The sequence below is a fragment of the Anomaloglossus baeobatrachus genome, chromosome 1 (assembly GCF_048569485.1).
Source record: "Anomaloglossus baeobatrachus isolate aAnoBae1 chromosome 1, aAnoBae1.hap1, whole genome shotgun sequence".
NCBI classification, from domain to species: Eukaryota; Metazoa; Chordata; class Amphibia; order Anura; family Aromobatidae; genus Anomaloglossus; species Anomaloglossus baeobatrachus.
The window spans coordinates 856,785,557-856,846,504 of record NC_134353.1 but is presented as its reverse complement, the minus strand read 5'-3'; the positions used below and the strand labels follow the sequence as shown (position 1 = coordinate 856,846,504).

Sequence of the window (60,948 nt, the reverse complement as noted above, 5' to 3'; positions counted from 1 at the left end):
CCTTCACAGGTGTGGATCACACTGACGTCATTTCAGTCCGTGCTGCTGGACCGTTTACTTACCAGTGCACATCAATGTGCTAGTTCACAAAGGCAATAATCCACAGGCGGAGATAATGGCAGCGCCCACCAGACTATGGTGCTAATAAATGAATACTATGATCGATTCATAGCCATGAGGACGGACTCTCCAGCCAGAGCCAAGTTCACATAGTACAGCCATTACTGCGGCTTTATGTGCCTGCCCCTGTCACCATCACACTACTATGTGCCATTTGGCATAATGGAAATAACACTGCAAAACACAAACCATGGATCATGGACGCCTGAGCTGAGTGCTGCACACTGACAATGCACAGGCTGCAGTGAGCTCAGGCGGACAGCAGGCGGCAGCAGAGCAGCTGTTGTGGAGGGCTCAGGGTTCTGACTTCCGGTGACGCTCCTTGACGTCCGGGAGGAAGGTCAGTAGTAGTGTGAATGCGGCGGTACCCTGCAGGTCAGGCCCGGTACATGAGCGTCTGTGGCTGCCCTACCGACCTGCCGGGTGGGCGAATGTGCTGGGACTAGTAGTTCATTTACTCGATGCCTTTCCTGCTCCTTTGTAATACTAGCGGGGTCTCCTACTGAAGGTAATACATTACCGGGGCTCCACGTGTGTCCTGGTGCAGGCGGGGATAGGAGATAGATTGGTTATGTCTGCTGCTTGCCTCCAGCTGTAGTGTAACCACAACTCCCAGCATGTGCAGCTCCTGACTAAATATGGGGGCCACATGTAGAAAGTATTGCAGCTGGCTGTGACCCCCTGCATTGCCGACACCACAGTATGTGCTGCAGACACCGCCCGCGCAGAGACACCGCCCGCGCAGAGACACCGCCCGCGCAGAGACACCGCCCGCGCAGAGACACCGCCCGCGCGGCAGAGACACCGCCCGCGCGGCAGAGACACCGCCCGCACAGAGGCACAGCCCGCGCGCTGCAGACACCGCCCGCGCAGAGACACCGCCCGCGCAGAGACACCGCCCGCGCGGCAGAGACACCGCCCGCGCGGCAGAGACACCGCCCGCGCGCCGCAGACACAGCCCGCGCGCCGCAGACACAGCCCGCGCAGAGACACCGGCGTGCACACTGAAGACCCAGCTCACACAGATCCCGCTGTGTCCATGCTCTGGGGCCTCTAGGTTGCAGACACGGCTCACAGATCCTGCTGCATGCTGTGGGGCCTCTGGGTTGCAGACACGGCTCACAGATCCTGCTGCATGCTGTGGGGCCTCTGGGTTGCAGACACGGCTCACAGATCCTGTTGCATGCTGTGGGGCCTCTGGGTTGCAGACACGGCTCACAGATCCTGCTGCATGCTGTGGGGCCTCTGGGTTGCAGACACGGCTCACAGATCCTGCTGCATGCTGTGGGGCCTCTGGGTTGCAGACACGGCTCACAGATCCTGCTGCATGCTCTGGGGCCTCTGGGTTGCAGACACAGCTCACAGATCCTGCTGCATGCTCTGGGGCCCCTGGGTTGCAGACACAGCTCACAGATCCTGCTGCATGCTCTGGGGCCTCTGGGTTGCAGACACAGCTCACAGATCCTGCTGCATGCTCTGGGGCCCCTGGGTTGCAGACACAGCTCACAGATCCTGCTGCATGCTCTGGGGCCTCTGGGTTGCAGACACAGCTCACAGATCCTGCTGCATGCTCTGGGGCCTCTGGGTTGCAGACACAGCTCACAGATCCTGCTGCATGCTCTGGGGCCCCTGGGTTGCAGACACAGCTCACAGATCCTGCTGCATGCTGTGGGGCCTCTGGGTTGCAGACACAGCTCACAGATCCTGCTGCATGCTGTGGGGCCTCTGGGTTGCAGACACAGCTCACAGATCCTGCTGCATGCTGTGGGGCCTCTGGGTTGCAGACACAGCTCACAGATCCTGCTGCATGCTCTGGGGCCCCTGGGTTGCAGACACAGCTCACAGATCCTGCTGCATGCTCTGGGGCCTCTGGGTTGCAGACACAGCTCACAGATCCTGCTGCATGCTCTGGGGCCTCTGGGTTGCAGACACAGCTCACAGATCCTGTTGCGTGCTCTGGGGCCTCTGGGTTGCAGACACAGCTCACAGATCCTGCCGCGTGCATGCTGTGGGGCCTCTGTGGACTGCAGACACGGCTCACACAGAGATCCCACTGCGTGCTGCAGGGACAGTACGATTCGGTTATTGAGGGAAGTGATTTGGCCACTTTAACACCCAGTGCTATGAAGATGGGTAAAAGTTTCAAGAAACGCTCATTTTTAGGTATATTCACAGTTTCAAGGGGGATTTTTGTAGCGGATCCTGTCCAAAATCCTAAAAAACTAGGAAAACTCTTCCTGTGTATTGTTCGGTCATGAGCAGTGATGGTTGTGGTACTGTGTATCCCTGGCTGGAGGCATGAGAAGGTGGAGCAGTGCCCTGTACGGCTGCCACTGGTTATATCCTCCTATAGTAACATTGCATCTGCCCAATCTCTCCCCATTTGTGGTTAGTGATGGCATTTTGCAATAACAGCTTGGATTTCTATGTATGTAATATACTGTTGTCTTTTGGTGGTGAGCTTTGTTTTATGGATATATAGAGAAAAAAAATCAAATATGAAGATCATTTTCTTACTTATCCCACCTTTTAGGATATGTGCAGCCTGGTCTGTAATGATGCTTTAGAAATAGCCCTCAGTCCATTAGACCACTGCGCAACCAGCTCTGTCCTCGCCTATTGTACCATCACCCATTCCCTGTAGACTGTGAGCCCTCGTGGGCAGGGTCCTCTCTCCTCCTATACCAGTCTGTTATGTACTGTTAATGATTGTTGTACGTATACCCTTTCACTTGTAAAGCGCCATGGAATAAATGGCGCTATAATATTATTATTATTATTATTATTAATTACACAAACAAAGCTTATTCTATGTATAATGGACCTAAAACAATTTTCTAACCTACTTTCTGTATGAAGATTTCTGCTTGCAGTAATGGACAATCTGAAAATTGCTCACATAGACTTTCAGTAACTGTTTTTCTAATTCCCATCTGTCTGAAGCCTCTTTCACCTGTTAGTGTCTCCGACACGTGTTTGGTCCGTTTCCTCACGTACTGGAGACACGGGCACACATAGACCCATTAAAATCAATGGGTCTGCGCACACGTGCGTGTTCTGCCATGGACCGTGTTTACGTGTGCTCCACACGTCAACATGTCCATTTTTCTCCGGCATCACGGGTGTCACACAGAACGCAAACGGACCACACGGATGTGTTCCGTGTGACATGCACCGGAGAAAACACACGTGTTTGAGAAAAAACCCCCAAAACATTACTCAACTTCTCCAGCCCTCCTGTCTCTGCTGTCACTTGCTTCCGACCGCCGCTCATTATGCTCATTGCATATTCACTTCACTGCGGCCGGAAGCAGCAGCAGCGGGGATTCTGCAGAACCGGAGACCGAAGATCAACACCACGGACAGCAACGCCAGGGACAGGTGAGTAGAAAGTTTCCATTCTCCGTGTGTTATCACGGATAACACATGAACACACGTGTGCCATGAACACGGCTCACAAAGGGCAAAATGCACCTTTGACACTTCCGTAAAAAACGTGCGTGGTATTTCACGGATGTGTGAAAGAGGCCTGAGACAGATTTTCATCCACTGGAGGGAACAATATCCTAATAACCTTTTCATTCATTGACTGAAAGCAGAGATCTCAAGAGTGAGGAAGTTCTACAGAAAAAGTTATAGAAAATTGTGTACGTTTTTATTATATATTGAATAAACAATTTGGTGAAACTGGAATATCCTTGTAAAATGAAGGGTTGTCCACTACTTACATTGCTATCCTGTCCTTAGGTTAGGTCATCAATGTCTGGTTGACACACCGCACCCCCGCCGATCAGCTGTACCCGGCGGCCGCAGCAGCATGAAATGCTCAGTTTCGGAGCTGCCCCTTCTTCATAGCGGTTGGGTACTGCTATCGGAAGACGGAGCAGCTCCAGAACTGAGCATTTCCTGCTGCAGCCGGCGGCATTGGGTACAGCTGATCGGCAGGGGTGCATCATGGTGTCGGACCCCAGATGAGCAGATATTGATGATCTATTGTAAGGATAGGACATCAAGGGTATGTGCGCACATTGCGTTCTTGCTTAATAATCTGCAGCGTTTTGTCTCTGCATGTGCATTTCAAAACTCATCCAAAACTGCTGCATTTTGTGTACATTTTGAATGCAGTTTTAATGCAGTTTGGTTGATTGCTCTACCATAGACAGAGAGGGAAAAGCATCCAAAAGGCACAAAAGAAGTGACATGTTGCTTTTTAGAACGCATCGATTTTGTCAAAAATTTGGAATCCAAAACGCTGCATTTTAAAACGCAACGTGCACATGGAATTTGCTTAATTCTCATAGACTTTGCTGGGTACACACAACGCATGCATTTATGCTGCAGTTTAAAACACTGCGGAAACGCATGCAAATACGCAACGTGATCGCACAACCTAAAAGTAGTGGACAACCCCTTTAAGCTGACATTGGTCTGCATGTGTGGCATTGCGGTCGTCGGTGTAGATGCTGCCACTGACACATGTAATCTTAATATAACACCAGAATGTAGTGAGCGGATCTATCACTTCTGTCTCTACAGCTGGGCGGCACGGTGGCTCAGTGGTTAGCACTGCAGTCTTGTACCGCTGGGGTCCTCGGTTCGAATCCCACCAAGAATACCATCTGCAAGGAGTTTGTATGTTCTCCTTGTGTTTGTGTGTGTTTCCTCCCACACTCCAAAAAACATACAGATAGGGAATTTAGATTGTGAGCCCCAATGGGGACAGTGTTCCTGATGTATGTAAAGCGCTGCGGAATATGTTAGCGCTATATAAAAATAAAGATTTATTTATTTATTTATTTTTTACAGCTATGACCGACAATGATAAGACACAGCAACCTCCAGAAACAAGTCCTCAGTCTATACAAACAGTTCTTGCGAGCTGGAAAGGACAAACCTGGTTTCCTGCCTCGAATCCAGCATGAATTCAGGAAAAATGCCAAAATCCCCAGGACCGACGTCATGCACGTGGAATATCTCCTGCGCCGGGGCAAGAGGCAACTGGATCAGCTAAAAGATGTCAACACAAAACAGCTCGGAGCCTTCATCAAATCCTCCACAGATGCCTAAAACTTTCCCCTGATATAAAGGGAACAACCAGTGACCTGGAAATACTGCACATTTATGGTGGGTGTTTTGATTCTGTAAGACTGTGATGTCTACGGGGGAAGATGTATGCCTAATCTAGTTGGATTAAAGGGATCCTGTTATCAGGATTTTGTATGTTAAAATACAGGTATGACCACAATGGCGCTGTTATACTGATTCAGTAGATACCGGCCATAAGGAAATCTGCATCATGCTTGTTGTCTAATAATTAGACATTTGCCTTTCCTTGTTTCTGTGCATTGGGGCATGACTGGGGGTAGACTTTTTGGCTCTTTACAGACCCCATTGCTGCCTCTGGTCTGTATCTTCCTCCTGTTTTAAATTTCACACTGGCGCTGTCCTAGCAGCGAGCGGGGCATGCGCAGATTTATTTCTTCAGCGCTCTATTGGGAGACCCAGACGATTGGGGTATAGCTACTGCCCTCTGGAGGCCACACAAAGCACTACATTAAAAGTGCAAGGCCCCTCCCCCTCTGGCTATACCCCCCCGTGGTATCACGGGTTCTCCTGTTTTAGCTTTGTGTGCGAAGGAGGTCAGACATTCCATGCATAGCTCCACAGATTTTAGTCAGCAGTAGCTGCTGACTGTTTCGGATGGAAGAAAAGAGGACACATATAGTGTCCCCAGCATGCTCCCTTCTCACCCCTGGATGGTGTTGTAAGGTTGAGGTACCTATTGCTGGTACAGGGCTGGAGCCTGACATGCTGTTTTCCTTCCACATCCCCTGGTAGGGCTCTGTGGAAGTGGGATCCTGCCGGCCTCTCAGCTCTGATGCCGGGCTCCATCCACAGACCCATTAGAACCTGATGGATTCGGAGCAGGAGTACGATCAGGGACAGGGCCCTGCATCTTACAGGTACTCTGTGTCCCCGGCAGGCACAGACACACTCCGGGCTGGCTGGGTGTTGTAGTGCGCCGGGGACCGCAATGTTGGAGTTAGTGTCCCTACAGATTACTGGGGGATGTTTTGTGTATGGGAACGCAGCGCCGACCCCCTCTGGACCGGGCGGCGCTGCTGTGACTTGTGGTGCGCCGGGGATCCGCCGTCCGCGCTTTTACGGCGGCGGCGGTTATAACTTTAGTCCCCGGCTTTTTGGGCCTAGGACGCCGGCAGCTCCGTTTCGTTCCCGCCCCCACCCTGTCATTCAGGGTAGGGGAGAGACGCTGTTCGCAAGCAGCGACGAGGGCTGGAGCCTGATTTACATGCTCCAGCCCTCACACTATGCACAGAGGGAAGCAGGCTTCCCGCTCTTGGCCAGGAACGCCCAGGGCCCGCCCCCCTTCCTCTCTAGAGACGCCGGCAGCCATTACATGCATGCCTGGCTGGAGGAAGGACGCAAGGCTCTGGGAGACCTGGACTAGGGGCTATCTGGCGACCACACACCCGCTTTTTAAGCGGGCGGTAAGCGAATTTTCTGTGCTGGTCCCTCTAGTGCCTCACTGTGTGTCAGTGTACTGGGTACATATATATAGATATTGTATTTCTTGCACTGTGAGGTGCGCTTCTGGCTGCATATCCCAGATCGCTCTGTGGAAGCAGCAACATGTCATCCTCAAAACGCAAGGCGGCCAAGGCAAAAAGGGCTGTGTATACTGCGTGTGCTGCATGTGGGGCTAATCTACCAGCAGGCTCTGATGACCCCCATTGTGTGCAATGCTCCGACCCGGTGCTGCTTCGCCAGCCGGAGTCAGGAGAGGTAGCGACCCAGGCTGAGACGCTTGTAAGTTCTGCCCCGGTGACAGGGACGGACTTTGCAGTTTTTGCAGATAATATGTCTGTATCTATGGCAAAAATCCTTGAGACCTTGCAATCTATGCATGGGGCTCAGTCTCTGGGCACGGCGAGGCCTCTGTCCTCAGGTCCCCCTTACTTGGAATGTATCCAGCCCACAGGGGGGTCCCCGGCTTCACAGGCCGAGGATTATGACTCAGATGATGGCCCCAGCCACCCTAAGCGAGCTCGCTGGGAAAGACCCTCGACGTCTTCACACTGCTCAGGGTCTCAGCGCAATCAGTCTCCCTGTGATGTGTCTGATGAGAGTGATCAGGAATCCACTCCTGGAACTCCTCTCAACCTGGATACCCCGGATGGGGATGCCATGGTAGACGACCTTATCTCAGCCATCAATAGGCTGTTGGATATTTCTCCCCCAGCCCCTTCAGCAGAAGAGGCGGCTGCGGAGCAGGAAAAGTTTCGTTTCCTTTATCCCAAGCGTAAATTGAGTGCTTTGTTAGATCACTCTGACTTCAGAGAATCAATTCAGAAGCACGACGCTCACCCGGAAAGGCGTTTCTCTAAACGATCTAAAGATACGCGTTTCCCTTTCCCCCCTGAGGTGGTCAAGCGCTGGACACAGTGTCCAAAGGTGGACCCCCCGATTTCCAAACTTGCAGCTAGATCCATAGTTGCAGTGGAGGATGGCGCTTCACTTAAAGATGCCAATGACAGACAGATGGACCTTTGGTTAAAATCTGTCTATGAAGCTATAGGCGCGTCATTTGCTCCGGCATTCGCAGCCGTCTGGGCACTCCAGGCTATTTCAGCTGGCTTAGCAAAGGTGGATGCTATCATGCATCCAGCAGTGCCGCAAGTGGCGCACCTTACCACGCAGATGTCGGCGTTTGCGTCTTACGCTATCAATGCGGTCCTAGAATCTACCAGTCGCACCTCAATGGCGTCCGCCAATTCGGTAGTTTTGCGCAGAGCCTTGTGGTTAAAGGACTGGAAAGCGGATGCTGGTTCCAAAAAATGTTTAACCAGTTTGCCTTTGTCTAGAGAGAGACTGTTTGGCGAGCCATTGGCTGACATCATTAAGCAGTCCAAGGGTAAAGACTCCTCTTTACCACAACCCAGAACACCCAAACCTCAGCAGAAAAAGTGGCAGCAGAGGTTTCAGTCCTTTCGAGGTTCGGGCAAGACACCATTTACCTCGTCCAAAGGGACTCAGAGGACGCAAAGAAACTCAGATTCGTGGCGGACTCACACACGCCCCAAGAAAGCAAATGGAGGTACCGCTTCCAAAGCGGCTACCTCATGACTTCCAGCCCCCCCCCTCCGCATCGCCGGTCGGGGGCAGGCTCTCCCGCTTTTCCGGCATTTGGATGTCACAGGTCAAAGACCGGTGGGTGACGGACATTTTGTCTCGCGGGTACAGAATCGAGTTCAATTCTCGTCCTCCAGCTCGGTTCTTCAGAACCTCCCCACGGCCAGACCGAGCAGATGCTCTGCTGCAGGCGGTGGATTCCCTAAAAGCGGAAGGAGTGGTTATCCCAGTCCCTCCTCAGGAACAAGGGCAAGGGTTTTACTCCAATCTCTTTGTGGTTCCAAAAAAGGACGGCTCGTTCCGTCCTGTTCTGGACCTAAAACGGCTCAACAAGCATGTGCACGCCAGGAGGTTCCGGATGGAAACCCTCCGCTCTGTCATTGCCTCAATGTCCAGAGGAGACTTCCTTGCCTCAATAGACATCAGAGATGCTTATCTCCACGTGCCAATTGCTACAGAACATCAACGTTTTCTACGTTTTGTGATAGGAGACGACCATTTTCAGTTCGTAGCTCTTCCATTTGGTCTGGCGACAGCCCCACGGGTCTTCACCAAGGTCATGGCGGCGGTGGTAGCAGTCTTGCACTCTCAGGGACACTCGGTGATCCCTTACCTAGACGATTTATTGGTCAAAGCTCCCTCTCAGGAGGCATGCCAACTCAGCCTGAATGCTACGCTGGAGACTCTACAGTCTTTCGGATGGATCATCAACTTTCCAAAGTCGATCCTATCACCGACTCAGTCACTAACGTATCTTGGCATGGAGTTTCATACTCTAGCAGCGATAGTGAAGCTTCCGCTGGACAAGCAGCGGTCACTACAGACAGGGGTGCAATCTCTCCTGCAGGGCCAGTTGCATCCCTTGCGGCGCCTCATGCATTTCCTAGGGAAGATGGTGGCAGCCATGGAAGCAGTTCCCTTTGCGCAGTTTCATCTGCGCCCACTTCAATGGGACATTCTCCGCCAATGGGACGGGAAGTCAACGTCCCTGGACAGGAAAGTCTCGCTTTCCCAGACGGCCAAGGACTCTCTACAATGGTGGCTCCTTCCCACATCATTGTCTCAGGGAAGATCCTTCCTGCCCCCATCCTGGGCAGTAGTCACGACAGATGCGAGTCTGTCAGGGTGGGGAGCAGTATTTCTCCACCACAGGGCTCAGGGGACGTGGACTCCGCAGGAGTCCACCCTTCAGATCAATGTTCTGGAGATCAGAGCAGTGTATCTTGCTCTACTGGCCTTCCAACAGTGGCTGGAAGGAAAGCAGATCCGAATCCAATCGGACAACTCCACAGCGGTGGCATACATCAACCACCAAGGAGGGACGCGCAGTCGGCAAGCCTTCCAAGAAGTCCGGCGCATTCTAATGTGGGTGGAGGACAGAGCATCCACCATATCCGCGGTTCACATCCCAGGCGTAGAAAACTGGGAAGCAGACTTCCTCAGTCGCCAGGGCATGGACGCAGGGGAATGGTCCCTTCACCCGGACGTGTTTCAGGAAATCTGTCGCCGCTGGGGAGTGCCGGACGTCGACCTAATGGCGTCCCGGCACAACAACAAGGTCCCGGCATTCATGGCGAGGTCGCGCGATCAAAGAGCTCTGGCGGCAGACGCCTTGGTTCAAGATTGGTCGCAGTTTCAGCTCCCATACGTGTTTCCACCTCTGGCGCTCTTGCCCAGAGTGCTACGCAAGATCAGATCCGAGTGCAGCCGCGTCATACTCGTCGCTCCAGACTGGCCGAGGAGGTCGTGGTATCCGGATCTGTGGCATCTCACGATCGGTCGACCGTGGTCACTGCCAGACCGACCAGACTTACTGTCCCAAGGGCCGTTTTTCCATCAGAATTCTGCGGCCCTGAACCTGACTGTGTGGCCATTGAGTCCTGGATCCTAGCGTCTGCTGGATTATCTCAGGGAGTCATTGCCACAATGAGACAAGCTAGAAAGTCGAATTCGGCTAAGATCTACCACAGAACGTGGAAGATTTTCTTGTCCTGGTGCTCTGCTCAGGGAGTGTCTCCCTGGCCATTTGCATTGCCCAAGTTTCTTTCCTTCCTGCAATCGGGGTTAGAAAAGGGCTTGTCGCTCAGCTCCCTTAAAGGGCAAGTTTCGGCACTATCCGTGTTTTTTCAGAAGCGTCTAGCACGTCTTCCTAAGGTGCGCACGTTCCTGCAGGGGGTCTGTCATATTGTGCCCCCGTACAAGCGACCGTTAGATCCATGGGATCTGAACAGGGTACTAGTTGCTCTCCAGAAGCCGCCCTTCGAGCCTCTGAAGGAAGTTTCCTTTTCTCGGCTGTCGCAGAAAGTGGCGTTTCTTGTTGCAATCACATCGCTTCGGCGAGTGTCTGAGCTGGCAGCTCTGTCATCCAAGGCTCCCTTCCTGGTGTTCCACCAGGACAAGGTTGTGCTGCGCCCCATTCCGGAGTTTCTCCCTAAGGTCGTATCCTCTTTTCATCTTAATCAGGATATTTCCTTGCCTTCTTTTTGCCCTCATCCGGTTCACCGGTATGAAAAGGCCTTACGTTTGCTAGATCTGGTGAGAGCACTCAGAATCTACATTTCCCGCACGGCGCCCATACGCCGTGCCGATGCACTTTTCGTCCTTGTCGCTGGTCCGCGCAAGGGGTTGCAGGCTTCTAAAGCCACCCTGGCTCGATGGATCAAAGAACCAATTCTAGAGGCCTACCGTTCTGCGGGGCTTCCGGTTCCTTCAGGGCTAAAAGCCCACTCAACCAGAGCCGTGGGTGCGTCATGGGCATTACGTCACCAGGCTTCGGCTCAACAGGTGTGCCAGGCAGCTACCTGGTCCAGTCTGCACACTTTCACCAAGCATTATCAGGTGCATACCTATGCTTCGGCGGATGCCAGCTTAGGTAGAAGAGTCCTGCAGGCGGCAGTGACACCCCCGTAGGGGAGGGCTGTTTTGCAGCTCTAACATGAGGTATTTATTTACCCACCCAGGGACAGCTTTTGGACGTCCCAATCGTCTGGGTCTCCCAATAGAGCGCTGAAGAAGAAGGGAATTTTGTTACTTACCGTAAATTCCTTTTCTTCTAGCTCTTATTGGGAGACCCAGCACCCGCCCTGTTGTCCTTCGGGATTTCTTGGTTGTTTGCAGGTACACATGTTGTTCATGTTGAACGGTTTTTCAGTTCTCCGACGTTATTCGGAGTTAATTTGTTTAAACCAGTTATTGGCTTCCTCCTTCTTGCTTTGGCACTAAAACTGGAGAACCCGTGATACCACGGGGGGGTATAGCCAGAGGGGGAGGGGCCTTGCACTTTTAATGTAGTGCTTTGTGTGGCCTCCAGAGGGCAGTAGCTATACCCCAATCGTCTGGGTCTCCCAATAAGAGCTAGAAGAAAAGGAATTTACGGTAAGTAACAAAATTCCCTTCTTTCCAACAGTCTTCGGGAAAATGGCACTTTTGGTGGCGCATGCGTAGATTGACATCTCAGCTCAGTCTGTGCATGCACTGCCATCAGCTCCACTTTACTGGTGACAGCCAGGAGATTAATCTACGCATGCGTCTCCAGTGGCGCCATTTTGATGAGGACCACCAAGATGTCAATTTGTGCAAGTGCTGCCTGCGGCTGGGATGGAGTGAAATTTAAAACAGGAGGGCAAAACAGACAACAGAGGCAGCGGAGGGGCCGGGGCAGAGCTAAAGATCCTACCCACAGTCTGGCCACACAGTCCCGTATGGTTTTACAGGTAAAAACAGCTTGCCAGCAGAATCTTGCAGCCAGTAATGAAAAGACCCTTATTGGCCAAAGGATTTTACAGTATAGCATCAGTTTATCACAAAATGCCGTAGTTGTTGTTTAAAAGTGTCTGAGTGCTTTTCAGTTTATCCAGATGGAAGTACCCTAAAATACAGCACAAATTTTAAAGACAGTCGCTGTGTGTGTAGTGTGTGTAGTGTGTGTGGTGTGTGTGTAGTGGTGAGTGTGTGTGTGTGTGTGTGTGTGTGTGAGTGTGTGTGTGTGTGATCACTGCAAGTCCTCTGCTCGGCATCTGGTGAGTGTGATTCCGGAGTGTCTGCTGTTTATAGTGAAGTGACCTTCAGTATCTTTAACTTTTTTAGCTGCACGGACACTTCATTATTAACCCCTTAAGGACGAAGCCAGTTTTGTACTTAATGACCAGGCCATTTTTTGCAATTCTGACCAGTGTCACTTTATGAGGTCATAACTCTGGAACGCTTCAACGGATCCCGGTGATTCTGACATTGTTTTTTCGTGACATATTGTACTTCATGATAGTTATAAATTTAGAACGATATTTTTTGCTTTTATTTGTGAAAAAATCGGAAATTTGATGAAAATTTTGAAAATTTTGCAATTTTCAAACTTTTAATTTCTTCGGCGCTCCATTGGGAGACCCAGACGATTGGGTGTATAGCTACTGCCTCCGGAGGCCACACAAAGCATTACACTAAAAAGTGTAAGGCCCCTCCCCTTCTGGCTATACACCCCCAGTGGGATCACTGGCTCACCAGTTTTCTGCTTTGTGCGAAGGAGGTCAGACATCCACGCATAGCTCCACTGTTTAGTCAGCAGTAGCTGCTGACTATGTCGGATGGAAGAAAAGAGGGCCCATATGGGGCCCCCAGCATGCTCCCTTCTTACCCCACTTGTGGTTTGTAAGGTTGAGGTACCCATTGCGGGTACGGAGGCTGGAGCCCACATGCTGTTTTCCTTCCCCATCCCCCTGAGGGGCTCTGAGGAAGTGGGATCTTACCGGCCCCCAAGCCCTGAGGCCGGGCTCCATCCACAGACCCAGTGAACCTGCTGGATACGGAGCTGGGTACCGTTCAGGGACAAGGCCCTGCAACTTTCAGGTACTCTGTGTCCCCGTACAGACAGGCACGCACACGCCAGACTTGCTGGGTGTGTTAGTGCGCCGGGGACAGTAACGCTGCACGCTGGGGTTTGAGTCACAGCAGCTTAGCTGTGTGACTTCATGTGCTGGGAACTACCGCGCCGGCCACTCTCGGAGCGGCGGCGCGGCTGGGACTTGTAGTGCGCCGGGGACTTAGCGCCGACCGCGCTTTTACGGCGGCGGCGCTTATAAATTTAGTCCCCGGCTTTTGCGGCCTAGCTCCGCTTCGTTCCCGCCCCCTCCCTGTCAATCAGGGAATGGGACAGACGCTGTGCAATCGTCAGCGCCGAGGGCTGGAGCCTTATTTACATGCTCCAGCCCTCTCACTAGGCACAGTGGGACGCAGGTTTCCCGCTTTTGGTCTGAGCACGCCCAGGGCCCGCCCCCCCCTCCACAGGACGCCGGCAGCCATTCCTGCATGCAGTCTGGCTGGAGGACGGACACAGGCTCTGGGAGACCCAGACTAGGGATTTCTGGCGACCACACACCCGCGTTTAGCGGGCGGTAAGCAGCACATTAGTGCTGGCCCCACTAGTGCCACAGTGTTGTATTGGTGTACTTTTTCCTGTACCAGATATATATATATATACTGCACTGTACGGTCGCTTCTTGGCTGTATACCCTATATTGCTCTGAGGAGACAACAACATGTCATCCACAAAACGCAAGGGTGCCAAGGCACGGGCTGTATACACTGCTTGTACAGCATGTGGGGCTAATCTACCAGCAGGCTCCAACGACTCTCATTGTGTGCAATGTTCAGTCCCAGTGGCACTTCGTCAGCCAGAGCCTATTGTGGTGGTAGCCCAGGCAGAGACGCCTGTGAACCCTGCCCCGGTGACGGGGACAGAATTTGCAGTCTTTGCTGATAAAATGTCTGTGACTATGTCAAAAATCCTGGAGATCTTGCAGTCCAGGCCAGTTGCTCAGACCATAGACACTGCTGTGTCTATGTTCCCCGGTCCCCCTCAGTTGGAACTAATCCGTACTTCAAGGGGGTCCCAGGCATCACAGGCTGAGGGCTCTGACTCCGATGACAGTCCCAGGCCGCCTAAGCGAGCTCGCTGGGAGAGACCCTCCACGTCATCACGCGGGTCAGGGTCTCAGCGAGAAGGGTCTCTATATGATGAGACAGAGGTGGGTGATCAGGAGTCTAGTCCTGACACCGCACTCAATTTGGATACGCCAGATGGTGACGCCATGGTAAATGACCTTATAGCGGCCATCAATAGGCTGTTGGATATTTCTCCCCCAGCCCCTTCAGCAGAGGAGGCAGCTGCCCAGCAGGAGAAATTCCATTTCCTGTATCCCAAGCGTAAATTGAGTACTTTTCTGGACCACTCTGACTTCAGAGCATCAATCCAGAAACACCATGCTTATCCGGACAAGCGTTTTTCCAAACGTCTTAAGGATACACGTTATCCCTTTCCCCCTGACGTGGTCAAACGCTGGACCCAGTGTCCAAAAGTGGACCCTCCAATATCCAGGCTTGCAGCTAGATCCATAGTTGCAGTGGAGGATGGGGCTTCACTTAAAGATGCCAATGACAGACAGATGGACCTTTGGTTGAAATCTGTCTATGAAGCTATTGGCGCGTCGTTTGCTCCAGCATTCGCGGCCGTGTGGGCGCTCCAAGCTATTTCAGCTGGTCTGGCACAGGTGGACTCTTTCATACGTCCAGCAGTGCCGCAAGTGGCGTCCTTAACTACGCAAATGTCTGCGTTTGCGACCTATGCTATCAACGCTGTCCTGGACTCTACGAGCCGTACCTCAATGGCATCCGCCAACTCTGTAGTTTTGCGCAGAGCCTTGTGGTTAAAAGAATGGAAAGCAGATTCTGCTTCTAAAAAATGTTTAACCAGCTTGCCATTATCTGGAGACAGACTGTTTGGTGAGCAATTGGCTGAAATCATTAAACAGTCCAAGGGTAAGGACTCCTCCTTACCCCAGCCCAGATCAAGCAAACCTCAACAGAGGAAGTGGCAGTCGAGGTTTCGGTCCTTTCGAGGCTCGGGCAAGCCCCAATTCTCCTCGTCCAAAGGGACTTAGAAGGAGCAAAGGAGCTCTGATTCCTGGCGGGCTCACTCACGCCCCAAGAAAGCAACCGGAGGTACCGCTTCCAAGGCGGCTGCCTCATGACTTTCGGCCGCCTCCCTCCGCATCCTCGGTCGGTGGCAGGCTCTCCCGCTTTTGCGACATTTGGCTGCCACAGGTCAAAGACCGGTGGGTAACAGACATTTTGTCTCACGGGTACAGGATAGAGTTCAGTTCTCGTCCTCCCTCGGTTCTTCAGAACTTCCCCACATCCCGACCGAGCAGATGCCCTTCTGCAGGCGGTGAATTCTCTAAGAGCAGAAGGAGTGGTGGTCCCTGTTCCTCTTCGGGAACAAGGACAAGGTTTTTACTCCAATCTCTTTGTGGTGCCAAAAAAGGACGGCTCATTCCGTCCTGTTCTGGACCTGAAACTGCTCAACAAGCATGTGAACGCCAGGCGGTTCCGGATGGAATCCCTCCGCTCAGTCATTGCCTCAATGTCTCAAGGAGATTTCCTAGCATCAATAGACATCAAAGATGCTTATCTCCACGTGCCGATTGCTACAGAGCACCAACGCTTTCTACGCTTCGTGATAGGAGACGACCATCTTCAGTTCGTAGCTCTGCCATTTGGTCTGGCGACAGCCCCACGGGTATTCACCAAGGTCATGGCGGCAGTGGTAGCAGTCTTGCACTCTCAGGGACACTCTGTGATCCCTTACTTGGACGATTTACTTGTCAAGGCACCCTCTCAAGAGGCATGCCAACTCAGCCTGAATGTTGCACTGGAGACTCTCCAGACGTTCGGGTGGATCATCAACTTCTCAAAGTCAAATCTGTCACCGACCCAATCACTAACGTATCTTGGCATGGAGTTTCATACTCTCTCAGCGATAGTGAAGCTTCCGCTGGACAAGCAGAGGTCACTACAGACTGGGGTGCAGGCTCTCCTTCAAAGTCAGTCGCACTCCTTAAGACGCCTCATGCACTTCCTCGGGAAGATGGTGGCGGCAATGGAGGCGGTTCCGTTTGCGCAGTTTCATCTGCGCCCACTTCAATGGGACATTCTCCGCCAATGGGACGGGAAGTCAACATCCCTGGACAGGAAAGTCTCCCTTTCCCAGACGGCCAAAGACTCTCTGCAGTGGTGGCTTCTTCCCACCTCATTATCACAGGGAAGATCCTTCCTACCACCGTCCTGGGCGGTGGTCACGACAGACGCGAGTCTGTCAGGGTGGGGAGCAGTTTTTCTCCACCACAGGGCTCAGGGTACGTGGACTCAGCAGGAGTCCACCCTTCAGATCAATGTTCTGGAAATCAGAGCAGTGTATCTTGCCCTACTAGCCTTCCAGCAGTGGCTGGAAGGAAGGCAGATCCGAATTCAGTCGGACAACTCCACAGCGGTGGCATACATCAACCACCAAGGGGGGACACGCAGTCGGCAAGCCTTCCAGGAAGTCCGGCGGATTCTGATGTGGGTGGAAGCCATGGCCTCCACCATATCCGCAGTTCACATCCCCGGCGTAGAAAACTGGGAAGCAGACTTCCTCAGTCGCCAGGGCATGGACGCAGGGGAATGGTCCCTTCACCCGGACGTGTTTCAGGAAATCTGTCGCCGCTGGGGAAAGCCGGACGTCGACCTAATGGCGTCCCGGCACAACAACAAGGTCCCAACCTTCATGGCACGGTCTCGCGATCACAGAGCTCTGGCGGCAGACGCCTTAGTGCAAGATTGGTCGCAGTTCCGGCTCCCTTATGTGTTTCCACCTCTGGCACTCTTGCCCAGAGTGCTACGCAAGATCAGATCCGACTGCAGCCGCGTCATACTCGTCGCCCCAGACTGGCCAAGGAGGGCGTGGTATCCGGATCTGTGGCATCTCACGGTCGGCCAACCGTGGGCACTACCAGACCGACCAGACTTACTGTCCCAAGGGCCGTTTTTTCATCGGAATTCTGCGGCCCTGAACCTGACTGTGTGGCCATTGAGTCCTGGATCCTAGCGTCTTCAGGATTATCCCAAGGGGTCGTGGCCACCATGAGACAGGCTCGGAAGCCCACGTCCGCTAAGATCTACCACAGAACGTGGAGGATATTCTTATCCTGGTGCTCTGCTCAGGGAGTGTCTCCCTGGCCATTTGCATTGCCTACCTTTCTTTCTTTCCTGCAATCTGGGTTAGAAAAAGGTTTGTCGCTTGGCTCCCTTAAAGGGCAAGTCTCGGCGCTATCCGTCTTTTTTCAGAAGCGTCTAGCACGACTTCCTAAGGTGCGCACGTTCCTGCAGGGGGTTTGTCATATCGTACCCCCGTACAAGCGGCCGTTAGATCCATGGGATCTGAACAGGGTACTAGTTGCCCTCCAGAAGCCGCCCTTCGAGCCTCTGAGGGAGGTTTCACTTTCTAGACTATCACAGAAAGTGGCTTTTCTGGTAGCGATCACATCTCTTCGGAGAGTGTCTGAGCTAGCAGCGCTGTCATCCAAGGCTCCTTTCCTGGTCTTCCACCAGGACAAGGTAGTGCTGCGCCCCATTCAGGAGTTTCTCCCGAAGGTGGTATCCTCTTTTCATCTTAATCAGGATATCTCTTTGCCTTCTTTTTGTCCTCATGCAGTTCATCGGTATGAGAAGGATTTACATTTGTTAGATCTGGTGAGAGCACTCAGAATCTACATTTCCCGCACGGCGCCCCTGCGCCGCTCCGATGCACTCTTTGTCCTTGTCGCTGGTAAGCGCAAAGGGTCGCAGGCTTCCAAAGCCACCCTGGCTCGATGGATCAAAGAACCAATTCTTGAAGCCTACCGTTCTGCTGGGCTTCCGGTTCCTTCGGGCTAAAGGCCCACTCAACCAGAGCCGTGGGTGCTTCCTGGGCATTACGTCACCAGGCTACGGCTCAACAGGTGTGCCAGGCAGCTACCTGGTCGAGTCTGCACACTTTCACCAAACATTATCAGGTGCATACCTATGCTTCGGCGGACGCCAGCCTAGGTAGAAGAGTCCTGCAGGCGGCAGTTGCCTCCCCGTAGGGGAGGGCTGTCTTCGCAGCTCTAACATGAGGTATTTCTTTACCCACCCAGGGACAGCTTTTGGACGTCCCAATCGTCTGGGTCTCCCAATGGAGCGCCGAAGAAGAAGGGAATTTTGTTACTTACCGTAAATTCCTTTTCTTCTAGCTCCTATTGGGAGACCCAGCACCCGCCCTGTTGTCCTTTGGGATTTTTGGTTTTTTCGGGTACACATGTTGTTCATGTTGAACGGTTTTTCAGTTCTCCGATGTTACTCGGAGTGAATTTGTTTAAACCAGTTATTGGCTTTCCTCCTTCTTGCTTTTGCACTAAAACTGGTGAGCCAGTGATCCCACTGGGGGTGTATAGCCAGAAGGGGAGGGGCCTTACACTTTTTAGTGTAATGCTTTGTGTGGCCTCCGGAGGCAGTAGCTATACACCCAATCGTCTGGGTCTCCCAATAGGGGCTAGAAGAAAAGGAATTTACGGTAAGTAACAAAATTCCCTTCTTTTATGCCCTTAACCCAGAGAGTTATGTCACACAAAACAGTTAATAAATAACATTTCCCACATGTCTACTTTACATTAGCGCAATTTCTGAAACAAAATGTTTTGGGGTTAGGAAGTTAGAAGGGGTCAAAGTTCATCAGCAATTTCCCATTTTTTCAACAAAATTCACAAAACCATTTTTTTAGGGACCACATCACATTTGAAGTGACTTTGAGAGGCCTAAGTGACAGAAAATACCTAAAAGTGACACCATTCTCAAAACAGCACGCCTCAAAGTACTCAAAACCACATCCAAGAAGTTTATTAACCCTTCAGGTGCTTCACAGGAACTAAAGCAAAGTGGAATGAAAAAAAGCAAAAAATAAAATTTTACCTAAAATGTTGCTCTACCCCAAATTTATTCACTTTTAGAAGAAATAACACAACAAAATGAACCCCAAAACTTGTTACCCACTTTCTTATGAACGCGCCAATACCCCACATGTGGTCAGAAACCTTTGTTTGGACAAATGGGAGGGCTCGGAACAGAAGGAGCAATATTTGAATTTTGGAAAGCAAATTTGGCTGAAATAGATTGCGGGCACCATGTTGCATTTACATGTCCGCCAAGGTACCTAAACAGCAGAAACCCATTACAAGTGACACCATTTTGGAAACTAGACCCCTTAAGGCTTCTATCTAGGGGTATAGTGAGCATTTTGGATCCACAGGTACTTCACAGATTTTGATAACGTTACGTTGTCACATTGAAAATTTTCATTTTTTTCTCAAAAATGTTGCTTTAGCATCAATTTTCACTTTTTCAAGAGGTAATTCCAAAAATGTGACCCCAATGTTTGTTACCCACTTTTTTATGAGCGCGGTGATACCTCACTTGTGGTCTGAAACCTTTGTTTGGAGAAATGGGAGGGCTTGGAACGGAAGGAGCAATATTTGAATTTTGGAAAGGAAATTTGGCTGAAAAAGATTGCGGGCACCATGTCGCATTTGGAGGACCCCTAAGGTACGTAAACAGCAAAAAAACACCACAAGTGACCCCATATTGGAAACTAGGCCCCTCAAGGAATTTATCTTGATGTTTGGTGAGTACCCTGAACCCCCAGGTGCTTTACAGAAGTTTATAACGTTGAGCCATGAAAATATAAAAATAAAATTTTACCACAAAATTGTTACTTCAACCAGGTAGCTTTTTTTTTTCACAAGGGTAACAGGAAAAAAATCACCATGAAATTTATTGCGCAATTTCTCCTGAGTTTGTTGATATCTTGTATGTGGTGGAAATCAACTGTTTGGGTACACTACAGGGCTCAGAAGAGAAGGAGTGCAATTTGACTGCAAAATTGGCTGGAATCAATAGCGGACGCCATGTTGCATTAGGAGAACCCCTGAGGTGCCTAAGCAGTGGAGGTCCCCCACAAGTGACCCCATTCTGGAAATAAGACCCCTCAAGGCTTTAATCTAGGTGTATATTGAGCATTTTGAATCCACGAATACTTCACAGAATTTGATAAGCTTAGGTTGCCATATTGAAATTTTCATTTTTTTCACAAAAATGTTGATTTAGCGACACATTTTTCACTTTTTCAAGAGGCAACAACAAAACGTGTACCCCACAGGTTATCTAATTTCTTGTGAGCGCAGGGATACCCCACATGTGGCCAAAAACCTTTGTTTGGATAAATGGGAGGGCTTGGAATGGAAGGAGCACCATTTGAATTTTGGAAAAGTTGAAGTAAATTGCGCGCACCATGTCACATTAGCAGGGCCCCTTGGGCACCTATACATCAGAAACCCCCCACAAGTGACCTCATTTTGGAAACTGGACCCCTCAAGGATTTTATTCAGGAGTATAGTAAACATTTTGAATCCACAGGTACTTCACAAAACTGTTGCTGTAGCAAAAAATTTCTCACTGTTAAGGGGGCTTTACACGCTGCGACATTGCTAATGCGGAGTCGTTAGGGTCACGGAATTGGTGACGCACATCCGGCCGCATTAGCAATGTTGCTGCGTGTGACACCGATGAGCGATTTTGCATCGCTATGTGTGACGCCGCAGGATCGAGGAACCTCTCCTTACCTGCCTCCCGGCCGCTATGAGGAAGGAAGGAGGTGGGCGGGATGTTCCGGCCACTCATCTCCGCCCCTCCGCTTCTATTGGGCGGCCGCTCAGTGACGTCACTGTGACGCCACACGGACCGCCCCCTTAGAAAGGAGGCGGTTTGCCGGTCACAGCGACGTCGCCGGGCAGGTAAGTATGTGTGACGCATCTGCGCGATGTTGTGCGGCACGGGCAGCGATTGCCCGTGTCGCACAACAGATGGGGGCGGGTACCCACGCTAGCGATATCGGGACCGATATCGCAGCGTGTAAAGTAGCCTTTAGGCTATGTGGCCATGATCCAGCGACACGGCGTCTAGTACCCAGTGTCAGCCTCCTGCAGAAATGTGAGTGTTGTCCACGGGAGAACGCAGCTGCCCATGCCCACGATTTGGGTTCAGGCTGCTGTGGACTTTAGTTCTATTCTACCTGCAAAGAACACTCATCTCTGCAGCATAAATTGACATCCTGAGGCTCGGGAAGCTGCGCCACAGGTCGATTTATGCTGCGGAGAAAAGAAACACAGTGGGCACGGGATTTCTAAAAATCCTGCCACTGTGCTTCTACTGCACAACGCAGCGTTATGGACGCAGGGAAAACACTCTGCGCCCAAAACGTTGCAAACCCTGATTGTGGGCACACAGCGTAAAATGCTACAATGGATGAATGGATAGATGTCAAACATATATAACGTCCCACCCCCTGCATATTCTAAGCTGGCGCCCTTTAGTGCCTTTCATGTGACACTAAAGGATGCCTAGCCTTGTATTTAGCCCAAAAAAAAAAAAAGAATTAAAATAAATGACGTGGGGTCCCCCCTATTTTTGATAGCCAGCTAGGGTAAAGCAGACAGCTGTAGCCTGCAAACCACAGCTGACAGCTTCACCTTGGCTGGTGATCAATTTGGAGGGCTCCCCAAGCTGTTTTTTTTTTTTAATTATTTATAAATAAATAATTAAAAAAAACAAACAAACGTGGGGTCCCCCCAAATTAGATCACCAGCCAAGGTGAAGCTGACAGCTGGGGTCTGGTATTCTCAGGATAGGAAGAGCCACGGTTATTGGACTCTTCCCAGCCTAAAAATAGCAGGCCGCAGCCGCCCCAGAAGTGGCGCATCCATTAGATGCGCCAATTCTGGCGCTTCGCCCCAGCTCATCCCGCGCCCTGGTGCGTTGGCTAACGGGGTAATGAATGGGGTTGATACCAGGTGTGTAATGTCACCTGGCATCAAGCCCAGCAATTAGTTATATCACGGCGTCTATCAGATACCCGACATAACTAATTGACAGTAATAAAAAAAAAATTGACAACAAAAAAAATTTTATTTGAAAAAACACTCCCCAAAACATTCCCTGATTGACCAATTTATTGAAAAGAAAAAAAAAAAATCCACAATAATCCATTTGGACGTCCCACGTCGACTCTGGACCTTCTAGAATATGGGGGACACGTTCAGGGAACGTATCCCCCATTTTCTAGGAGGGCAGACCCTCCATTTGAGGAGAGTGGGTGCAAAGAATCTGCACCCACCCTCCCTGGGTCACAGCTGCAGACTCTGTGCAGCAGCAGCCAGCGTCCTGAACACAGGAAGCTGACAGCTGCGCTCTGCACATGTGACCGGAGTCTGCTGTGAAGGAGCCGGAGGAGGGGGCCGCGGGGGATCAGAGCTGCGACAGGTATGTATGACACCGGGGGACACCGGGGAACACCAGGGGGGGGATAGGGGGGGACCCGGCAGGGCCTAGGGAGCAGGTTTCTGTCGCATGTGTTATGGCACATACGACAGAAACCATAGGAACAGTGGAAATGCGGCCGGCGCGCTGCTGTGATCGCCGGTGCGCGCGGCCATCTTGGATTTTCGGGAGGGGGTTGGGGGTCGGGGGGGGCACTTTGGGGACACCGGGGGACCGGAGGGAACCGGGAAAAAGATTTATCTCCCATCTGGCATGTTTGATCATGCCAGATGGGAGATAAATCATTTTTTACCGGCGCGGTCATTTACTATAACTTGATGATCGGTATACGGTGTATACCGGTCATCAGGTGAGCGGGGACCGGAAAAACCGGCCCGAATCATGATCTCCAGGGTCTCAGCTACCCCCGGCAGCTGAGACCCCGGAAATTTTCTGACTCTGGGGGGCGCTAGACCCTTTTTTCCGACCGCCGTTAAAAAGCGGCGGATCGGAAAAAGTACCCTTATTTACCGCCGTTAAAAGGCGTATCGGCGGTCGTAAAGGGGTTAAACAGCGACTAGGGCTTATTTACGGGGTAGGGCTTATATTTAAGCCTTGCTCCAAAAATGCTGAAAATCCCTGCTAGGGCTTATTTTTGGGGGAGGTCTTATTTTTGAAAAATCACGGTAGTAGTAATGTTTTTCACTGAGCATATAACAAATGTTTATTAAAAGGGTTGTCTGGAACTTGTACATTGATGGCCTATCCTTAGAATTAATATGGAGCGGCTGTGCAGCACCTGGCTGTGGCCACTGTATAGCTGACGGAGCTGTGGTTGTTGTTCAGCTCCGCTCCTGAGCACTTCTGGCTGATGTCGGGACGAGGAACAACTGATCGCGTGGGTGGTGGGGGGGGGTCACACCTACACCAATTAGATATTCATGATCTATCCTGAAGACTGGATATCAATGCAAACGTCCCAGATAACCCATATAAGGTGTAACTTATTGGTGCTGGGGTCGGAGGCATGAGAAGGTGGAGCAGTGCCCTGTACGGCTTCTACTGGTTAAATCCTCCTATAGTAACATTGCATTTGCCCAATCACTTCTTATTTGTGCTGGTGGGAAATGGCATTTTGCAATAACAGCTTGAATTTCCACGGTACGATGTATATATGTCAAAAGGTAACGAGCAAAATATGTAACCGCCAAGATCATGGTCACTTATTTCAAGGACTTGCATCTTTGCATTGACAATACATACACATCCCGACATGCAACACAAGAAGAAAACGTCCTGGAATTATGGAAATTGCAGGATGGCTAGACATGTTAGTGATCTGCAAATTATGAAAAATGGAAACATTTTCAAAATATCTTGATTTATTCAGTATTAAATATGAGCACCATGTGCAGAATTTCTCACACATGACTGCTATAAATGAGGTTATTAATTGTTATCTGAGGAAATGTCCTGCCACGCTCAGTGTACTTGGTCAAATTATCAAAATCCTCTGCTGGCAGCTCCCTATGCAACTGCCAGTCAATGATATCTCAGATGAGCTTGTTGAGAGACACTGAAGGCCATGGTAGCTCACACTATGAACAACTGCTCCTGGGACACTTTGGAGAAATGACCGTACCAGTGGTTCCATCACTAAATGAGTATAACACCAAGCTGTTGGTGCACCTGGAATGAAGACTAAAGGGGTCCGGTTACCGTACATTATGCCACACCACATCATAATCCTGGGAGTAGCATCGGTGTGATGGTCCTTGCGTATGTCGCGTCTCCAGTTGGAGGTGGAAATGGCGGTCTATCCTCCTCAGTGATGAGTCCCATGGACAAAGCCTGCTGCTTCTCTGCATTTGTCTCCCATTGAGCACCTCAGGGACATGATTGGTCAGCAATTGCAGAGGAAATTGCCAGCAGTGGATCTTGATGATTTTCCTGCCCAAGTGCATTCAGCATGCCAGAACATTTCTCTTACAACCATTACACTGTGTTCCAAATTATTATGCAAAAAGAGTTTAGGAGTGATAAGGTCAGAAATTTTTTGTTTGTCATTTAAACTCATTGCTGGTGATGTGTGTCAGGGCTCTTTATATCACTGAAAGCAATTACAGATACCTGTGCACATTAGTTTGGCAGGGGTGTCCAAATAAAGGCAAGACTACTTAAGAAGGCTGTTCCACATTATTAAGCAGCCTACATTTTTTGCCAAAATGGGAAAGAAAAAGGATGTGTCGGCTGCTGAGAAGCAACAAATTGTGGAGTATTTAGGTCAAGGCATGACTACAATCAACATTCATCGTGATCATCGCACAATCATGAAGTATGTAGCTGATTCACAGCACACGCGTGTGCGTGCTGATAAGGAAACATTGAGGACTCTTTCCAACAGGCAATTGCATCAGGTTAAAAGAGCAGCTGCTAAAATGCCTTGTCATAGCAGCAGACAAGTTTTTGAAGCTGCTGGTGCCTCCAACGTCCCCCGAACAACAAGATGCAGGGTCCTTCAGAGGTTTGCAGCTGTGCGTAAGCCATCCTGTCGACCACCTCTATCCACTGCACACAAGCAGAAACGGCTCCAGTGGGCCAAACCAAACATGAAGACTGACTTCCAAACTGTTTTGTTCACCGATGAGTGCCGTACAACGCTCGATGGTCCAGATGGATGGAGTGGAGGATGGCTGGTTGATGGACACCCCATGAAAACACGGCTAAGGCGCCAACAAGGAGGAGGTGGAGTAATGTTTTGGGCTGGAATCATGGGGAGAGAGATTGTTGGCCCCTTTAGGATCCCTGAAGGGGTAAAGATGAACTCCATAATCTTTGTGGAGTTTCTAAAACAGCACTTCCTGCCATGGTTCAGGAGGAAGAACCGTGCATTCCGCAGCAAGATCATTTTCATGCATGATAATGCACCGTCTCATGCTGCAAATAACACATCTGCATCTCTGGCTGCTATCGGCATAAAAGAGGACAAACTTATAGTGTGGCCACCATCTTCCCCTGACCTTAACCCCATTGAGAACCCCTGGAGCATCATCAAAAGGAGTGTTTGATGGTGGGAGGCAGTTCACATCTAAGCAATGGCTCTGGGAGGGTATTCTGTCCACATGCAAAACAATTGAAGCACAAATCATCCAAAAACTGACAAATTCAATGGACTAGAAAGTTCAGAAGCTTCTTTCAAACAAGGGGTCCTATGTGCAACTGTAACATCACCTAGAATTAAGTTTTGACTTGAAAACAGCTTGATTTCATTTTGTAATAAGCTGATAATGCTTATAATGTCACAATTGTCCATTTTGTTTTTCAAAATAAAAATAAAAAGGTTGAAAACTCTGCTGTGCATAATAATTTGGAACATGCATTTTGAGTGTTTATTATTTTTAAAAATATACTGTTTTCATAGGCAGTTTGATCAAAAACATTTCAATTATACTGGAATAGTAGATGACTGGAAAATAACAATGACTACAACGCATAAAGTTACCGTATTTTTCGCTTTATAAGACGCACCTGATTATAAGACGCACCCCCAAATTTGGTGAAGGAATAGAGATTTTTTTAATAAATGGGGTCCGTCTTATAATGCCAGTGTCCGTCTAACAAATAATATAGGGTATATGTCCCTCATAGCCCCCTCATCCTAAAATTAGCCCCCTTAATCTGGATATGGCCACCTTATATTGAACACGTCCCCCAGTGATGCCACATTTCCCCTATGGCTGGCACACATCCTCTATGGCTGGCAGACAGGGCCACTGTGGCAGGCAGACAGGGCCACTGTGGCAGGCAGACAGGGCCACTGTGGCAGGCAGACAGGGCCACTGTGGCAGGCAGACAGGGCCACTGTGGCAGGCAGACAGGGCCACTGTGGCAGGCAGACAGGGCCACATCACCCTCTGTGGCAGGCAGACAGGGCCACATCACCCTCTGTGGCAGGCAGGCAGGGCCACATCACCCTCTGTGGCAGGCAGGCAGGGCCACATCACCCTCTGTGGCAGGCAGGCAGGGCCACATCACCCTCTGTGGCAGGCAGGCAGGGCCACATCAGCCTCTGTGGCAGGCAGGCAGGGCCACATCAGCCTCTGTGGCAGGCAGGCAGGGCCACATCAGCCTCTGTGGCAGGCAGGCAGGGCCACATCAGCCTCTGTGGCAGGCAGGCAGGGCCACATCAGCCTCTGTGGCAGGCAGGCAGGGCCACATCAGCCTCTGTGGCAGGCAGGCAGGGCCACATCAGCCTCTGTGGCATATCGCCCCCATGTTGCTGCTTTTAGTAAAATAAACTCTGTCCTTACCTTCTGCAGCACTGTCCTGTCTCTGTCTCCCTCCTCGGGGTTGAACTCCTCCTGTCTCCTGCACTTCCTACTTCCTGGTTCTACCGTAGTGCTGGTCATGTGATCGGGACAGCAGAGAGAGATATCTCTGCATGTCTAATCACAGCCAGCAGGAGGGAGACCGGGCAGACACTGGAGGAGGTGAGTAAAGAGTTTATTATTTTCCTTTCGTCACGACAGCACCCACGAGAGAGGGATCCGCCCCCTTCAGGACAGGAAACCTACAGATAAAAAAGGGGCAGTCCCCCTCCCTCATCAGTTGGTTTCCTGTCCTGCATGGAGAGGAACCTACAGTGCCTGGGTCCTGTTGAGTCCGTGCGGTCTCCTAGGGAACGGCGGAGCTCTGGATCCGGAAGCACGGTCGGTGGAGCTCCCCTCGTGGACTCCGTCCTCCGGTGCACCTCGTCCTCTTTCCCCTGCCTGGCTTTGCCTCCGGGGGTTATGGCGCCTGCAGCAGGGTGTGCTCCTCCCAGACGTGTGCGCGGCAGGGGGGGCCCTGCCGAGTCGAAGGTGCACGCTTCCCTGCTGCAGTGACCCGGAAGTATGCGGGAGCACTTCCAGGGGAGCGGCCGGGAAGGTTCCTAGTGAAGCCCGGGGTCCCCTCCATCCGGGCCGGACGCTGCGGTGCGGGTGAGTCTATGGCGGTCGGGCCCGTGCCTCTCCCTGACGCGTGCCTGCGTCTTCCCGGCTGCTTGGCGTATGCACGTGGGGGGGGGGGGGTGTCCTGGGCCTGGCGCGTCCAGCGTCTGTGTCCCGGGCGCTGTGCTCCTGCTTCTGCGGCAGGGGGGGGGGGCTTGGTTATCGATCTCTGCCTGCCCTTCCCCCTGCCCTTCTGTCCAGGGGGTGCTCCCCTTCTCGGTCAGTCCTCTGCCGGCGGCATCCCTCCTGCTGTGCTGTGGCCGGCGTCCTGGTGGTGTCTGCCCTGGGGTGTGCGCCGGGGTGCCTCTTGGTCTGTACTCGGTGTCCTCTGTGCCTCCTGCCTCTGTGCTCCTGGGCCCCTGGGTCCCCCTGACCCCTATGGCCTCCGGGCCTCGGTGGACCTTTGCCCTGTGGTCCTGGCCCCTGTGGCCGCCTGGCCTCTGTGGCCTCCTGGCTCCGGTCTCCTCCTGGCCTCTGTGTCCTCCTGGCCTCTGTGGTCGCCTGCCCGGTGGCTTCCTGTCCTCTGTGGCTGTGTGGTCTCCGGACCTCTTGCCCTCTGGTGGCCTCCTGTCTTCTGTGGCCTCATGGCCTCCTGACTTATGTGGCCTCTTGGCCTCCTGTCTTCTATGGCCTCGTGGCCTGCTGGCTTCTGTGGCCTCCTGGCTTTTGTGGCCTCGGGGCCTACTGGCTTCTTGGCCCTTCTGCCTGTTTGTCTTGGGGCCTGTTTGCTTCGATGCCTGTTGCGGTGCCTGTTTGCCTCGGGTGCCTGTTTGCCTCGGGTGCCTGTTTGCCTCGGGTGCTTGTTGGCCTCGGTGCCTGTTGGCCTCTGTGCCTGTTTGCCCTCTGTGCCTGTTTGCCCTCTGTGCCTGTTTGCCCTCTGTGCCTGTTTGCCCTCTGTGCCTGTTTGCCCTCTGTGCCTGTTTGCCCTCTGTGCCTGTTTGCCCTCTGTGCCTGTTTGCCCTCTGTGCCTGTTTGCCCTCTGTGCCTGTTTGCCCTCTGTGCCTGTTTGCCCTCTGTGCCTGTTTGCCCTCTGTGCCTGTTTGCCCTCTGTGCCTGTTTGCCCTCTGTGCCTGTTTGCCCTCTGTGCCTGTTTGCCCTCTGTGCCTGTTTGCCCTCTGTGCCTGTTTGCCCTCTGTGCCTGTTTGCCCTCTGTGCCTGTTTGCCCTCTGTGCCTGTTTGCCCTCTGTGCCTGTTTGCCCTCTGTGCCTGTTTGCCCTCTGTGCCTGTTTGCCCTCTGTGCCTGTTTGCCCTCTGTGCCTGGTTGGCCTCTGTGCCGGTTGGCCTCTGTGCCGGTTGGCCTCTGTTCCGGTTGGCCTCTGTTCCGGTTGGCCTCTGTTCCTGTGTGGCCTTCTGCGCCTGTGTGGCCTTCTGCGCCTGTGTGGCCTTCTGCGCCTGTGTGGCCTTCTGCGCCTGTGTGGCCTTCTGCGCCTGTGTGGCCTTCTGCGCCTGTGTGGCCTTCTGCGCCTGTGTGGCCTTCTGCGCCTGTGTGGCCTTCTGCGCCTGTGTGGCCTCGGGGCCTCTGGGCTTCTGTGTTTCGGGGCCTCGGTCCTCGGTGCCTTCTGGTCTCGTGCTCCTTGGTTCGTGCTTCCTGGCCTCGTGCTTGGGTCTCGTGCTTCTTGACCTCGTGCTTCCTGTCCTCGTGCATCTGTCCCTCGGTACCTCTTGGCCTTGGGCCTATGTGCCTCCTGGCCTTGGGGCCTCTGTTCTTCCTTGCCTCGGGCCTCTGTGCCTCCTGGCTTCGGGCTTCTCTGCCTGGCCTCGGTGCCTCCTGGCCTCGGTGCCTCCTGGCCTCGGGTCTCTATGCCTTGTGGTTTCTGGCCGCCTGCCTCTGTGGCCTCTTGGCCTCTGTGCTTCCTTGCCTCCTGGCCTCCGGCCTTCCCGGTCTCTGGGCCCCCTGGCCTTTCTGGCCTTTGTGGCTTCTGGGCCTCTGTGGCTTACTGGCCTTCCCGGCCTTGGTCCTCGGGGCCCCGTGCCTCTGTGCCTCCTGTCCTCCTGTTTCTGGGCCTCCTGGCCTCGGGCCTCTGTCTCTCCTGCCCTCTCTGTCTCCTGGCCTCCTGCCCTCTGTGCCTCTTGGCCTCTGCGCCTCTTGGCCTCTGCGCCTCTTGGACTCTGCACCTCTTGGGCTCTGTGCCTCTTGGCCTCTGTGTCTCTTGTCCTCTGTGCCTCGGGACCTCTGTGTATCCTGCTTCAGGACTTCGTGGCCTCTGGCCGTCTGTGCCTCAGGCCGTCTGTGCCTCAGGCCTTCTGTGCCTCTGGGTTTCTGTGCCTCTGGACTTCTGTGCCTTTGGGCTTCTGTCCCTCTTGGCCTCTGTACCTCTTGGCCTATCTCGTCTTGGCCCTTGTGCCTCTGTGCCTCTGGGCCTCTGTGCCTCTTGGCCCTTGTGCCTCGCTGCCTCTTCCCTCTTGGCATCCGTGCCTCTGTGCCTCTTCGCCTCTCTGCCTCGGGGTCTCTGGGCCTCGGGGCCTCTTGGGGCTCTGTGCCTCTTGGGGCTCTGTGCCTCTTGGGGCTCTGTGCCTCTTGGGGCTCTGTGCCTCTTGGGGCTCTGTGCCTCTTGGGGCTCTGTGCCTCTTGGGGCTCTGTGCCTCTTGGGGCTCTGTGCCTCTTGGGGCTCTGTGCCTCTTGGGGCTCTGTGCCTCTTGGGGCTCTGTGTCTCTTGGGCTCTGTGCCTCTTGGGTTCTGTGCGTCCTGGGCCCTGTGCTTCTGTGCCTCAGGGCCTCTGTGCCTCCGTCCCTCCTGGTCGTGTGGGCCTGTGTTCTCCTCCTGCGTCTCTGGGTCTTGCGCTTTGGTGCTTGCTCCTTGCGGCGCTCTTGCCTTGCGCCTCTGTCGTCTTGCGCCTCCCTGGCCTTCCTCCTGGCCTGGCGCCTCGGGCTTCCTGCTTCTCCTCTGAGTCTCTTCTTCTCCTCGTCCAGTGCGGTGCTGTGCCTGTTCCTCTGTGTCTTGGTCGCCCTTGCCTCTCCTGGGCGTGTTTGCGCCTGTCTGACACTGTCCGTTGGTCCTTCCCTCCTTGGGGCGTTCCGGTCCTGGTTGTTCTCCTGCTGCACGGGGTGTCTTTGGGTTCTTCCCGCGCGGGGTGTTTTCTCCATTCCTTCGTTTTGTGGGGCTCTGTCCTTGCCTCTGTCGCTCGGTCGGCCCCTTGGTGGGGGGATTGGTCTACGTTCTTTGTTCTTGTCTTTCAGGCTTCCGTCTGTGGTCCTTGCGTGGCGTGCCGTCCCTTGTCCCGATGGCTGTGAGCTGCTGTTCCCCGTCGTCTGCGGTGCAGCGAGTTCCTCTGACCGGTGGTCTCCCCCTTGGGTGGTTCTGGCCGGTGTCTCCTTCGCTGGTATTGTACGGCTGCACCCTGGTCTTCTCCGTCCGCCCTTTTGGCTCTGCCGGCTGGCCTTTGTTCTTCGCCTGTCTTCCGTGGGTGGCTTGGCCCTTCGCGCTGTTTTTTCCCGCCCTCTGAGTGTAATCTCTCTAAGTCTCTCGTGGGTGCTGTCGTGACGAAAGGAAAAGACTAAATTACTTACCGGTAATGGGATTTTCCTGAGTCCACGACAGCACCCTTTACACCCCTGCCCTTTCTGGTTTGTTTTTTCGCCTTTTTTGGTGTCCTGGGAGTTGTCTATTTTGTATATTCATTCTTTGGCGGTTCCTCTCCCGGTTCTCTGCAACCAACTGATGAGGGAGGGGGACTGCCCCTTTTTTATCTGTAGGTTTCCTGTCCTGAAGGGGGCGGATCCCTCTCTCGTGGGTGCTGTCGTGGACTCAGGAAAATCCCATTACCGGTAAGTAATTTAGTCTTTTACTACAGCAGCAGCACGGGACGCCATATCTAACACAGGGGGAGGGGGGATCCTGTGCAATCAAAGGTAAGCACAGGCAGATAATATGCACAGCTCCCTCAGCCCATCAGCGCGATGCAGTTTCAGCACCACGCTTCTGATGGACAGCGGCTGTGCATATTATATGAGCGGGAGAGCAGGAGATCAAAGGCTGCCGCTCCCAGCTCCAAGCAGTCCCCAGCACGCTCCAGAGCTGCCTGCACCTCCACTGGACTCTGTGTGTGTGTGTGTGTGTGTGTGTGTGTGTGTGTGTGTGTGTGTGTGTGTGTGTGTGTATATATATATATGTGTGTATATATATATATATATATATGTATATATATACATACACCCCCCCCCCCCGTATATTCGGATTATAAGACGCACCCCCTACTTTCCCCCAAAATTTGGGGGAAGAAAAGTGCGTCTTATAAAGCGAAAAATACGGTAATTTAGGAAAATATGAAAAAATATTTTTTGCATAATAATTTGAATTTGAAACACAGTGTAATAACCTCATTGATATCATCCAAAACATGTAATGGTACATTCCCACAATCGGTGTTAGTGGAGTGTTTGACGCTACAGAATTTCTGCACCAATTTCGCACCTTAGTTTAATTTTTTTTTTCTTGCATTTTTTGTTACATGCATTTTTGTCTCAAAAAACTTGGTTGAAACCCAGGCAGCAGAGCAAACGGGAAAGCAAAGAAACAACTTTATTATTCCAGATCATAGTGGTATGAAATCATCATAATTATAACCTTCACCATCTCATAAACACTATAACCACCCAATTCACACACCTACACAAACAATATGTACCGTATTTTTCGGACCATAAGACGCACTTTTTTCCCCCCAAATGTTGGGGGAAAGTGAGGGGTGCGTCTTATGGTCTGACTATAAGGTTGCGGGTGCGGGGAATGAGGGTGGAGCGGGTCATCGGCGGCACCAGCAGGCTGTAGCAGCCTGCCGTGACCACGTGGGCCCGCTCATTACATATGCACGCCCATCCTCCCGCCCATCATCTCTCAGCGAAACCGGCGCTGACAGGTGGGTGGGGGGGGGGGGGGGCGTGCATAATTAGCAGCCGGCCGTGATCACCCCTGGCAACTACAGCATGGAGTGATCATGTGCGGCTGTATTCACTGCCCCCCGTGCATCATTATCAGCGCGGGGTGCAGTGAATCAGTGTACTCACCCGTCACAGTGTGTGGAGCCGCCCCCCTGCAGCATCGCGTCTTCCTGTCTGTGCCAGCGGTCAGCTGATCTGGACACTAGCGGCGCGCACCGTGATGACGTCATCGCTGTTCGCGCCGCTAGTATCCACCAGAATCGATCAGCTTACCGCCGGCACAGACAGGAAGACGCGATGCTGCAGACACCGGTGACGGCTCCACACAGCGACGCTGCAGCTGAGACGGAGATCGGTGCTTCAGGGAGTGAGGAAGGGTAAGTATAAACGTTTTTTTTTTTTTTCCTGTGCCACAGGATACACGCCATTTACCAGGATGGGGGCATTTCATGAGCAGGATGGATGGGGGCATTTCATGAGCAGGATGGATGGGGGCATATCATGAGCAGGATGGATGGGGGCATATCATGAGCAGGATGGATGGGGGCATATCATGAGCAGGATGGATGGGGGCATATCATGAGCAGGATGGATGGGGGCATATCATGAGCAGGATGGATGGGGGCATATCATGAGCAGGATGGATGGGGGCATATCATGAGCAGGATGGATGGGGGCATATCATGAGCAGGATGGATGGGGGCATATCATGAGCAGGATGGATGGGGGCATATCATGAGCAGGATGGATGGGGGCATATCATGAGCAGGATGGATGGGGGCATATCTTGAGCAGGATGGATGGGGGCATATCTTGAGCAGGATGGATGGGGGCATATCTTGAGCAGGATGGATGGGGGCATATCATGAGCAGGATGGATGGGGGGTATATTATTAGCAGGATGGGGGGTATATGAGCAGGATCATATACAAGGCAGGAGGATCCTTATCAGAATGGGGTACCTTAGTAGAGAATTTGGGGACATTACCCCCATAACAGTGTCAGCAGCAGATCCTCGCCCCATAAGTGTGTCATGACCATATTTTTTGGTTAAAATTTTATTTTCCTATTTTCCTCCTCTAAAACCAGGGTGCGTCTTATGGTCAGGTGCGTCTTATAGTCCGAAAAATACGGTATATACATTCAGCTAGATGATAGATATATATATATTTATAATATATATATATATATATATATATATATATATATATATATATATATTTATAATATATATATTTATTATATATATATATATATATATTTATAATATATATATATATTTATAATATATATATATATTTATAATATATATATATATATTTATAATATATATATATATATTTATAATATATATATATATATATATATTTATAATATATATATATATATATATATAATGTCACAAACTCCCCTACATATTATACACTTGAATCACTTAGTGCCTTTCATTTGGCACTAAAGTATGTTTAGCTTGGTTTAACCGAATAAATAATTTATAAAAAAAAAAGAATGAGGCCTCCACCTATCCTATTTTTGATAGCTAGCAAGATAAAGCAGACAGCTGCAGGCTGACATTATTAGGCTGGGATTGTTATTGGGCCCTTCCCAGACTAAAAATAGCAGCCTGCAGTGGCGCATTACATGAGATGCTCCAATTCTGGCACTTCGGCGTGGCTCTTCCCAATTGCTCTGGTGCGGTAGCAATCAAGGTAATGGTAGTTGGGGTTGATGTCAGCTGTGTAGTGTTGGCTGGCATCAAGCCCTGGTGTTAGTAATGGAGATGCATCTATCAATCACCCCCATTCCAAACCCAGCAAGTAAAAAGAGAGAAAACACTCACAAAAGGTCCCCCTCCCCCCTCCAAAAAAAACCCTCCACACTTTCCCTGGTTTACCATTTTATATATAAAAAAAAACATCTAGGTCCGATGTAGTCCAGGGAATCCGCCGCTGTCCACAAATAGAATCCTGAAAAACATAAAAACAAAAAAAAATATGAAAACAATAGACTGTCCCTCGTTCACCCATTTATTAGAAAGCAAAGTTCCCAAGTCCGTTGTAGTCCAGCGCATTCCACGATGTTCCTCGATTACCTAGATCAAACGCTATGAAGCCTCAGAATAATAATGAGGCTCTATAGACTTTGAGCAGCAGCCACTCCACGTGACCCGGGACACTGATGAGCGGTGATCTCAGGATCGTCATTGCTCATCACTCTGATGTGTATTTGTTTGGTAGCAGCCATGAGTGCACACGGGCGGTCTCCCCAGGACCCCAGATGACATTGTACCCTTCATTGCACTTAATGTTCCTGAATTTCTATGTATGTGCATATCTGGAGTGTGGTCCTGTGATGGTGCAGGATCACCTGCGTGACGTCTGCATGTTCTCCTTGTATTTGTAGTATAGGAAAGCTGGATTGGGGGTCTGTGGGCACAGGCTCTGGTGTGAGCGGATGCATTTTTGTGTAATGTGGTGAATTTTATATTGATACCATAGAAATAGTAAATGCTTGAAGGTTCAGTTAAGTGTAAACTAACTGGTTTGTGTTTTCTCCTCAGGACGCTGCTGTGAGACGCTGGCTCTGTAACCAGCAGGTATCAGACATGCAGCCAGAGTTTCCCTTCTCTGTGCCACGACCACAATGAATCCAGAGGGACTGAGGAGATGCAGCGCCTGCGCCGTGGATGGACACCGCACACCGCTGTAGGATGGGGATGTCCCATGGACTGAGAAACTTAATATGGATTTACTTTACTACCTGTATATAACTATTTTGTATCTAACTACCTTATATGTACAGCTAATTTATATTCCCTTTTAATTTTTGTGTGTAAAGCCAAGAGATCAAGCACAAGGTATTTAAGCTGGGAAAGTTATGATGCCACTGAAAAGTATTTGTGCAATCCACTGTAAAAAAATAAAGTGGAATAAATATAAATGATAAATCAGACTCCTGATGTGTGATGACTTGTATAATACATCTTCTCAGGCTTTGGAGTCGGTAAAAGTAAAATGATTCATTAATATCTCGTACCTGCCCTCACCACTAGGGGGAGATGAGCACATGCATTGTGCTGCAAAACCATCTCAATCAGCATTTCCAATGTTAAAGATCTTGACCTTTTTTCTTTAAAGGGGTTGGCCACCGTATCTTTATTTTACCAAATATGTTGGACATGATTGAGTCACTAGTATATAAGTGTAGGATTCTACTTGCAAGAGACTTTAGTGTATCTCGCATCGCATCTCACGGGTTGGCCTGCCTGTTTCCCGACGGGAGCGTCTCAGCTGCATAGAAATAGATGCAGCTGACCCGCTCCTGTCGGGAGAGAGGTAGGCCGTTCCGGGAGATGCGATGCGAGATACACTCGAGTCTCTCGCAAGTGGAATCCTACCCTAATACAGGTTCTAGTGCAGTTATTTGTACCGTTGTCCTGTCAGACTGTGTTTCTCCTTTACACAATGGCTGCTGCTGTAGGCGTATGTGATCAGACCTGTCCATCGGCCTCCTCAAGTTGAAAAACACTTCAAGGGAAAACTGATTTTCATTTGGAGGAGGCTGATGGACAGGTCTGTAACGTGTTTGTCAATTTAAATAGGAGCTGATCTGCCTTACCAGGGTGTAGGGTGTAACCACTAAATAATCTGCAAAGCTGTGCTGTGTAGCAGCGTGAGAACTTCACAAATCCTTAAAGAGCTTTTCACTACCCTACTTCAGTTACTGTTTTTGCCCTAAATCCTTAAGAACAATGCACCTGAAGGTCCCCATATACCTTGTCCGATAAGTTTCATGCCTTTAAAGGGGTGGTTCACCCATATTTTTTATTGTCTAGTTCGATATTATATTGAGAAACAATGTTTCTCTCAAATACCTTATGTTGGCAATGGTGCCTTTGATAGGCGCTATTGCAGACCGCTGTTCCCCGCTCCGGTGACGTCAAGGTCTCCACAAGTCACATCCCTGCGGCCAGCTGCAGTCTTCCTGACTCACTGAGCTGTAGGCGGTGTTTCACCGCTCGTCACAGCCCATCTGCTCCCTCCTCCCTCACAGCAGAACGCTGCAAGCTGGAGACGCGCTGTGCTGTCACAATGGTGAAACACCGCCCACAGCTCAGTGAGTCAGGAAGACTGAGGCCGGCCGCAGGGATGTGACGTGGGCGGCACTTGACATGACGTCACCGGATCCCCGAGGTCACAGAGTTCAAAAGTCACGGAGCGGGGAACAGCAGTCTGCAATAGGGCCTCTTACAGGCACTATTGTCAACATAAGGTATTTGAGAGAAACACTGTTTCTCAATATATCAAACAAGACAATAAAAAATATGGGTGAACCACCTCTTTAATGCTTTGCTTCCTGTGTCCTGGCACCAGCTTTGCTGCTCCTTTCTGCTCCATTCCTTTCATTTCTTAATATCCCTTGTGCTGAGCAGTATTGCACCCATGATATGTCCGCTCCCTGTGCTTTGTTCTGGTGGCTGCTGGAGCACTGCAATTTGAAGGGGGGCAGCAGAGTGTATATGAAGGCAATTTTTTTATAGGGGCAGCCGACGATAATGCATTTCTAAGGGAGCAGTTGCTAACAGACATTTTCAGTTTACAGAGAGCCCCATAAAATCAAACTGCATCGTCATAAAAAAAAAACCGCAAGCTTGCTGCCGAAAAACGAATATTTCAGAAAAAATGGGAAAACATATTTTGTCACAGAGGTCTGAGCGCAAGCCCAGTGTTTGATTTGTTTTCAGTTTATTGCAGTGCTTAAGGACTAGAATGTGCGCAGACATTACATGACGCAGCACAGGGAACAGTATGAAGCACTGTCTGGCAAACTCAGAAATGAAGTGTCAGCAGCTGAAAGCATCACTTAAAAAACAGAAACTTTTTCTCGAGTATTCACAGGTCAAATGAAACTTCCGCAAAGCAAGTTTTGTCCTCAGTAACGTGATAGCAAAATATTCACGATCATTTACTGAGGGTCGGTTCATTAAAGACTGTTTGATAAAGGCATGTGAAATTATGTGTCCAGACAAAAACAAATTATGTGCCCACGGGACTATGTACCCACGGATTTTGCCGCGGAAAGCCTGTGGATTCATCTGGATTTTCTAGATAAATCCGCAGGTTTTAGCAAGTACAGACACTTCCCATGTTATCCTATGGGACATGGGGAGTGTTTGTGTCCATGCTGTGGTATGTGCGGCTGCGGAATATGCTGCAGATGTCCAGCAGCCGCACGTAACTGCATGTCAATTATTCCTCCGGAAATCCCGGCCCTCCATTATGGAGATAGAGGGCGGGAATTCTGCAGGTAAGTCGCATGAATGTCCGCAGGTTTACCGCAGCTATTTCGCTGGAATCACCGCAGCTATACATATATCATTCCGGGGAGCTGCTGCGGGAAACCTGCGGACGTACCTGCGAGCTCCCTTGGGCACATTGCTTAAGACCACATGCACATGTTGAGTGTTTGAGTTTTTTTTACGTCAGTATTTGTAAACCAAAATAAGAAGTGGAACAAACAGACAATAAGTATTAGGCTATGTGCGCACGTTGCGTAAATACATGCAGTTACGCTGCGCTTTGTAGCGCAGCGTAACTGCATGCGTCCTGCGTCCCCTGCACAATCTATGGAGATTGTGCAGGGGCCGTGCGCACGTGGCGTTTTAGAGCGCAGCGCTTCGGCTTCTGCCGAAGCGCTGCGTTCTAAGAAGTGACATGTCACTACTTCCGTGCGCTTTGCCGGCAGCTCCTGCTCTGTCTATGGCAGGAGCTGCAGGCAGAGCGCATGGAATCGGCTTTTTTTTTTTTCACTACGGACATTTCTGCAGCGATTTAAAGCGCACATGTGCTTTTCAGATCGCTGCAGAAATTTCTGCAGTGACTGTACGCAACGTGCGCATATAGCCTAATAGAAACGTGCACCAGTTCTGCATCCCCCTCCCCCCACGCCTGATTTTGGCTTAAAAATACTGGGAGGTAAAAAAAAAAAAAACCAACCAGTCAGAATAACACTAAAACCATGTGATGTGGATAACATTCACTATTTTGTGACAATGGCAGGTTTGATGTTTTGTGCAGCTAATGAATGGTGGCTTCTTGAATTTGGAGGGAAGGAACAATGGGTGAATGGTCAGCGAAATTGACATGGACTGAATTGTGAGGACCAGATAGAAAATGAAAGTGTGCCGCCACTGCAGCGGTCAAACCGCTCGGATCCGGGGTCTGCTGTGGCTCGAGGGTCTCCAGACCCGAGGGCTTGCAGCCACTCAAATGTAAAGGGGACTATTTACAGGGCATAAGAGTTTGTGACGCCACCCGTGGTTCACGGTAAGGGGAGTACACGGGGGAGATGGAGTGGGGCAGCCAGCTAACGTTCCCTCCACGGGTAGGGGAAGGCCCCGGGACTCTGGATGATGGTGGAGCGGGGTTGCGCAGGGCCAGTTGGAAGCAGGGGAGGCTCACATACCCACTCAGGCAGCATCGGTGATGGTGCGACCGCAAAGCAGACTGACGACAAGGCGAATCAAGTCTCTGGGTGCCGCTGCCCTCTTGGGGGGAACCCGTCCGGGTATCCATCCCCTATAGTACTGCCGGATGCACATGGAGCCTGCCTTCGTGCACAAATTCAAAGTGTTCTGCTGGCCCGTTGGCTTAAAGCTGTCCGGGCCCCGCTCCCTCCTTGTTGTAGTGGAGCTGTGCTTGGGATTTCTGTGGGCTGCATGGGTTGGAAAGCCCTATCCCCCTCGTTGCGCTAGTGCCCCTGATCTGAGCTTCTTGGGGACAGTCCATAAAGTCACTATCCTCCGCAGGTTAATTGCCGGGTTGCCTGAAGCTCCTCCCCGAAATAGGGTCCTGTACCCCGCCATGCTTTCAGTTCCGGACCGGTTATTAGACTCAAATGCCTCCCGTCCTCCAAGACCGGGTCCAGGCACCCAGGCCTCAATACCCTGCGACCGGGTCTCCCGACTCCTTCGGCCCAGAACACCATCTGCAACCCAACCTGCCACAAACAGGGAGCCACTCACTCCCCAGCTCCTCACTTCTCGAGGGCTACCACTTCACTGACTACTTCCCTCCCACCAGTCTGCCTGACCCCTAGGTGGGCGGCCCTATTCCAGCTCAGCAGCCCACTAGTGTGTCTTACAGGGTGTGGTGTAAGGTGTGGTTGGAATTTTGGTTGCTGATGGAGGCAATAACATAGATTGGGAACCAAGAACCATGAGGGGTTGAATACTGCACCAAGAATAGAAAGTGCAGTACCCTGTGACGCCCTGAATAGTCCATGGGCATCACATTCCCCCTTGGTTAAACGTAGCTTGTGCACGAGCTACATGACATCCAGAGGTTTATTTTTGTTAACTGGAAGAAAAAGAATAAGTTTTATTAACAATTTCTCTTCCCGCACAGGGGAGGCACATTACTTAAACGTTGCATAACCAAAACTCAGAGTATCTCAGAATCTAGTTTTTTGGAGGTATCTCAAATCAATATTATGTCAGAAAAATACCTATTCACTTTGAGTGACAAAAAAGTTTTTTTAAAAAATTATTAACTTTATTTGGATATATTAAAAAGGAGTTCTTTGACCAAGACAAACATAAGACCAAAACATATAGTTAGCAATAGCACATATAATAAAAGACAATAGGTAGTCTCAACCACTTTGTTGGAGACAAATAGAGAGGTTTAGAGTGGATGACTAACAGCACTTCCACCCGGGATAACGTCAATATTCAAAGAAACGGGTAGGACTATATTCTATCCTTAGTCTTCCCCTCAAAAATATGTATATCTCAGGAGTGTAGGGTCATTTTTAGGGCAAGCCGCCGAAGAATGGGGGCACCGTAAAAATAAGGGTGTACTCCATTGCTAGGCAGGTGATAATAGTCTATCACCTGCCTAGCAATGGAGTACACCCTTATTTTTACGGTGCCCCCATTCTTCGGCGGCTTGCCCTAAAAATGACCCTACACTCCTGAGATATACATATTTTTGAGGGGAAGACTAAGGATAGAATATAGTCCTACCCGTTTCTTTGAATATTGACGTTATCCCGGGTGGAAGTGCTGTTAGTCATCCACTCTAAACCTCTCTATTTGTCTCCAACAAAGTGGTTGAGACTACCTATTGTCTTTTATTATATGTGCTATTGCTAACTATATGTTTTGGTCTTATGTTTGTCTTGGTCAAAGAACTCCTTTTTAATATAGCCAAATAAAGTTAATATTTTTTTAAAAAAACTTTTTTGTCACTCAAAGTGAATAGGTATTTTTCTGACAAAACTCTTAGAGTCCATTTTTATTAAAAGAACCATGGGAACGCTACCGGTTGTGGCGGTAGCCGGTGGCTCAGCCTACTCTGGTGCAGCTCCTTCCTGTAACAGTCCATTCCCATTGTCTCTGTCCCTTCAACCCGCCACCCCAACAACCTCTAACCCACCGCTTCCTAGTCCTGGAGGTATAAAAGACGACTCTGGTGGGTGCACAAGGCGCAACTATATACAATAGCACAAGTTCGTGCTGGCTGCTGCCAGTCCCGCAGCCATGGTCCACATTAGTTAGCACACTATAAAGATAAAACAAGGTCCATTCACTGAATGTAAAAGTTAATCAGGTTAGGTATTCGGTCAATTGGTAAACATAGAAATCAGCATTTTTGCATCATTTTTTTTTTTTTGTCATTGATAGTAGCTTATGAAACGTTAGGAAACATTAAAAGGAAAAACACAACATTTCACATTATGATAGCCGAGTCCCGCTACCACTACTGCAGTAGACAATCTGGGATGGCTGACACCAACTCCCCCCCCCCTGCAGTGTAACGCTGCACCGGGCCATAGTACTGCAGGCCTCGAACCCAAGCAGCACCCTCGCTTGCATGCTCTAATTCTCTGTTGCAGTGAGCGGCGGTCTTCCGCCTGCGCTGCTCTCGAGCAAGCACTTTTGCACACAACCGCATCAGCCGTCGCCAGTGCCTTTCCCAATCATTGGCGCTGATGTCAGGCTTCACCTCCTCTACATGAACTAGTCCTAAGTAGACCCCTACGGCCCCGGCAGCCGCTGGGATGCCGCGCGGCGGTGAGACAGTCATCTCTCCAGGCTCTGCCTCCGCTGGGATGAGTACAAACTTTGACTGGTCCGCAGCCGGGGTTGCAGAGTCCGGGTGCTCTGTTATGGAGTACGGGCCCGGTGATGCGACCGGGTCTGGTCGGACTGGTGCTGGGATGAGCTGTGTTGCGGCTTGATCGGGTGATAAGGCCAGAGGGGTTGCAGCCTGCGTTGCATGGACGGGGACTGGAGGTTCCACTGCCGGTGTTGGGGATAGCGGCTCAGCGTCTGCCAAGGGCAGGGGTGGCGGTGGCTGTGTGCTTGCGATGGCTGAGGGCAGACCGGATCCCTCAGCCAGGTAGGCCGGGTCAACCAGGACTGGGTAGCTGCTTAGGCTGCTTTCACACTACATTTTTTTATCATGCGTCATGAACGTTTTTTTGCTGGAAAAGTGGATCTTGTTTTTACAAAAAAAACCGCATGCAAACGCATGTGTTATTTTGCAGGATCCTGTCACTTGAAGTTTATGGGTGGGCATTGAAGTCATGTGATCAGGAGTGAGGGGAACTGAACGTGATAGACTGGGAGTCGGCATCTGACAGCTGAGAAGGCTAGTAACCAAGGTAAACATCGGGTAACTAAGTGAAGTGCTTTGCTTGGATACCCAATATTTACCTTGGTTACGAGCGTCCGCAGCTGCTAGAAGCCGGGCTGCCTGCTCACGTAACCAAGGTAAACATCGGGTAACTAAGTGAAGCGCTTTGCTGGTTTACCCGATATTTACCTCGGTTACGAGCATCCGCCGCTCTCAGGCGGAGAAGAGAGAGGGAGGGGGAGAGAGAGAGACTGATCACGCGAGGCTGGTTTCTGGGCATGCTCAGTAGAGCAAGCAGGATCCTGTCTATCAGCATGCCAGCGTTCACATGCGTTTGCGTGCAGTATAGTCAGGATCAAGTGAAAAACAGTATTTGGACACAGCTCAAAAACGTTACAAGTAGCGTTTTTGAAAAAAGTTAAAAAACTGCAAGTCCCTGGATCCTCACTATAATGCATGTGAACGCATGTTGATGCGAGTCCATTGCAAATGCATTGAAATGAAAACGCATTTGCACTGGATCCGTGTTTGCGTTAAAAAAATGTTCATGACGCATGTTAAAAAAACGTAGTGTGAAAGCAGCCTTACCCGCTCCTCACGTGGGACCTCCATCTCACGGGCCCACACCGCCACAGCCAGACTCCTCATCTCTTCCCTGCAATGGTCCAGGATGTACAGAAACTGAGTCCGCATCCTCCTGCAAAGCTACTTGGTCTCTTGCTCTATCCAAGTCGCGGTCCCAGGAGCAGCACACTCTGGTGACCAGTCCCTTGCTGCCGCCATCTTGCCTCTGCGGTGTCCAGGAACTTTATAGCAGAGTCCTGACATCCCTTCTCCACTTCCGCTGTTACAGCCTGTCACGCACCCTTGGTTTTCGTCAGCCAATCACTCTCGCGCTGGGGAACCTTGGGAACTTCCGGTTATGGCTACACTCTCAGGACAAGGGGCGGAGCTTCAGCTTCACACGCTTTTGGTCGGGAAGATGGTGTTTTGGCGCCAAAGATGGCGGAAAATGGCAGGAACGGAGTTTTGACACATTCGCTTCGATTTTCAAGGCGCACGTCACCCAGGTTAGTGGGTTCTGTCCGAATCCTGTTCGTGACGCCAGGTAAATTTGAGGTGTGCCGCCCCTGCAGCAGTCGAACCGCTCGGATCCGGGGTCTGCAGTGGCTCGAGGATTTCCCGACCCGGGGGCTTGCGGCCACTCAAATGTAAACTATTTACAGGGGATAAGAGTTTGTGACACCACCCGTGGTTCGCGGTAAGGGGAGTACCACCGCTGCCGCTGGGAGTACCCGGGGGAAGATGGAGTGGGGCAGCCAGATGACGTTCACTCCACGGGTAGGGGAAAGCCCCGGGACTCTGGATGATGGTGGAGCAGGTTGTAAGCAGGGGAGGACCATGTACTCAGGCAGCATCAGTGATGGTGCGACCGCATAGCAGACTCTGACAACAAGGTCAACCAAGTCTCTGGGTGCCGCTGCCTTCTTGGAGGAGCCCGTCTGGGTATCCATCCCCTATAGTACTGCCGGGTGATCCGGAGCCTGCCTCCGTGCACAAATTCAAAGTGTTCTGGTGGCCCCTTGGCTTTCAGCTGTCCGGGCCCCGCTCCCTCCTTGTTGGTAGTGGAGCTGTGCTCTCAAGGGCTCACGCTTGGGATTTCTGTGGGCTGCATGGGTTGAAAGTCCTATCTCCCTTGTTGCACTAGTGCCCCTGATCTCTGAGCTTCTTGGGGACAGTCCATAAAGTCATTATCCTCCGCAGATACTGTACCCCGCCGTGCTTTTGGTCCCGGACCGGTTATTAGACTCAGATGCCTCCCGTCCTCCAAGACCAGGTCCACGCACCCAGGCCTCAATACCCTGCGACCGAGTCTCCGACTCCTCCGGCCCAGACCACAGTCTGCGACCCAGCCTGCCACAAACAGGGAGCCACTCACTCCCCAGCTCCTCACTTCGAGGGCTACCACTTCAATGACCACTTCCCTTCCACCAGTCTGCCAGACCCCTAGGTGGGCTGCCCTATTCCAGCTCAGCAGCCCACTGGTGTGTCTGACAGGGTGTGGTGTAAGGTGTGGTTGGGATTTTGAATGCTGATGGAGGCAGTACCATAGGTTGGGAACCCAGAACCATGAGGGGTTGAATACTGCACCAAGAATAGAAAATGCAGTACCCTGTGACGCTCTGAATAGTCCAGGGGCGTCACAAAAGATGTTGTGGGTTGTTCACCTTCTAGATAGGAACTATTCACTGCATAATGTGAGCAAAAGCAGGACAACTGCTAAATTGCTGATGTAATGAATACCCAATAGTCATGGGTATCTGGAGCAGAGCTTATATTGCCTGATCAGCCAACAACGGTGGTCCAGGTCTGATACTCCTATGCCTATAGAGCAATGAAAGAACGTGGCCAGGTTTGATGAATCAGGTGTTCTTTTACATATGGATGACCAGGTGTGTGTCACCCAAATGGGAAAGATGGCTCCAGAATGCAGTACGGTGGAAGACAAGCCAGTGGAAGCGGTGCAATACTCCAGACAAATGTTCTGGTTGCATTCTTAAAAATTACTGTCAGCATAGAACGCGCCAACCAAGTGTAGGCGCTCGGTGCACCATGGTGCGGCCAACCATTTAAATACACCTTCCCTACTGCTTTTTTCCCCCTCTCATGTCTCCTGCTTCCTCTCTTCGTTGATTGACTGTTCTGGCTTCATAGAGCCAGAGAAGGGCAGAGATAGTTGGAAAACAGGCAGGTGGGAAGGTGCACTGAACGGTTTGGCCACACCATAATGCACCAAGCGCCAACCATTACCCTTGTCTCTGCCAAACCCACATCTGTTCCTGCACATATCGGCTGATATGATCAGCCAACAGTTGCCCCTAACAGGCACGGGTTGATCGGAACTCAGCCCGCAGCTGTTAACCAGTTGAAACCCTGCTGTAAATCTCTGACAGTGGGATTTAACAAGCACTGGCGTCGAGGACGTCATTCCCCACTCCCATGGGCAGCCCCATGATATGATCGTGGGGTGCCAATGGCTTATCATGAAAACTAGGGGTCAGCTAATGACACGTCTGTCATAACATTCCTCCAGTGAACACCGGCTGCGAGTCATATCTGCTATACAACGGTGCATATACAGATTCCCTGCTCTGTACAGCACATCGAATGGATGATTGCAGCATCAAGTCCCCCTAAGGAGACCATTAAATACAATAAAAAGTGAAAAAAATAACACGAAAAAAAAAAAAAGGTTCAAATTACCCCTTTTGCCCCTTTGAAAATAAAAACAAATACAAATTTAGTATCACTGCATGCAGAAATGTTCGATCTATCAAAATATAGAATAAATTAATTCGATCAGTAAACCGCGTAACGAAAAAAAATTTGAAACCACCAAAATTAAGGGTTTGTTTGGCAGCTGCAGTACAATACAATAAGAGGCAATCAAAACATTGTACAGTGGAGCCTTGCTTAATGAGAACAATCCGTTCTGGGAGTGTGCTTGTTAACCAAGTTACTCGTTCAGCAAAGCAAGATTTCCCATAGGAAATCATTGCAATAGACGATTCGTTCCACAACGTGTTAAAAATCCCATCCTGGTCCCCTATTCTGTCATTCCACACACACACAAACACGCACACGCACATTATATGCTCACCTTACCTTCCGTTTCATCGCCGGTCTCCTGGGACTTGCTGTTCTCTGGTACGGGGCCGGGCTGTGTATCGCGTTACCATAACGACGAGGCAGAGCGCTGACGTCAATGGCAGAGCCGCTTGTCTCCGATTGGCCAGCGCGCTGCCTTTCATTAGCGGTGACAGGAAGTTCCTCCCTCGTCGCTATGGATGCAGATACACAGCATGGACTGGAGCGCAGCGGCGAACTACAGCACCCAGGAGGTCGGCGATGAAACGAAAAGGTACACATATGTTATATTATATGCTCACCTTACCTTCCGTTCCATCGCCGGCCTCCTGGGTCCTGTAGTTCGCCGCGAGGACGTCGCGATGTACCCGGAACTACAAGAACCATGAGCCCGGCGGTGGAACGGAAGGTAAGGTGAGCATAATACTGTATGTGCATGCGTGTGTGTGTGTGTGTGTGTGTTTGTGCGTGCTTGTGTGTGTTTGTGTGGACTGCAAGTGCGGGTCAGAGTGTGGTGGATGTACGGAACCGGAAGTGTGTGCGGTGAGAATTTCGCTCGTACAGCAAAGCTTTCTCGTAAAGTGGATTACAAATTTACAGAAAGCTTTGCTTGTTAAGCGAAATTCTCGTTAAGTGGGTAACTCGTTAAGCGAGGTACCACTGTATGTACCCAAAAATGGTATCATTAAAAAAAATCAGTTCAGGGGGCAAAAAAATATGGTCGCCTTGCCGTTGGCTGCTGGGCTCACATCAAATCTGGTCAATTTTGTGTGCTAAGTATCTCAATTTTTACATGTTCTTTCATAGCAGTAATGCATGTCTGTAATCCATTATTCATTGTTCCACATATCTTAGCACTACAGAGTGCAACTGTCTCCTTTTTGTTACTACTGTAGGTTCTCATAAAATGGCGCCAAAAGCAAGCTTTTTTTTTAAACTACTTAAATTGAAAGAAAACTATACATGTTTGGTATCTACGTGCTCGTACTGACCTGGAGAATCATTCATGGTAAATATAAAAAAAAAGAGAATTTTGTTTACTTACCGTAAATTCTTTTTCTTATAGTTCCGACATGGGAGACCCAGACCATGGGTGTATAGCTTCTGCCTCCGGAGGACACACAAAGTACTACACTAAAAAGTGTAGCTCCTCCCTCCGAGCATATACACCCCCTGGATGACCAAATCTAGCCAGTTTAGTGCAAAAGCTGAAGGAGGACATCCACCCACAAGTAGAGACAGAGCAAAACCCGGCACAACCGGAACCTGTGTCTACAACAACAGCCGGTGAAAACACACGGAACAAGAAAACTGCCAACAGGCAACAGGGAGGGTGCTGGGTCTCCCATGTCAGAACTATAAGAAAAAGAATTTACGGTAAGTAAACAAAATTCTCTTTTTCTTCATCGTTCCTTATGGGAGACTCAGACCATGGGACGTTCCAAAGCAGTCCATGGGTGGGAATAAACAGAAAAACTGAGAAGTAGGCGAAACCTAACTTCACAAATGGGCGACAGCTGCCTGAAGGATGCGTCTGCCCAAGCTCGCATCTGCCGAAGCATGAGCATGCACTTGGTAGTGCTTCGAAAAGGTATGCAGACTAGTCCAAGTGGCAGTCTGACAGACCTGCTGAGCCGTAGCCTGGTGCCTGAAAACCGAAGAGGCACCGACAGCTCTGGTCAAGTGTGCCTTGATCCCCGGCGGGAGAGGCACTTGAGTACCCTGGTAGGTATCGGAAATGGCCGACCTAATCCAACGAGCTAGGGTCGGCTTAGATGCCGAGAGGCCCTTTCGCTGACCAGTGGTCATCACAAAAAGAGAGGTGCACCGCCTAAGAACAGCGGTGCGAGACACATAGATCCGGAGCGCCCGCACCAGATCCAGAGTATGCAACGCCTTTTCAAAGCGATGAACAGGAGGCGGACAAAAGGAAGGCAGGGAAATGTCCCGGTTAAGGTGGAAACAGAAACCACCTTAGGGAGAAAGTCCGGAGTCTGACGGAGAACCACCTTGTTTTGATGAAAAACCAAAAAAGGTGACTCCGAAGAGAGTGCAGCCAAATCAGAGACTCTCTTGAGGGAAGTTATGGCCACTAGAAAGACCACTTTCTGTGAAAGACAAGACAAAGAAACCTCCCTAAGAGGCTCAAAGGGGGGTTTCCGGAAGCCGTGAGGACCGGATTAAGGTCCCAGGGCTCCAAAGGCCGCCGGTAAGGCGGAATGATGTGAGATGCGCCCTGCATGAAAGAGCGCACCTGAGCCAGCCGGGCGATACGCCGCTGGAACAACACGGGCAGAGCCGAGACCTGTCCCTTGAGGGAATTGAGGGATAGTCCTAGCTGCAGACCGGACTGTAGAAGGGACAGGAGGGTTGGCAAGGCAAAAAAGGCCAAGAAGCATGGCCGGAAGAATGACACCAGGACAGGAAAATTCTCCAGGTCCTGTGATAGATTTTGGCCAAGGGATACTTCCGAGCCCGAGTCATAGTGGAGATGACTTCAGGAGGGATACCAGAAGTCGTCAAGATCCAGGACTCAAGAGCCACGCAGTCAATCTGAGAGCCGCAGGATTCTGGCGGAAAGACGGATCTTGTGAGAGAAGGTCTGGACAATCCGGGAGATGCCATGGCACCTCTACGGACAGATGGAGCAAGTCAGGGTACCAAGCTCGCCTGGGTCAGTCTGGAGCAATGAGAATGACCCGACGGCCCTCCATTCTGATCTTGCGCAGGACTCTGGGCAAGAGCTAGAGGGTGAAACACGTAAGACAGACGAAGCTGGGACCAATCCTGAACCAGTGCGTCTGCTGCAAAAGCCTGAGGATCGTGGAGCGAAGATCCACGTCCGGAGAGCCCTACTGCTCCCCAGCCGGATAGACTGGCATCCGTGGTGAGGATCACCCGGGACGGGGCCAGGAAGGAGCGTCCCTGAAGAGAGAGGGGCCGAAGCCACCACTGAAAGGAGCCCCTGGTCTGTGGAGAAGCCACCAACCCGTGGAAGGAGGAAGTCCGCTTGTTCCAACAGCGGAAAATGTCCAGCTGCAGAGGACGCAGATGGAATTGGGTAAGGGAACCGCTTCCATTGACGCCACCATCTGACCCAGCACCTGCATTAGGTGCCTGATGGAACGACGTTGGGGCCTCAGCAAAGAGCGCACTGCCAGAGGAGGGACTGCTGTTTGACTAAGGGCAGCTTCACAAGTGCCGGCAGAGTCTCGAATTGCGTCCCTGGGTACGTGAGCTTCTGGGTCGGAGTCAGAGTGGACTTGGTCAGAATGACAAGCCACCCGAATTGGCTAGAGTGGCGAGAGTGAGCGAGGCACTCCGCTAACAGTCTGCACTGGATGAAGCCCTGACTAGAAGGTCGTCCAGGACAAAAGGATCACTGCCAACCCCTGGAGGTGCAGGACCGCAATCACTGCTGCCATGACCTTGAGAATACTCGAGGGGCCGTGGCTAACCCCAAGGGAAGAGCCACGAATTGGAAATGTTCCACTCCGATTGCAAAACGTAGCCAACGCTGGTGTGAAACTGCGATTGGCACATGCAGATAGGCATCTCTGATGTCGATGGATGCTAGGAAATCTCCTTGGGTCATTGACTGATCGCAGAGACTCCATGCGAAAATGCCGCACCTGAACATGCTTGTTGAGAAGCTTGAGAACCAAGTCGGAAGGCACCGTCCTTTTCGGGGACTAGGAAGAGATTTGAGTAGAAATCTCAGAACCGTTCCCAGTCGGGAACCGGTACAATTACTCCATTGGCCTGCAAGAATGCCACGGCCTGTGAGAAGGCGGCGGCCTTGGAGCAGGGGGGAGTTGACAGAAAAAAATCTGTTTGGCGGGCTGGATAGAATTCTATCCTGTAGCCGTGGGAGATGGTATCCCGCACCCACTGATCGGAGACGTGTTGAAACCACACGTCGCCAAAGTATGAGAGCCTGCCACCGACCAAGGACGTTGCTGGCGCGGCCAGATAGTCAGGAGGAGGCTGCCTTAGTGGCAGCAGCTCCTGCGGCCTTCTGAGGACGCGGCTTCGTGCGCCAGTTGGGTTTACGGTCCTTGGCTGAGTTAGTGGACGAGGCCGAGGGCTTAGAGGACGACCAGTTGGAGGAACGAAAGGAACGAAACCTCGACTGGTTCCTGCCCTGGACAGGTTTCCTGGTTTTGGTTTGTGGCATGGAAGTACTCTTCCTGCCAAAAGCTTCCTTAATAATTTCATCCAGTTGTTCACCGAATAGTCTGGTCCCAGCAAAAGGGAGCCCAGCAAGGAACTTCTTTAGAAGCATCTGCCTTCCACTCTCGAAGCCACAGGAGCCTGCGGATAGCGAGGGAATTAGCGGAGGCCACCGCAGTGCGGTGAGAGTCTCCAGCATGGCAGACATGGCATAGGATGAAAAGACTGAAGCCTGGAAGTTAAGGCAACCATTTCGGGCATAGAGTCCCTGGTGAGGGAATGCATCTCCTCTAGAGAAGCAGAGATGGCTTTGAGAGCCCGCACTGCTGCAAAAGATGGGGAGAACGAGGCCCCCGCCGCTTCATATACAGATTTGGCCAGAAGGTCAACCTGGCGGACAGTGGAATCCTTAAGAGAGGTGTCATCAGCCACTGATACAACTGTCCGGGCTGAGAGTCTAGACACCGGAGGGTCCACCTTTGGTGAATGCGCCCACTCCTTGACCACTTCTGGTGGAAAGGGAAAACGGTCATCAGAACCACGCTTTGGGAAGCGTTTGTCAGGGCAGGCCCTGGGCTTGGTCACAGTGGCCTGAAAACTGGAGTGGTTAAGGAACACACTCCTTGTTCTCGTAAGCAAGGTAAACTGGTGCTTTTTTGCCAGAGAGGGTTGCTCCTCTGATACTGGCGGATTGAGGTCCTTTACAGAATTAATGGACGCAATCGAAACACTAATATCTGCGTCACCCTCGGACAGATCAATGGGGGACATGGAGGTAGCGTCCGAGCCCCCAGTAAAGGGATCCTCCTCGTCCTGCGAGTCAGCTCGTGAATCAGAGCCGCGGGACGAGGAAGGAGAGGGGACCCTGCGTCTCCTTTGAGGAGGATGGGGTCTGAGACCAGAAGAAGAATCCTCTGTGGGCCTTGCTGAGCGAGCCGTAGCAACAGAGGCGCCCTGAGAAGGGGGCTAATGCATGCTCAGCAGAGTCCGGGACAGCTGTCCCATGGAGAGAAGGATTCTACCCAAGCCGGGGGTTCAGCCACCGGAGCCGGAGCAGCCGGAGGGACCACTGGGGATGAGACTCCAGGCTGAGGCACCACCATGTTAGAGCAGGCATCATAATGTGGATATGTGCTCGGTACAGGCAGTACGAGCCTACATGCAGTGCATATTGAGTGCAGCCTTGCAGCCTTACTTCTCGTGTGAGACATGCTGCTGAAGTGGGGGCTCTGAGCCAGAATGACCCCCAGCAGAGTATATAAGCAGTATATAAGCAGGTCCACAACCGGAGGTTGTGGCTTGCCAGACCGTTTGACATTGTCTCTGTGCCCTCCAGATCCCAGAGCCCGGACCCCCAGAGAGATGCTGCAGTCAGCGCCGATCGCTGTGCAGACATGGCATAAGAACGCTGAAAAAATGGCGCCGGAGCGAGGAGAGGGGGCGGGGCCTACTCTAAGAGCGGGATCCGGAGGGCCAAGGGGATATACAGGGGAGGGAATCTTTCCTCAGAGAGGAGTGTCTCTCCCCTGTGCCGAACAGCCGCTGGGCGGAGCCTCACTGTCCCTCTGCATGACTGACATGCAGGGGCAGTGAAATCGAAACTAGGCATCAGGCGAAGCCGGGGCCTAGATTTAACAATGCGGCCGGCAAACAGGCACCATCGGCGCGGTTCTCGGGTGAAAACCAGAGAACCGGCCGGGAATGTCAGAATACATACACAGCACACTCTCCCCCACATTAAAGTACAAGGGACCCCCTGAAAATAACGGCTCAGATACTTAGCTTGTGAGACGCAGGGCCAGGTCCCTGAGGGATGAGTGCTCCGTCCGGCAGGATCCTGAAAGGGCTGCGGATGGAGACCGGTCTCCTGCAAGGCAGGGAGAACCGTGCTGGCTCCCACTTCAAGCCAGAGCCCGAGGGATGGTGAAGGAGCGCGGCATGTAAGGCTCCAGCCCTGAAATCAACCTTAACAACACCGCCAACACAGTGGGGTGAGAAGGGACATGCCGGGAGTCCAGGGTTGGACCCGCTTTTCTTCAAACTCTTTTCCAAAAATCAAAATCAGATGAGAATGCATGTGTGGATGTGTGCCTCCTGAACACAAAGCATTGAACTGGCTAGATTTGGTCATCCAGGGGGTGTATATGCTCGGAGGGAGGAGCTACACTTTTTAGTGTAGTACTTTGTGTGTCCTCCGGAGGCAGAAGCTATACACCCATGGTCTGGGTCTCCCATAAGGAACGATGAAGAAAAACAAATTGTGCAATTGTACTTTTTTGGCAATTTCACCGCACTTGCAATTATTTCCCATTTTCCAGTAGACTAATGGTAAAATGAGTTGTTTCATTAAAAAAGTACAATTTGTATGGCTGTATTGATGAAAAAAAAAAAAAAAAAAATGTTATGGCTTTTGGAAGAGGAAAAAAACAAAAGCACAAAAATGGAAAAATCGCCGGGTGGTCAAAGGATTAAAAGAAGGTAAAGGGGTTAAAAAGAACAAAGTTAATTAGTATTACTGCATGCATAGAAGTCAGGTCTATGAAAATATTTAAAATACACGTTGAACGCAAAAAAAAAAAAAAAAAACAAAATGAAAACCGAAAACGCCAGATGCATTCTTTTGTCAGTCCCCCAGCCTCCCTCCCTCGCAATCTCCAATAACAAGTGATCAATATCAATAATAGCATTAGTTTAGCACGCCAAACAAACGATCACACAGCTCCATCAATAGAAAGGGAAGAAAAAAAAAAAAAAAAAGTCATTTTTATAATTACAAAAAGGTTTTTTCACTACTTAAAAGGCAACCTGTCAGCAGAAATTTCGCCCAAAACCTAAAAGATTCCCCCTCTGCAGCTCCTGGGTTGCATTCTAGCAAGGTTCCTGTTATTATTGTGCCCCCGTGAGAACAAAAGACTATATTACTTACCGGTAATGGGATTTTCCTGAGTCCACAACCACAACAGCACCCACGAGAGAGGGATCCGCCCCCTTCAGGACAGGAAACCTACAGATAAAAAAGGGGCAGTCCCCCTCCCTCATCAGTTGGTTGCAGAGAACCGGGAGAGGAACCGCCAATGAATGAATATACAAAATAGACAAATCCCAGGACACCAATGGTGAAAACCAAACAAGAAAGGGCAGGGGTGTAAAGGGTGCTGTCGTGGACTCAGGAAAATCCCATTACCGGTAAGTAATATAGTCTTTTCCTTTCGTCACGACAGCACCCACGAGAGACTTAGAGAGAATACACTCAGAGGGTGGGAAAAGATAGATTTTTGTGTACTCACCGTAAAATCTCTTTCTCTGAGTCTTCATTGGGGGACACAGGACCATGGGTTATGCTGCTGTCACTAGGAGGCTGACACTAAGTAGACATAAAAAGTTAGCTCCTCCCCAGCAGTATAACCCCTGAGCCGGAGGCGGACTCAATCAGTTTAGTGCACAAGCAGTAGGAGGAGAACCAAACAATCTTAGATAAGACAAGGAACAAACTATAACCAATTAGACGTGCGAACAATGGCCTGTGAATAAGGCCACTGAGGCAACAGACATGTAAAATGTAACCCAAAAAACACAAGTAGGGCGGGTGCTGTGTCCCCCAATGAAGACTCAGAGAAAGATTTTACGGTGAGTACACAAAAATCTATCTTTCTCCATCGTTTCATTGGGGGACACAGGACCATGGGACGTCCAAAAGCAGTCCGTGGGTGGGAAGAGAACCATCACCATAGATCGGTAGGAAACCGCTTCCTCCTGTCGGGCTTGACCCAGACCTACAGATACCTACCTTGTTACAAGCGTGCCACCGCCGCCCACAAGGATAACGGCAAGACTGGCCTCTGCCAAGCCCGGGTGTGAACCCGCTAGGAACTAGTAAGGTCTGCCGACTAGACCAGGTGGTGGCCCGGCAGACATCGGACCATCGACGTCTGAAGTCCAATCATCCAGGAGACTCCCCTTGGACGGTAGAAAAAAACGGCGGAGGTCCGTCTTCCATGCGATAGACTTCACCTATGGCGGAAAGGATCCATGTGGAAATCTTAGCCCTTGGCGCCGGCATGCGCCTCCTGGGACCGGGTGAAAGGATGAACTGTCCTGAAAAGATGAACTGACTGTCGGTGAAAACCGAAAAGTGCGGTCCAGAGGACACAACTACTGAGAGCTCGAACCAGCTCAGGAACGAATTAGGCCCTTTGCAGGATGAGAAGGTACTAGGACCGAACCCGAAAACCCAATCTCCTTATCTGGAAGGAAGGCGGGCTTGCCTTGTACCGAAAGGAGGGTAGTGGCCGGAGCACCCCCCTTTGCCCTGCTGGAGGACCCGGAAAAAAAGGGGGGAACAAAGGCAACAAGAGAGAGCTGTCCGCCCTGATGCCCCTTGAAAAAAAGGAGACGGCCACGACGAGCCCACCTATCCAAAACAGGTGGGAGTAAGAAGCACTCGGAAAGGTTCAAACCGAGAGCCGTGAAATGAACCCATCGCTAGATTAAGGTCCCACGTTCCTAGTGGACGGTGATGCCGCCGAGCCAGATGGACGCTTCTCTGCGTGAAACTCTTGATCGTGGAACGAGAAGTGATACGTCTCTGAAACCGGAATAACCGCGTCGACACCTGGCACCTAGAGGGACGCGCTAGAAGCCGCATCCCGCTCTGACTGCCAACCTGGCAGTAGTGCAGGAAGGAAGAGAGAGAGAGAAAAGAAGAAGTGCTCCTTACACCCCGGAGGAACTCCACCCGTGTGGTAATACATCTTCGAGGGAACCGGCTTCCCGGTCTATACATTGTCTGCATCCTTTTTGCCAATCGGCCTGTGCAAGCTAGAACCCGGGATCCGCTATTAAGGTCGTCAAACCTAGGGCTTCTAAGTCCCGGTGGAAGAGAGGGCCACGACACGAAAGAACTGGACGGTCTGGAAAGCGCCACATGGCATCCGCGAGTGGATTGAGTGAGTTCTGTGAACTATGCTCGCCTGGGCCCCTCCATAGGCACCTTCTGCCTTGGTCCATCTTGAGAACGCTCGAGATCATGGGAAGCCGTGGGAAGATGCCGGAGAGAATGAACTGGCCTCACGGCCGGCCGAGGGCGTCGTCACCTAGCGCAGAGAGGGGGGCACCCTAGACGCGCCGTTGACTAGAAAGCTGGATCGGGGGCCAATAGGACCACTACTGGACGTCTTCTTTCGTCGTAGATCTGGCTGGAGACCTCCCTGTTGAGGAGCCAATTGCCTAGGCGAGGCCCTTCCCCGTCTAAACGTCCACGGTAGGGATGTGTACTGCCGAGATTAGAGCGCGACAAGATCCGGCCGGAGCAAGAACTTCTTGACCTGTTCCTTTGCCATGACACTTCCTGCGCCTCCCTGGTGGATGATGCACGCCACCGCTGTGGCATGGTTCGACTGGAACCTGATCGGGCAACCTCGCCCCAGTGAAGAAAAAACGTAACCGGTCTAACCGGATGGATCTGAATTCCGGAATGCTGAAGGGGAGACCACACTCAAGGGGTGTCCCTCGGGACCGAGCTGTGGAAAGGTGGACAAGCCCACCCTAGCATAGGAGACTGGTAACGGCTGATGCTATTCTCCAGAGGAGACGGAGAGGGGATCTTCCCAGGGAACGGTTACGAAGACAGGTCCACTAGGAAGGGAATGGCGGGTCCCCGGGACAAACGGAAGCTATTTATCTCCGTTCTTCCGTGGGGACCTCTGGAAGGGCAAGGATGTACACTGGTAAGTGTACCGCCGCTATCACCTCCACCAACCACTGCGGACTCGCCTACCGAACCCGACCTGGTGCGGGAAAGAAAACTACTCCTGCGTGAAGAGTAACTTCCCTTGGGCGGTCTCGAATAACATGCCTAAAGGGATGATCTACCGGGCCGGTGTCTGAAAGGACTCCAACCGGTAGATCAACTACCCTAGTAGCGAAAAAGTGACGATGACGGGGTCTAAACCCCAAGACGAGGATCCTTGAAGGAAGAAGTCTGGACCCCCAGGTCGTTTATGGGCGGAGTGACCGTAACGGCCCTGCAGAGTAGGATGTGCAGGAACAGGCGCCCTGATCCCCGCAAGCGCTCTTAAAAACTGGAATTGGCCGCTGCAATGCAAGGCGGAGGGACTGTTTGAGAGATAGAGGCGCCCTGACGGTTGCGGGTCGAACGGACTGGACCGAGCGTGAGGCGACGATCCTGAGCGTCTGGGCCGATGCTGGGAAGAGAAGTGCTCTTCCCTCACGTAGCCTAGGGGAAGATGTACGCTTCCCTCACGTAGCCTAAGGGATCCACTGGACTAACCTATTTCCGAAGGGACGGTCACCTACAGGCGGAAGGAAAGTCAGCGACTCCTTAGATGTCGTCTCCGCGTTCCAGCTCCTGAGTCAGAGGCCTCGACGGGAGTCACACTGCTGCTACAGGCTCAGGCCGTGCGGCTGGTAAAACGCCAGGGCTATGATGAGAAGGTACTTACCGCAGATGTCCACCAGTTCTGAATCGGCAGAGATGGAATGTAGTCCGCTGCGTAGGGTGTCCGTGTAGTCCCTGAGAGACGTCACGTTAGGGATGATAAGCTAAGAGGAAACCAGGCGGGTGGATCACAGGGGGGCATGCCCCTTCTCCCCGGAGCCCCTTGGAGAATGGATAAAGACAATAACAAAATTTACCGATGGTAACGTCCTGTCTGGATGGTGTCTGTGAAGGAGCAGTAACTCTGCGAACTATTGGATGTCCACTGCAAACATCATGGGTCCGCTAGGAAAGTCTTAAAGGAGACCTGTGTGCTCAGAGAAGAGAAGAGAACTATCCGTGCTCTTATGGTCTGACTCACCGTTTCCTCCCAGCTAATCGCCATGCGTCGAACCTCGGCGCCTGCTCGGAATCCAGCAGAGGTGGTACGTCTGGGTCATCACCAGAGAGGTCGGAAGGCTCCTGGACGAGCGGGAATTTTTGACCTGGGAATGAAGGAAAAACCAGGGGGAGGCGCCGAAGGCGAGACCTGGCGGGTCCGCTTCGAGCAGTGGATGAGGTCCCTGGTACGGGACTCACCTCCCCCGGTGCGTGCCGGAGAGAAAAGGACTGTCCGTACCTTTAAGGCTTGACTCACCATCCTTACCAGGCTATTAGTCCTGCGCCAAACATCCGGGTCCTCCTGCTCGAAGTCCAGCAGAGGTGGAACGCCTGGGCCATCCCCCAGAGGTCGAAAGGCTACCAGAGGAGAGGCAGTCTGGACCTGGGGATTAAGGTGAAAACTGGGGGCGCAGACGACGAGACCTGGCGGGTCCGCCTTGGGCAGAGGAAAAAGGTCCCTGGTACGGGACTCATCTCCCCGGTTGCGCCAGTCTTGCGGATGGTACGACAGAGCGTCGGCCGGGGACGCAGCGCATGCGCACCCACCCGAGGGACGTAGGCGAGGGGATGTAGGGCCTGAGACAGGGCGCTAACCCGCCGGCAGGGGCGGGATACAGGGGCGTGCAGTGCCAGGGGCTGCGGTAGCTGTAAAACACTAATGTAACATCATTTGGGTAATTCACAACAGAGGGAACAGCCCATACTAACTGTATCTCTGATGCTAACCAAGAACCCGAAGGAGTGCTTGTAAGAGTTAATAAATATATATATAAATCTACCTTTACGTATTGAAATAAACTGAGCCCAGCAAAAAGAAAAACAACCACTATCGTTAAATGAAGGTGGCTAATTTTGGTCAACTTTTCCCCAGATATGAGGGTTGCTGCAGCCTCAGCACTCCGCAGAACAGGGGACTGCTATAATCCCTCTTTTCTACTTTATTTTTTTTTTTTCGTTATATAAAATGGATGCTGAGGAGGCTGGAGGCGGGCCTAGGAGAGCGGGAAAAAACCCTCCACCGCCCCCCCTGGGATGCCTGGGGCTGGGAGGGGGGGTGGCGACCGAGCGGCCGGCGGCCAATAGCGCTGCGGCAGGAGGCGGGCCTAGGACGCCGGGGACAGGGCCGAAGCCGGGACCTAAATTTTTGAGCTGCCCGTGCAGGGAAGATACCGACCGGCTGCCCTGCCAGCGAACGGAGGCGGCGGCGCAGCCGCGATGACCGGATGCCTGCCGGAAGCTCCGTGCACGCCGCTGCACTCTGTCGCCCGATGTGGATCGGGGCGTCCGGTGACTAGGCCCAGACCGGGGCCTAAATTTCGCCGCCGGCCGAGGAGGGGAAGGTAGGAGAGGGTGTCCTACCTGGTCGGCGGCGGCGCCCCTGTCCAGTGTGCAGGCGTGGAGCTCTGCACCTGTTCCTGTGTGCTCCGCACCCTGGAGGAAAGGCTGCGGCACCAGGGAGAAGAAATAGGAAGGCAGGGAGGTGGACGCCAGTGGGGGGTGGGAGCCCCCTGTAAACGTAGCAGCGCTGCGGGCCCCAGCATACATCCAGACGCGCTGCAGAGGTCCAGTCCCTGCTGTATGCCCCTTACACCCTTTGGGGTGATACCGCAGGGTGAATAGGGGGTGCCCCGGAAGGTTCTGCCCCGCGTGCCGACCCGGGAGTGGTACCACGGAAATTGGACGGGGGAGAGGGCCCGACGTCTCAAGCCTCTGCGACCCAGGGGAGTGGTACCCACACGGGCTGCGAGAGCTGAGGTAGAGAAACGATACCTGTAGAGACAGAAGTACCACAGATGAGATCGACGAGCGTCGCCGAGAAAAAATTTAAAAAATACGCAAAAAAATCAAGTGGCTGAAGGGGGCCCAGCCGGCCCACATCAGCCTCCTACGACACTAAGCAAAAACTGATTGAGTCCGCCTCCGGCTCAGGGGTTATACTGCTGGGGAGGAGCTAACTTTTTATGTCTACTTAGTGTCAGCCTCCTAGTGACAGCAGCATAACCCATGGTCCTGTGTCCCCCAATGAAACGATGGAGAAAAACTACGCTAAGGGCCAAGCCTCCAACGGAAGACAGTGGAAGAACAAAGGCTAGCCGGCAGAGCCCGGAAAGGCGGACGGAGAGGACCAGGGCGCAGCCGTACAATACCATCGAAGGAGACACTGGTCACATCCACCCAAGGGGGAGGCTACCACCCAGGAGAAGGATCCGACACCGAGGAGGCCAGAGGAACTCGCTTCACCACAGACGATAGGCAAACAGCATCCCACAGCCATCGGGACAAGGGACGGCACGCCACGCGAGGACCACAGCCGGAATCCTGAAAGACAAAGAACAAGGAACAAAGACCAACCCCCCCGCCAAGGGGCCGACCTAGCGACATAGGCCAGGACAGAGCCCCCCGAAACGAAGGAATGGAGAAAGCACCCCGCGTGGGAAAAAACCCAAAGACACCCCGCGCGGCAGGAGAACAACCTGAACCGGAACACCCGAAGGAAGGACCAACGGACAGGGCCGGACAGGCGCGAACACGCCCAGCAGAAGCAAGGGCGACCAATAGACAGAGGAACAGGGACAGCACCGTACCGGACGAGGAGGAGAAGAGACTCAGAGGCGAAGCAGGAAGCCCGAGGCGCCAGGCCAGGTGGAAGGCCAGGGAGGCGCAAGGCGGCAGAGGCGCAAAGCAGGAGCGCCGCAAGGAGCAAGCACAAAAGCGCAAGGCCTAGAGACGCAGGACGAGAACACAGGCCCACACGACCAGGAGGCCCCGAGGCACAGAGGCCAACAGGCACAGAGCCCAACAGGCACAGAGCCCAACAGGCACAGAGCCCAACAGGCACAGAGCCCAACAGGCACAGAGCCCCAGAGGCACAGAGCCCCAGAGGCCCAGAGACCAAAAGGCCCAGAGACCAAGAGGCCAAGAGGCCCGGAGGACAAGAGGCCCAGAGGCACAGAGGCCCAGAGGCACAGAGGCACAGAGGCACGGAGGACAAGAGGCCCAGAGGCCCAGAGGCCAAGAGGCCCAGAGGCATAGAGGCCCAGAGGCATAGAGGCCAAGAGGCATAGAGGCACAGAGGCCAAGAGGCACAGAGGCCAAGAGGCACAGAGGCCAAGAGGCACAGAGGCCAAGAGGCACAGAGGCCAAGAGGTAAGAGGCCAAGAGGTAAGAGGCATCGAGGCACAAGGGCCAAGAGGCACAGAGGCCAAGAAGCACAGAGGCCAAGAGGCACAGAGGCCAAGAGGCACAGAGGCCAAGAGGCACAGAGGCACAAGGGCCAAGACGACAAAGGCCAAGAGGCACAAAGGCCAAGAGGCACAGAGGCCAAGAGGCACAGAGGCCAAGAGGCACAGAGGCCGGAGCCAGGAGGCATAGGGACAGGAGGCCCAAGCCAGGAGGCACAGAGGCCAAGAGGCACAGAGGCCAAGAGGCACAGAGGCCAAGAGGCACAGCAGGCCAAGAGGCACAGCAGGCCAAGAGGCACAGAGGCCAAGAGGCCGGAGCCAGGAGGCACAGAGGCACGGGGCCAGGAGGCCCAGAGGCCAAGAAGGCACAGAGGCCAAGAAGGCACAGAGGCCAAGAAAGGCACAGAGACCAAGAAGACAAGAGGCACAAAGGCCAAGAGGCACAGAGGCCAAGAGGCACAGAGGCCAAGAGGCACAAAGGCCAAGAGGCACAGAGGCCAAGAGGCACAGAGGCCAAGAGGCACAGAGGCCAAGAGGCACAGAGGCCAAGAGGCACAGAGGCCGGAGCCCAGAGGCACGGGGCCAGGAGGCCCCGAGGCCCGGAAGCCACACACAGGCCAGGAAGCCACACACAGGCCAGGAAGCCACACACAGGCCAGGAAGCCACACACAGGCCAGGAAGCCACACACAGGCCAGGAAGCCACACACAGGCCAGGAAGCCACACACAGGCCAGGAAGCCACACACAGGCCAGGAAGCCACACACAGGCCAGGAAGCCACACACAGGCCAGGAAGCCACACACAGGCCAGGAAGCCACACACAGGCCAGGAAGCCACACACAGGCCAGGAAGCCACACACAGGCCAGGAAGCCACACACAGGCCAGGAAGCCACACACAGGCCAGGAAGCCACACACAGGCCAGGAAGCCACACACAGGCCAGGAAGCCACACACAGGCCAGGAAGCCACACACAGGCCAGGAAGCCACACACAGGCCAGGAAGCCACACACAGGCCCGGAAGCCACACACAGGCCCGGAAGCCATACAGAGGCCCGGAAGCCATACAGAGGCCAGGAAGCCTAGAGGCCAGAGGCACCGAGGTAGGAGGCACGAGGCCAGGAGGCAACCCA

General features: G+C 51.9%; 1 protein-coding gene across 3 annotated transcripts; it reads left to right on the top strand.

Moving 5' to 3' along the window:
• The first annotated feature begins 371 nt into the window (after positions 1 to 371).
• On the top strand, positions 372 to 35,280 carry SDHAF1 (succinate dehydrogenase complex assembly factor 1). 3 transcript variants are annotated; one of them, XM_075342408.1, is made up of 3 exons: positions 372 to 460; positions 4,927 to 5,244; positions 34,894 to 35,280. In XM_075342408.1, the coding sequence occupies exon 2, from the start codon at positions 4,939 to 4,941 to the stop codon at positions 5,185 to 5,187; it is 249 nt and encodes an 82-aa protein (XP_075198523.1). In that variant the 5' UTR covers positions 372 to 460; positions 4,927 to 4,938; the 3' UTR covers positions 5,188 to 5,244; positions 34,894 to 35,280. The 3 variants fall into 3 exon arrangements, with proteins under 3 accessions (XP_075198523.1, XP_075198516.1, XP_075198508.1); XM_075342401.1 differs by having other exon boundaries at positions 460 to 495; XM_075342393.1 differs by lacking the exon at positions 372 to 460 and adding an exon at positions 467 to 628.
• The last annotated feature ends 25,668 nt before the right edge of the window (positions 35,281 to 60,948 follow it).

What these genes read in the sequence shown, in the direction of transcription:
- SDHAF1 (XM_075342408.1), top strand. Translation starts at nt 4,939, where the DNA reads ATGATAAGACACAGCAACCTCCAGAAACAAGTCCTCAGTCTATACAAA.